The sequence below is a fragment of the Helicoverpa armigera genome, chromosome 2, assembly GCF_030705265.1.
Source record: "Helicoverpa armigera isolate CAAS_96S chromosome 2, ASM3070526v1, whole genome shotgun sequence".
Lineage (NCBI taxonomy): Eukaryota > Metazoa > Arthropoda > Insecta > Lepidoptera > Noctuidae > Helicoverpa > Helicoverpa armigera.
In genome coordinates, this window is record NC_087121.1 from 5,406,702 (window position 1) to 5,478,790 (window position 72,089).

Below are 72,089 nucleotides of genomic sequence, written 5' to 3' on the forward strand. Positions count from 1 at the left end.
TGAGAGGTATAGCTTATATTATGTCAGAACAACATATGTAGACTTTTTAAGAATATGGGGAAGTTCATAATTTCTTCGGGACGTGGGTGCCGCTTCCCATGGGAACTACTGCCCGCACCGGGATAAAATATACCCTATATTACTCGCAGATAATGTAGCTTTCTAATGGTGAAAGAATTATAAAAATGTTCCTGATGATGCGCTGATATTTCTTGTAGTGTTTTTATAGTAGCGAAATACACGTTTTCATATAATTTTTCTTGAAAGTAAGAACATACCATGACAAAGTGAAGTCTGTTTTCATTGATATTTTACCTACTACCAGTTTTATGGCACATCTGTTTCTGCATGATTTTCTTCATCTATAATTTTAGGATATCATTTCTTTAAATTCAGTTTTTTGCTCAAGTTACTTATAAAAGCGTTATTTTCTATGTAAAGATTGATAATAGGCCGATAAACTTACAAAGTTCAACATTCAAATATGTGTCATTATTGCACCCGCTGTTGCAGAAACGTTAACAGAAATTATCGTTCATTGCTCATCCCCCGTAGGTGATAGCGTGATAATATATATCCTATATGTTGAACCGGCCCCCAGGTAATATTCATGCAAAATTTGATTTAAATCTATGCAGTACTTTTCGAGTTCAGTGAGACCAAACATACAGACAAACAGACAAACAGACATACAGACAAACAGACAAACAGACAAACAGACAAAAATTCTAAAAACTATATATTTGGGTTCAGAATCGATAATAGATCACCCCCCAAGTATTCTTTTAAAAAAATATTCAATGTACAGTTTTGACTTTCCTATCATCTATACATATAATAAAATGATAGGAAAGTCAAAACTGTACATTGAATATTTTTTTAAAAGAATACTGAATTATCGATTCTGAATATATAGTTTTATTTTGTCTGTTTGTCTGTTTGTCTGTTTGTCTGTGTCTGTTTGTCTGTTTGTCTGTATGTTTGGTCTCACTGAACTCACTGCATAGATTTAAATCAAATTTTGCATGAATATTACCTGGGGCGGTTCAACATATAGATATATATTATCACGCTATCACCTAGGGATGAGCAATGAACGATAATTTCTGTTAACGTTTCTGCAACAGCAATAATGACACATATTTGAATGTTGAACTTTGTAAGTTTATCGGCCTATTATCAATCTTTACATAGAAAATAACGCTTTTATAAGTAACTTGAGCTGAATTTAAAGAAATGATATCCTAAAATTATAGATGAAGAAAATCATGCAGAAACAGATGCCATAAAACTGGTAGTAGGTAAAATATCAATGAAAACAGACTTCACTTTGTCATGGTATGTTCTTACTTTCAAGAAAAATTATATGAAAACGTGTGTATTTCTGCTAAAAACACTACAAGAAATATCAGCGCATCATCAGGAACATTTTATAATTCTTTCACCATTAGAAAGCTACATTATCTGCGAGTAATATAGGGTATATTTTACGGGCAGTAGTGGGAAGCGGCACCCACGTCCCGAAGAAATTATGAACTTCCCATATTCCTACATATGTTGTTCTGACATAATATAAGCATAAACATGAATATCCATTCATTTCATCCAATAACAAACATGCATCACACTGAAAGTGCATTGCGAGTCTAAGATTTTATTATTATAAAAACATTGTAATTAATATTCAAACATCCTTAAAATAAGTTCCTGGTTTTAATAGATTACATTATTTTGAATTCACTTACATATAAATAGAAGGTCCTTATTAATATACTTTTGAGTAATGAAGAATGTAGGCAAAATACGACCGAAAAATGTTGTCACTTCTAAAATTAACAATCAATCAATGGGAAAACTACCTGTCACAATACGTCAACAAGATGTCAACAGAAGACAAGAGTTCGTTCGTTCTGAAAACGTACAAATTACGCGTCGCAGGCTAGAGACATACTTGCTTTCAATCTGATCACAAATCATCGAGCTAAGAATTATATCACAAATACACCGTTTACAATTACGAACAGTCACAGTCAAACGGACCGAGTCTAAAAACACCTTTATATAGCTACGTTTATATCATTTATATTATTCAGTTACAAAGACAGAATTACTATCAAACGTGTTTTCGCTAAATGTTCTATTAGTTTTGCAAACATACATTCCCAACTCTGATCTCATGGAGGTGGCGCCGGGTGTCACCACGGACTGTGCGACCTATCGCACCCGGCCCCGGTTCAAACCATGATCTGGAGCAAGAAGAAATGGGATGACAAAGAATGAGGCGGCGGAGCGACTGAAAATTCCCAACTCTCATCCCAGCCACTGCGGTAAGACACCACGAAAGCCGGATGTCGAGAGACGACGCCCGACCACCGTAGGCGTGAGCGATTAGTTTTGAGTGGGTCATCGACCTTCCGGCTTCTGGGAGACCGTTATTTCACGCGCCCTCAAGGAGATTCAGCAAACTGTGAAGGGCCAAAGCCTGACACTCCCTCACGCTGCTCAAACTGATGGCTGAGAATTACGTAACTTTCCAGGATGCCATGCAACGTGTTGCAAATGCCCAGGCCTTTGGGAGCTTTTCTCCACCTTAACTTGAGTTTTGTGGTACATGAACAAATTAGAATAGTAATGAATTAGGTCATCTTCATCACGTATTTACCAACTCTTAATGTTCATCATGCACACCCGCTTCTCTAACTTTATTGAAGGATCACTAAAATCACTAAAATTGTTTCAGTTAGTTTAACTACGCTACTATAGCCCGTTGTCAAACCTTTAATATCAATTCTGTAGAAGTGTGAATATCGAATGTGTATTATATCGAATTTCCGTTTGTGCATTGCACAAAACCAACGTTATGATTTTCGAGAAGTCAAAGAGTCGGCCGGCTAAGAATTATATTCATCGTTGGTTAATTGAATACATTTTCAGAAACCACAATAACAGTAGGAACCAAAGCGAATGATCGCTTCATAGAGCTCTGATTTTTCGAGGCGATCAAGTCAGTTCTGGTCTGTTCGCTCATCAGATCTTTGAAAGCGGTTCGGTGGTAATATTACTGTTGTCCTGTTTACCGTGTGACACATAATATGGTATTTAAACGTCCTCCGCAAGAGAGCGAACGTTTGTGCTATTTATAAAGACGTAATTTTACCGTTGTGCAGTAGTGACGCACAGTATACACAGCACTTATGTTTCTTCTGATCTGCTGGCTCCACCAAGAAATGACAAATTGCGAGCGTACATTTTGAAAATCTTGAAGAACTGCAGGCATCAAGTGCCAACACACGAATTGGACTCTCTCGGACGTATACTTTACCTGATCGTGAATAATGCAAACATTTCGGTGGAATTCCAACATAACATAGTGAGTGAGTGCACAGAAAATCCCCGAAATACAAGTAGTGAAACTATGTGCTTGCCTGATGACTCAGTCATCATCCATCCAGCTATTCCTCAATTGTGTGGGTGTTGGCTTCCAGTCAAACCGAATCTTTTTGAGTACCAATGTTTACTTGGAGTGCCTATCCGATCTCTTCAACCCAGTGAACTAGACATCGCGTTATCCATGGTAAGTAAAACTGTTTGACAGACTTTCTGGCTCCTGATTTGTCGCAGCTGCTGCAGAAAATGTACAAATGACAACTTTGTCAGACCTTTGTTTTATGTGAGAATTACGTAATAATTTCGGTTTACTAGATCCAGAGATTTCCTCAACGTCACAAACTTTACTTCTTTTGTTTAGATAAATAGTCACACATCGTCGACACCACCTTGATCGATCAACCTGTGCTGCTGCTAAGTGGTAATCCTAATTATATTGTTATGTAAAAGAATACACCTACGCTACGGCATAAGTAGTATTTTGACAATTCCAAATTGCCCACGCAGACGAAGTCGCGGGCAACAGCTAGTTTTATTATATGTATAGAAGTTACCCCACCTCAAGTATTAGTTTACGACGAAGAAGTTTTTAGAGCGTTTTACATGGAAATGTAGGAGACCGTCTCAAAAGGCTCATTAACGACTTACCCAAAACTAGGGACATGGAAACATGAAATATGAGTAGTGTGTGCTGTTGTACCCTTCACGACTTAGTCAGGGGAATTGTTTACTACCGTACATTTTCGGGTCATAGAACTGTAACACGTTTACATATTTACCTACAGAAATACCTAGCACCTGATTCAATATTTTATAAGCCTTTCGAAACTTTTTGAAAGCTTTTCACTTAAAACGTGTGGAACTAAAATTCATCAATAAATATATGTATATCATATATTCATGTGTTTTTAAGCTTTGCTTATATGTATAGCGTATTTTTTTTACAAGTTCTAGAATATTATAACGTAATTATATTACCAGGTAGTTAGCACACGTATTCCAGTACATGCTGTAAAATATTTTGATTTGTGGGCTTATGTAACTACTAACAAGAGAAGAAATTGTTATTGAAAAACTACACAAGTACATAATAAAGCAAGTTGAACTCCCAACAGAAATATAACAACATAGGCATCATAAGTTTAGCAATATAACGCGAATGATATGAGTTGTTTAATTGTTTCCGAAACAACTATACAACCGGCATTACTGTCGTGCCAAACTCTGCTTACAGTCTATACAGTTCACTGGCAACACTGGGCTTTTATGGGCCTTTGTATTGCTTTAATTATGCTTATTATTACATTTATTCTTGTAACTTTTTTGGATAGTAGTCGTCGCTGTCAATTTTAACGCCATAATGCGGTCGCCTTTTTGGAGTTGCTTGAAATCCAGCCAGTACTTAGTACCTACTTAATTACTGTTAAGTATGTACTTAGTATTTCTCAATCAGATTATAATTTGAAACTTAGGCTTAGGCTATGGTGACCCTAACTTGAACCTAGTTTTTCATCCAAAGGTTGTCTTAAACTTGCAGTCATTTAAAAGTCCTAATTTTGCAAAGTTGTCCGACATATTTTATTTACAATAGTTTTACAATACACATACAATAGTTTTCAGCCAATCTGTAATGCTTTAACCTAGAAAATGTTGACTTAGACTCGAGAACTGGTCCCCCATCCCGGCGGGAGCAAAGAAGCGACCGTCAATACCTCGTTTACAGGAAACCTAATGCTATACATAAAGAGTTTGGTATACAGTCGGGAGATATACACGCCATTGTTTATGAACCAGCCAAGGAGGACGGTTGGAGCTCAATCCGCTATTCAAACAAACATGTACCGTTCCGCTTAAGAGCACTTACACATGATATTGTTCATGGCAAAGTTTTGTAGCTCTCGCCTCGCGCAGATAAAATTAAATGTTGCTTCTTGTGCCAGTTTTTGTTTTCGTTATTGTGTCCTAAATATATTTTTCGGGAAGTGTATTCGCTTGTTTCTGTGTTAATCTGGGTGTAAAATAAAAATATTTGCTTTTAGGTGCTTTTTTGGCAGTCGCTGCTAACCCCATGTAGTTTTTAATATTCATATCAAAAACTTTTTTGTTTGTTAGTTTTTTGATCTGTTTTAGTGTCGGCATTATTTAATTATCAATCATTTCTGGCTATGAACCCATTATAAAGAATACGTTTTTTTTTGTGTACATGCCTGCAAACCTAAAAAAACGTCTGATATCTCTACTCTCTAGATCTAACATTATAATGTAATTTACCAGATCATTTCGTAAACATTTTAACTAAACCAGCTTTCAAATTATCTCACATAGACACTCGAAGAAGACATAAGACGTTTCCACTAGCTCGGCTTACCACACATCCATCGCACAGAGCAAACATCGACTCGCTGTAAATAAACAACCGCGAACACTTCCCACACCACTCGTGTGAAAGATCTCTTACAACATCACCAACACAGAACATTCCTAATATGTTAATTTCAAATCCTGGATAATCAACGCTGAGACTGAACGCCTTCGGGAATTCAAGATTACGACGTTTGTAAACTTATCTCGTCTCTCGTTAGCGGGTGGGGCGAGCCTCCTGAATACGTAAACGTGTCATTCATGATTAAGCAACCGTTCGCGACGTGACTGTTGACAAAAACACGAGCCGAGACAATCCCGAGCCCGATTGGGGCCAAAAATACAAATACAGAACAATCAACTACTTAGATAAGGCCCGCTCCGAACAAGTGTTTCGTTCGTTAATCGAAACTACGAGCGGATTGCCTGTATCATACCTTACGCAGCTTATTGCTCCCCGATGATAGTAGATTTCTGCTACCCAAAAAGTTTCTATTTGATATTCAAACGCTATGGAAGGAAAGATTGTAGTGATCTCTCACAACTTTTCAGATTTTCCATCTGTGAGCCCGAGATTTATTTAGTTCGATGGGAGTTCTATTCAAATCACTTGGATTTTCAGTTTCTCTTATAAGGGAAAACTGCTCATCGTACCAGTTACATCCAATATAAGATACAAGTATAACAATACAAAAACATATATATTCCGACCTTTAAATGTCATTAATCATTAGGAACGAATGAATTTCGGGACGAAACCGCGAAACGCGTGATTCGTAAAATAAATTGCGATATCAAACGATTTGTAGAAATTCGCCGGGTATAAATATGTACGGGATGAGTCGAACGCGAAGTTTGAGAAGCGTATCATCGGCATCCCGGAGCGTGGCAAACGACCCCGAAAATTGCGAGCAATTTATTCGGTTCAAGGGTGACCCGAAATAAAAAGGAATGAGACGTTTGTCACTTAGTATATTATTTACTCGAGGACATTGTCGAACAGAGTTGTAAAAAATGTCCTCAACTCTGTTATCATAGTTCGGAAGTTCGGCAAACATCTGCCACTTGGACCGTTCGCTCGTATTTCCCTAATGGTCTATTAAAAATATTGCCATACTTAAGTTAGCGTGATTCATTTCAAATAAGACGTCTGTTCAATTTATTGCGCGCACGTTATTGCAGTTACGCTCCGAAACTTTAAAATAAGGTTTAAATGTAACGAATAACGTTATACTTTCTTATTTTAACGTTAACGTTACGGTATGAAATTTAACATTACTTATAATAAGTTTACAAACAAATTAGGTAAGTATTCAAAATCTTTGATCTTTGCCTACCATACCAACCGGGTTAAGCATGAAGGCATGGTTTGCCATAATACCAAGATTGTAACTTTGTCATCGAACTCCGAGTCCTTTGATTACAAAGAGAATTGAATAGAAACTCGACAGAAGTGAATAGTTTGGATATTATTTTAATTCTGTTAGGAGAACGAGAACTCGAAAGCTATTTACTCAAAATATTGAATTTTCAGACAAAAGCCGATAAGTATTGTAACACTACAATAATGCTTAATGATGAGAAATGTGTGTAATTGAAAACAGTACAATGGAATCCTAATTACGCGTTCAATATAAAGCTCTAGACTTATTTACTTGTTCAATAAACAACAATAGATTTCTAACAATAATTGTATAAATCAGCTTAGCGTCCACAATTGTATTCGAGGTTATTTATTAACAAGTAAGCACATTGAGTAAACCATTAGCGGGCAATCCTTTTATCTTATTTTTCACCCTTCTGCTCAGATCTAGACACACGGCAGTGTGTCCGCCAAGTTCGAGCAAAAAAAGCGACACACCGGCCGTGGGTTATATTACACGAACCATTTCAGGCCAAATTCGACCCCCCTGTAACTCAAAATCTATTTTATTTACGCATATCAAATTTCTAGTATCTGTTGAGACCCCCTCACTTATCTAAAATACAAAATTTCATTAATATACCTATTGTAGGTCTTGAGATATTGACGTCAGAAAATCGCTATTTTTACTATACACTGATTCACTGATTCACTTATTCACTTATTCACTTATTCACTGACTCACTCATCAAAAACCTAGACCACTTCCAATGGTCGTATTGACTTGAAATTTGGCATGGAGGTAGGTCTTTATGTCAAGGTAAAGGGAAAAATCTGAAAATGGCCAAGTGTGAGTCGGTTTCAAAATAATGAAGGTGTTTTATACCCGGTGTAAATTTATACCCCTAAGGAACTAAAACGAACTAAAGGACGATGGGCGTTTTGGTACCCCGTCCAACAGTGTTGATTTTAGTACCATTGCGTAGGTCTTGGCAAGGCAAAAAATGTTTACTATGACGACTAGTCCCGAATCCTTGTCCGTTTCGCGTAACATCGACTAATAGAATGTGTAATGTTCATAAGTCATCAACGTAGATGTAGTTCTTAAATCCAACTGTATTGAATAAAAACTGGTAAAGTAACCAAAAAAACAGGAATTTGGTCTTCTTAAAATGTTTGCCTGCCGACTGCTTTTAAAAATACTCTGCAAACCTTTGCAGTTCACGCAGAACTAGCTTATGTATTTGATGAAAGTCTTTCAGTATTAACAATCAATTAAAGTTGAAAAGTCAGGAGACGATGTTAATATAGTACATATTACGACTTAATCTTGCTCCTCAAGAGGTGCTGAGATAATGATGAATTTCTTCCTAAAAAAAGATGAATAGAAATGTTTTGAACTTTTGTCAAATCAGATGATGATTGTGTTTCCATAGTATGACTCTATGAACGATTACAACCTTTAGATTATAATAGAATGTATCTCAAACAATGTAAGATGTCTATTAACTGAGTTTAAAATTATTACACTGACGACATATGCCTCTTAATGAATTTGCATATATGGATGACATACTTGTTTCTATGTCGATTCAATTTTTATCGTTACTCGGATTGGACAGCTAATCGAGGCAAGCCCCATAGTTTTTATTATTCTTCACGTAAATACCTTTCTAATGATATATCATACGTTACTGTTGGAGCGGGTACCAAATCCCATACAAAGTGCCCATTGTCCTTTATCTATATTTATATAATATATCTTCGAATGGTACAAAGGTTTGTATTTAGTCAAAGTAAAGTAAAAATCTGTAAACGGCCAAGTGTGAAACACTTTCGAAAATAACGAATGTGTAACTTTGATCCACGAACATACATAATATATGATAACATGACATGTCAGTCAGTTGGTAAATCTAGTCCATTTAGTTAATCTAGTTCATTTCTTTGTAAGAAACATAGTGCATATTAAAAAATCTAAAAAATAGTATAAATGAGACATTTCTTTAACTAACTTCATCATAAGAAAAAAATAAAATAAACAACCTTACAAAAATAAATGAAATCCCACCCAAAACAAAAATGTGAAAGACTGCCAAGTTCGATAATATGGGAATGCTTCGCCTATAAAAGAAGTGAGATCTGAATAAGTACCAAGTTCCATACACATACCTCAGTTAAAAATAGTTACTTTTTAATGATGATTACTTGGCAAGTTTTAATAGAAAATTAAATACTTGATTCATTGCGTTTAGTAGGTTTATAACAAGGTGTATGAAAACTTGCCAAGTAACATCATTAAAAAGTAACTATTTTTAACTGAGGTATGTGTATGGAACTTGGTACTTATTCAGATCTCACTTCTTTTATAGGCGAAGCATTCCCATATTATCGAACTTGGCAGTCTTTCACATTTTTGTTTTGGGTGGGATTATATCTGACAGGGTGACGTGACCGCCCAGGCCTGGCAAGCGAACGACTTCACAGTTTATTTCAGAAGTTAGGGCCTCGGCACGCCCGGCACAAGGTAATCCTTTGTCCGCCCCACTTATCTCCGACAACAAGAGCAACTCACTAATTTATTAGTCAACTTATGCAATACGGACGGATGCCCTGCCACTGGAGAGTCGCATTTACATAAAACTTTCACGTTTATAGCCGAGGGTCACGTTTGAATGTCTAAACATTGTGCTGCCTAAACGATACACCCGAGACGAACTTGCTAAGAGGTAAAAATGTTTCAATTGCATGCGGTGAAACTAGAGGATCGTTCCGAGTTTTCTGCTGAAGGCCCAAATGTTTTACGAGCGTGTTCAGTGTTGATTTTGGGGACCTTACATTACCACGTGTGGCTTGGAGTGTTAAAACAAGGTGGCAAGTATCTGTAAGTGGCAAAGCGGTATGTTGACGACGTCTTGTGATGTAGCTTTTGCGTCAAAGCACAAATATAGGCCTATTTGCTTATCAAATTCTAAAGTGACCTTTTAGTTAAGGCTCTTTGTTAACTTTCCTACTTTTAACCACATAGCACAACAACATAGCCACATAGCTTCAAGTAAAAAAAAACGAGTAAATCATGGCCTGCACAGACTCATGATACATTTTACACTATAAACGAATAATACGAACGCAATTCCATATGAACCAAAACCCCAGAGAATGTAAGTACCAGTCATATTGTGTTACAGAAAAAGGAATGAAAATTCAAAACGAATAATCCTGAAACTACTTTTACATTAACCGTTATTTTTGAATCGCAATATATGCTTTAAAGTAGTGAAGTACGTGACTTATCCGGGATTGGAATCAAAAACCCATGGGACAGAACCAAACGGACATAGTACCCAGAGATACATGGAGTCCGCTTGCATTTTATATTAGGTGTAGGTAAAATGAGAACCCAGCTTGTTTTATTCTGTTTGAGAGAAGTCTTCTCCCAGGATTTGATGTAGTTATACGGCTAGCTTTAATTATCTCGAATAAAGACCGGGCACGTTTTATAGAGCAGTAAATCCTATTAATATCGTAAGTCCAGCTTTATTGGCTAAGGTAAGAGTGTGGTAAAATGTGCTTAGAGTGGTTCATGAGTATTTTCTTTTCAATTATACGTGGCACTTACATCAGCCAAGCTTTTAGAAGTTTACGGTTCTTAGTCACACGTTTTTACTTCTTACAATAAACTTGTTTTATTCATGTTTATGAAAAGGGCCTCAAATATAATTACTGTGGTAAAATAGATGTATAAAGCACACACAAGTTTCTTGATAGTTTTTCTCCATATCCAAGTTTTTGGAACCACACACTTACTTTTTCTAGATGTTTCATAAGTGCTCGCTAACTAGGCTACATGAAATAGAGTAAATACTTCTTCTTTTGGAAAAACTTCGTAGAAAAAAATAAAATAAGTGACAAACGAAACCTAAAGCTGTGTATTTTCGCCGCCAAGCGCTTTAAACCGTCATGAATGAAATTAAAAATCATAAAGATATGAGTGAGTAAGATTAAAGTTAGAGCAAAATTGAGATCTACGCGGAATCGAGTTTGCCTAAAATTTGGTTCCAAAATGTCCCACGACCGCGATAAGCGTCACCATTTGTCACGACTTATATGGACAGTCAAGCGCCAACACTGATGTTACACAATTAACTCTGACTTCGTGAATTATGACTTCCTCTATTATTTTCTAATCTCATTAGGGAACAATATTTGATACATAGATAAAAGCGTAATTTAGATTAGAATAGGTAACCAAAATGGGAAACCATGTTTTTAACGTGGTTTTTAAGGAAGCATTTTCTCATGCACACAGACTTTGTAACATAATTTGGAACACCAAACCAAAGTATAAGCAATCACACATTTAATTATCTCATAGAAATGAATCACGCAACATAAGACAGCAATCCCCATCATAAGAGGAAAACATTTTCCTGTTTACAAGACACATCATACGCCATAGAAAGGAATCGTTCCCAGTAAGAAACTATCTAAAGTGCGTGACAAACTCGCATTAATAATAATAATAATAGCCCCGCAGGGCATCTGAGGCGGATGACGGGGAGTAGCGACCCCGCGGGGCTATATATCCGAGTGCTCCAGGGAGAGTATACTGTCCCCCATCTCCGGCTTGCCGGAGTGAAGCATGACGGGGGATAGGTCTCCCGCCTCTTGGCTTGCCTTCACCGGCCGGTCAGAGTGGAGTCGCTAGAGCAATGCTCGGAGGGTAGGTGCCTCGTGGTAAGTGGCGAGTGGGCCGGTGATGCTGGACCCACAGGGAGCGCGTGATCTGCGTTTAAAGTCCGCCGAGGTATCCTCACCCTTCTCAGCCGCTCATGTACCTGTTGCCCTCTTGTTGCTTTTCAGTGACTGATTCCCGGGGGCCCAGTAAGTGAGTTGGCGAGTCTCCACCTGCCATTTTTACGTGTATTTATTACATTGTTATCGGCAGGTGCCATAGTTCCCATAGTCTTCCCATTCCTAGTCCACTAACATCCCATCACAATAGCCCAAGTAGTTTTCATCCATAGTTAGCAATAGTTTAGCACAGAACCGGGGATTGTCCTTGGGTACATTTCTATAGTGTATACAAGGATAATCGTCGGTTTTGTGTCACCATTTCATTAAAGTTGTCTCAAAAGGGCTTCAGCGTGTTGGCTTCGGCCCCACGTTCGCCTCCCAAAAATCCGGGACTTTATAGTCCCGAGGTCTGGAAGAGACATAATAATAATAACGGTTTTGTGTCACCATTTCATTAAAGTTGTCTCAAAAGGGCTTCAGCGTGTTGGCTTCGGCCCCACGTTCGCCTCCCAAAAATCCGGGACTCTGTAGTCCCGAGGTCTGGTAGAGACATACAAGATAATAATAATAATCATTTATTTCGGAAATTAGTTCCATATACAATTCAATGCAATCTTACAAAAAATTAAACATAATCACAAAAACATACAACATAATAAAACATAAAACATACATACAAAATAAAACATACAAAATAAATCATAATATAAAATAAAAGAAAATAAAATAAAGAAAAATGCTATCCTGGGGGGCTAGCTACTTAACTGCATGCAGTCGTATCCACCGCCCCAGGATCGGAGAGTCCCACCGGTCAGCCATCGTCCTGAGAATGATGTTGGGGCTGTCGCGTACACGGCGCAGTAAGGAGGCGCATCTTTTACGAATTATTGTGGAAAAACTGTCCACACGCGCATCGGCAAACATGCCGGATGCGCTACAAAAACGCGGCAGCCCCACCAGCACCCGGAACGCATTATTATATTGAATACGCAGGTCGCTATATGCCCTCTGCGTAAAGTCAACCCACAGGCTGCACGTGTAAAAGGATTGACAGAATGCTTTAAAAAGCGTGACCTTAACATGAGTAGTACACCGTGCAAACCTGCGGGCCAACATATTACATCGGACAGCAAGCGACCTGCGCTCCCGCTCGATATCTAGGTTGTCTTTCAGGTCTTCCGAGACCCAGTGGCCCAAATACTTGACCTTAGTAGCTCTGTTCAGTGGAGTACCACATAGCAAAACTGGTGGCACATCAGAGTAATTTTTACTACTGGTCTTAAAAACCATGAACTCGCTCTTTAGTGCATTGTATTTGAGCCCATGAGTCTCAGCATAGGACTCACACATACCAATCAACTTCCTCAGAGCTCTGATTGAGGGACTCAGCAGCACATTAGCGTCCTCGAAAACGATTTAACACCAAAATCATGTCACATCATTATAGTTAGTGGCGGGAGGTCTCGTGAGACCACACGTAAATTGCTTTCAAATTTTATCTAAGGTTTCACTGAAAATATTTTCAGAAGATATGGCAGAGTAAAATATGGTTTACTTAAAAGTAAATTATAAAAAAAAAACGAACGAGCAAATTCGAATTTAATAAAATAGTAACACCGATAAGGTATCTCAAAATCTTCTGGACCAATGTGAAGAGTAATTTCGGGAGAAAAGCTATAGGCTACATTATCAACTGCTAGCGACAGCTAGTTTGCGAATCAGTCTTAAGCAAATGCAATGAGTTGTGCACAACAGTGCCCAAAATCATACTCGCTCTGCCCACTTAGGGGGAGTCCGGGATAGTTTAGCAGGTGGGAGACAATAGCCACTGGTCATAGAATCTCTGTTTACCTAGATATTGCGACGTTGCCACACTTCTTACAACCCATAGGTGTCTGCCACCTTACTTACGCGGCGTTGTTGCGTTCGGCAGTTTCGTTTTAGAGTTACAAGTAAATACACGTTTTTGAGCCCCGCAAGTACTTTTTTTCAATTTTCGATATTTGACTATTGTTGCTTACTGTTTATAGATTCCAGCATGTGATGAATACATACCCTTAGTGTAATTATCCTTATAACCTTTACGACAGACAGATTTTACTTGGATATTTTAGTTTCTTTTGTAAATTGAATAACGGATAGCTTGGCGTGGGGTGGGAGACATTATCATGGCGACGGGAGGAGACTTTACCCACGGTAATCTCCCTCTGTTTCTGTTGCAGTAAAAAAATAAATGAAACTGCAGAGTCTAGAGCGAGTTCACCATCAATTTTGACGGAGGAATCTGAGCCAGCCATTTCAATAATAAGACAATCAGCAGAGTTAGCTTCTATATCTCAAGATCTAGATAGGACAACAGTAGATTCTGATTCACGACAAAAATCTAAAATAATTTTGCCACAAACGATTCATCCCTTTCCCAAAGCTTCTCCCAGAAAGAAACTCCGTCGTAGTAGACAGCCCGGAAAAACTTAAATTTTAACAAAAACACCAGAAAAGGGACACTAAGATGAGAATCAAGATGCTAAAAAAAATTATGAGAATAACTAAAAAGAAACAAAAAGGTAAAGCAAGGACAAATACAGTGAAAAGACAAGTTTTACAGTTAAGTGACAGTGAGACAGACCCTGAAGACAAACCCAAGTATGATGATAGCTCTGATAGTCCATGAGCTATCATCATACTTAGGTTTGTCTTCAGGGTCTGTCTCTCTGTCACTTGTCTTTTCACTGTATTTGTCCTTGCTTTACCTTTTTGTTTAACATATTGTTAAATGTACCAGATATTTTGCTGCAGACAGACTGAAACTATGTAATAATTATTATATGCCATGTTTTTTTAATTTAATTCTTTATTTAATTATAATTTGTTATTTTTATTTTACCAAGGGTAAAGTCTCCCTTGTCGGGTGGTCAAGTCTCCCACCCAGACGGGAGATAATAGCCAAATCTCACTTCGGTAGAAATCGTTAATTACTCAAAAAGTATTAATGATTTACAAAACTTTCTTAAGAAAAAATAAACCTTAATAATGCAGCTTAGGGTAAATTTTTTTGAAAATAGTTTTTTATGAATATAAAGAGATTTATGAGCATTTTAGTCGAGGTCGGGTAAACTCTCCCGGACTCCCCCTATATTGGACATAAAATTGTATATTATTCTACAGTCCTCAGTCTTGTTAATGTAAATCATAAGCCGCATATGTCAGCAAACATTCCGTTCCAGGAAGTTCTAATAGGATCAAAAGCCCACGCTTTTGCCTCCACAGGCAAAACTCCACAAACGTCCACGCTTTAACCTATGCTATTTACTTCACACTAGCCGTTTACATCCCGAAGGTATAATAATTAATAAAATGTTAACGTATAGAAAACAGGTTCTATAGGTCAAAATATGATCCTGTTGAGCTAGACCCATTTACGAAATTAACTGGCATTTCAAGAATTCGTTATACATATACCTAAAAAGTTTTTGTAGAATGAAGTTTTCAAATCTAATTAATAACTTGTTCAAAATTTCTATGAACTAGGCTTGTTTCAAAGTAGAAATACAATAATTTTCTGATTAGGTTCAAGAACTGTGTGGCAGGCATCGATTTTTCTGGTATTAATTTAACGTCCTTTTGCAAATTATATTGTTTTAGAAACATCATTAACGAAAGATGAATCAATAAACTAGCAATAAGCCACTAGTCGCTTGGAACAATGTGGCCACATTGAAATTGGTCACCATCATTTACATCAATCATTCACTAATTACGTTCTGAGACATCTATATCAAAGGGGACTCCATTAAAGCTCCTCAAACGCTACCAAGCTTACAACTATGGCCCATTTAGTTGAATGAACTGAATTACAAATTGCATTTCCTATTAAAGTGAAACTTTAAACACAAACTAAATTCACTGTGTCCACCAAAGTACGAAGACGTCAGCATTGGTCATGTAGTGTGGGTATTACACGACCCGAACTAACTTAACCCAATTTACAATGCTAACATGAGCGTACGCCGACATAGTGCTCAACGGGTGCCGTGACTAACATTATATTATATCAACTACCTACATCAATAACGCCCGACTTCCTTATTTCATTAGTACCGGGTTTTTTAATCAAGGTGCGTGCTCATCTGTTTTGATGAAGATGGCCCCTCGGAAGTTATGGCATAACTTTGAAATGACATCAGTCGCGTAAAAATAAAGTCTAGTAGCGATATTTTTAGATGTAAAAATTTGGTAGATCGACTTTTTATTATAAGCAAAATCATCTTTGGGAGACCTTTAATATGGAACTAGTTTTATATAGATAATTAACATATGCATAACATTTTCAAAAACGATGAAAAAAAAAACGAACTTATTTTAAAACACCATACCTACCTACAACCACAAAACACAGAGAAATTCCAACAAAGAATCTGATCCAGGTATTTATTAGAGCGCAACAGACTAACAAAAAGACCTAACATGCCAAAACATTGTATCCGAGCTTTTAATTGTATCGCTCTTATCGTGATGCTACTAAGTCGTAGTATTTTCAACCTTTCGCCAGATACCTGGTAGGTGTTTTGTTGACAGATAAGCCCGAGCCAAGTCCGCTGGCCACCCTAGCCACGTAATTCTCCGGCTTTGCGAAGTACGTGCCTACAGCTGGCTGCTGATAAACCTTTGTTTTACACTTATCTCGGCCCGACACTGGTCTGTCTTTGCTGACGTCACACCTGAACTGTATCTCTTTACTTTTTTAATGGAAAACTGTATCGAGTAAAGGCTTTGGCTTTTTAAAAGCCTTTTAGTTGTAGCTTTTTCGCTATCTATTGTCAAATTCTGTTTTCGCTACTTAGATAGGAACAAAATTGACAAGTAAAATTCTAAAGGACTCAAAACTAACGGCAAAAGGATTCAAATCCTTTGAAACAGTAACGAATGGATAAATATTATTAATAATATTTGTATTAATTATGCTTTTAGTCTGCATATTGAGTCAAAAATTATATGTTTTACCGGTTCCTAAATCCAAAAATACCATCTACAAATGCCATGGGACAGATAGGTAATAATATAAGCTCTATCAATATCAGATGGTTTTATTTAAATTGGTCAACTTACTTCTAGAAACTTTTTCTTGAAATCGGTCACTTTTCTTACTTATTTTTTTAAACAAAATAGAATTCCAAATAATTTTGAGAAATGCTTATGTACCTACGTGCACACAGTTAATTAACTTATACTTAGATGTCGTAAGCAAAACCGTCCTTGATAAATGTAGGTATTCATTTATCATTAAATATAAATGAAGTACCTAAGGTATTATACCAAGTGCATTAACACCAAGTGTATACAACTCAGTTTCAATGTTAATGCAAAAACTATATTCTCGTATCAATCGGACAGGTTCTCGAGGTCACGCATAATATAAATCTAATGTCAAACAAAAATGCGCAGACGAGTTCCGACCACCGTGTGTTTTTATCGTGTTCATAACAAAATGAAGTATTACTTAGTAGTCGCTTTATCCATAGCTTTAATACAGTTAGTAAAATGTGAAGACTTTGGAGACGATGCAGGCTTATTCAGTTACGACGAAATTGAAGACAGAATTGATGATTCACCGAAACCCATATACGACTTAGCAGATGCTGCGAACTTGTTCAAAAAGTTTATAAAAGACTTTAACAAATCGTATAAAAATGACGATGATTATAAGACACATTACAACAACTTCGTGGAGAATTTGAAGGAAATCAACAGGATAAACGGTGATAAGGAATACAGTTCGACGTCTGAAATCAACTTGTTCTCAGACCTTTCGGCTGAAGAAAGGGTGCTTATACTTGGAGTTCCTGCTTGACGAGGTGAGATTTTTGGGATAATATATTAATTTTGTGTATATTTTCGAACATCTAGCAATCTCAAAAGCTAACGATTAATGAATATTTGTTACATCCTACAGTGTTAGAATGTCAAGGTGATTAGTTCTTTAGCAATTTTAAACCGTGTGTGATAATTATTGTTGCTTAGAAACCACTGTTATCTCAATCATAAAAGTATATAGTCCCCAAAAATTATATTTATGCTGGGTTTATACAATTTTTTGGCAATTTGAAAATTATTTAACGGTACATAAAGGACCCTAGACAGAAAAGAAAGAAAACAGAAAACTCACAAATGACCTCACAAACTACTTTAACCAAATCAACTGTTCAAAAGACAAGGTTTTCCAAGATCAAAGTTAAACTGTGCCAGTTGTAGTGCTGTTACGCACAACACAGAAAGCCGCCTAAACTGCATTGCGGACAACCAAACGTAGTTAAGTCTCCTGTTTCTGACGTATTGTACGAATGTGCTTTGTTGCGGAAAGACCAGTGAACCTTCACCGACTTTATTAGTTTCACTGTAGGATTCACAAAACGTGATTCATGCTAACTTCATAAGATTCTACACAGGCTACAAACGGGCAAAAGGTATTGTTACAAAATTGAATTATACCTTAGCAGTCGACCTAGGTATCATTTGAATAGGCCTAGGTATCAATCTTAATAAAATTGTTAGGTAGCTACACCATATAGCTGTGTCACTGTGTGACAAATCAATTTATTTGGTTCAGGCGTGAAAACCACAAAAAAGACAAACAATAGAAACAAATTACTTAAATCTAGTCGTTAGAACCTGATTGCCGCCATAACCAGATTTTAGTACACAAAACAGCCTACTACCTAATATTCCTGTTTCGGCAACTTCCTTTATCCAATAGTCATTAAGGTTCATCAATGTCTTCAAAACATTAGAATGATTCTATAGATGCCACAAAATGTACGTAGTGTAAGCTGCATCTTATACATATACCTATCAGGAATTAATATTACTATATCGTACAAAAATAGCACATACCCACATAGTTATAGATATTATACCATCACTTTTTGTTTTGTTTTTCTAACGTAGAGCCAGTTTCGATAATTTCTAATATCCATTACGTCACTCATACATCGTATTAACGCATTCATCTTGGTGCTCAAATGTAAATTTACATCCGTGTAATAAAAACAGGCTTCAAAACTCTACTCTCTGTAAAACTCATTGGAGAGAAGAATTGGTAAAACGGTCTCTGGGACCGAACATAAAAAGATTTGAATGCGGGCTTCATTAGTTTTTTAATCCTCTAAATATTCATTAAAACGAAAAAGCGTATGGAAATAAAGGGCTGTTAAATTTGGTCACATTAATAATCCCGGTCAAAGAATTTTGCATAGGGACATTTTCACCATGTCGTGGAAGGGTTGACACAAGGCGGGGAAGGGCATAATGAATTAAATTAGGTCCCACTGATAACCTCGCCGCACAATTTTGGGACTGCGACTAGGGATATAACAAAGAGATATACTGTATGTGTATCTGAGTATGTATACTGGATAGGATTTCATTGTTAAGTCCCGTTTGCATTTTCCTAATAACGGACAGAAATATAAATAAAAGCCATATGAGAATGATATATTTACCTACCTATGCAAAACAGTGAATAATAACAGATACCTAAATTAGTGCCTAATAACTAAAATGGGAAAAAATAAATGACTTCCAACCAACAAAAACATAGTTCAAGATCAAGCGAGTTCTTTAACTTAATTACATCACTCGATCACTAATGCACAAACAATATCATAAGATATCGTTAATCTATTCAAATATTCTTCATTTTATTATAATCTTTGAATCATGAGATGGTTCCTTGTTCCGCGCGTTTTTTGTTTCGATTTTAATGTTAATCGAAAAATATCGGAATGTTATTATTTCTCTGACATTTGTGTGATTTTAAAAAGCAAACAAGTTTTTGCTGGTCATTATTTATTTGATTCCTGATAGGCATCCGCCTTCTAATTATTGTTTTTTATCTCTCTGGCAGATGGATTATTATTATTTTGATTATGTTGCTTTCAATTAATTTGTTATTAAGATTATCAATATTTGACGAGACGGAACTAACATAACAAAATTAGTTCTGGTCATTGGTCAGGCATTTATTCGTGTGACAAATCAGGACAACAGTTACCTAAAATAATTTTAGTTAAGTGTCTGGATACGTAGGACGAATATGTGAGAAAAATTATTAGTCGTAAGTTTCCACAGACGTAACCATAAATATTTTTAACATATAAAATATATGTTTTTGACATTATTTAGATAATAGTTTTTCTGTTATTACCTCGACCTTTCCAGTCATAAAGGAGTAACATAACTCTTTGGCAGGGGACAAGACCTTGCTAATGTCAAGTGGTCCGAGTCCGAAGTAGAGAGTTATGTGCATAACGCCTGCTCTCTGATTTATATCGTTTCAGATTCGACCCACATACATATGTATGTATGACCACATACATTTTAACAAAACGATTTCGACCGTAGAAGTGCCACGTGCCTCTTCCATTTAACAGAATTTATGTGAAACTTTACGTTTTTTGTTTTTGTTGCAGAATGCTGTTACCGTCCGGCTACGTTCGAAGAACAGATGCAAAACTACTACACAATAAAGAATGATGTTACCTAGACCTAGGATGTTGCTTTTTATTTATATTTTTACACCATACCTCACAGCTTCTACTCTACAGCTACGTAGGTATTACTGTGTTCTCATGTGGATCTATAAGTTTATTATATATACGGAAGTGATGGGAAAATCCTCTCTAATCGGATATAACATAGACACTATCAACACCAAAATTCCGGGACATTGGACAATAAGGGAAGGTACTAAAAAGATCTTGTCAGCGAAAACCATTGTTAGTCTGTGACATGGGAATCGTGAAAGGGAAAGTGTAATTAAAGAAGTTTTGAAGTAGTGGGACACAAAGGGCACTATAGACTTAACGTTGTAGCCATAGCATTGCAGTAACAATAGTAGGTACTTTTTCAATCAAAAAGATGTTCAGTTTAGGGAATGTCTCTCATAACAGTAGTGTAAATAAAGTTTAAACAACAGGTATGAATGAACTCGCTGCTCATAAAAGTACTTAGTAGGTATACTAAGAAACAACTATCCTATATAGAAAAGTAGGTACCTAGTATAGGTAAACCACAATTACTGAAACGTCACACGTAGCTAAGTCACTTTTACATATAAGTCGCAGGTGTACACCTGTGAATGATTTATATCCATCTATTCGAAATACATTGTTATCGTAAATCTAACAGAGAATTTCCTTATTTCAATAGCTTTTTCGCAAAAACATCTTCAAATATAACGCTCAAAGGCGATACAGACTACAATATCCCAAAGGAGATAATCTAAAGATTCGATAAAGTGAGGAACTAGCTGTTTCCTGCGGCTCCGTTCCCGCTCAGACTACACAATGAGATGTCTGTTTTAAAGCTTTTTACTTAGTTCTTATAAGAACCCATTCTATGTTATAATACTGATAGATAGGTAGGTCTACTTTGAATACCAGTTTAAAAGACAACAATTGTCGCAGTATTTTTAATATAATCTAACTTAACCAACTTAAGTAAGTAGGGAGGTACCTATTTATTAAAATAAAAGAGATCATCGGTAACTACTTAAGTAAGTACCTATTGAGGAAACTGGTACCTTCATATAGCTATGGCGTGTCTAGTAGTAATCGTCTGGTGATTCTCACATACCTAGGCGCAAAATGGACAGCTGATCCAAGAACTTATATACTACTTATGTACTTAAGATTTATTTCCCAAAATATCTTATACATAGGTAACAAGGTAAGTATTAACAAACTCGTACAAAAAACAATTAGCAAACCGTTACAAAAGTACACAAGCAAATAAAGCTACCTATATTCCATTATGAAGTTTCAACTGTTCTCATTTGCCGGCTCAATTTTCTGATCAGTTTGAAAGTACCATATTATTGTATCTATTGTTATCGGAACTACACACTCTTAGCTAAGTACGCTACGTTCGAAGATCCTAGGAAGATGATAGAATCAATTAAGTAGGTACCTGCGTTAGATTCCATTACATACCTACGAGTCCTACGACGACCTAATAAAAACTTGCTAAAAATGCCTAAACCTTGCATAAAACAATATATTTCTGCATGATTGTTGTGCTTGAATAATAACGAGCTAGGTTGTACGGACTACGGAAATCTATGGCGCCTACCGAAAAATAAAATTATCACACATGCGTGTGAAATTGTAGGTTACACTCTCACTTGAGAAATAAATCTCAAGGATAGGTAGTTCTTAGTTAAATGTTGAGGAAACTTACCCTGTATGTAATGCCTAAAACCGAATGGTTTGTAATTTAAATTAGTCAAATCTTAAACAGTTTTCCTAATCTCTTAACACAATGAACGTTACGAACGCTAGCATAAGCAATTGGTTCAAAGAGTATCCAAAATCAGAGTGCAATCCATTTCACTTAAAACTTATTTGATATCTAATCATATCAAACACCAAACCGTGTAAAGGTGTACGAAAAAAAAAAAAAAATCTACTCCTAACCATTTTAAATAATCTCGCTCTCCTGGGGTGGCGCTACCATCGACAGATTCCATAATTTTAGCAGGGTTATACATATATTAATACAACCGATTTATGCTGCTATTATTACTACTATTATTTTATGAGCAGCAAGAAATGGTTCCTGAATCTCGTAACATTTTTTTAAGTTGACTACGTCCTAAATAAATAATAAACTTCTACAAGATCAAACCTATTATAGTAAGAAGTGATACTGACTAGAACAAATGCAGTATCGAAACGTAGCTGACGTTGTCAGTTTCGACATTCAAATTGACACTGAAGGAAGCTTGAATTTGTCAACATCCGATACCAACTCGGTCGCTGTGATTGTGAAAGGTTTAAGATTCTTTCCATATTTTATAAAAATATATTTAGAATCGTCTATTATATTAAAGTTAAATGGAAAAGTGATGAACAATGTTTGTCAGTAGCTAATAATTTTAATTCAAGAATTTGTAGCAAGCAGAACAGCTGGACTTCGGTAAGTTTTTTTTCTATTGCACTTTTAATATTACGCGATCAATGAAATTATTGTCATCAATAAATAGCAGTGCTGTTTTTCAGCGTTTGCTTTTAGGTTTATTACTTTAATATTAGTGATCCAATTGGCTTCTTATGAAATACCGTTTCAGTTTGATACCCCACGAATAAGCTATTTTCAGCAGAAGTATTTATTTTGAAAATTTAATTATATTCCTGTTAGTATGTAGTAGGTAACTTAGCTTCGTATTCACATTACTATGTGGTATGTCCTTGTTTACATAATGTTCATTTAATTTTGTATGTAGCTGAAGGTATAAAAATTACAATAATTATTTTATTGCCTAATTTTTACACATAATTCTAACTGTTTACCACCCATAGTTTATGATAGGGCCGTAAAAATATTACACATCATGAACAGTGTTCTTCAATTATTTTATTCAACTGAAATATAAATTCAATTTCCCACATTGAAAAATAGTCTGTGTACATACAATAACTATTTCAATGAATTATTTACCTACTATCCTTCATAATCCTAAGCAGGCATGAAATGTTAATTGTAAACTGGCTATCTTCTTGCAGTTTCACCCGCATTTCAAGAAGTTCGTTCCGTACTGGGTTTTAAATAAATACCCTATGTTAGTGATGTTGGAGATAGTGTTCAGAAGTTTTGGAGCCTTTGGAGATCAATAAATAACGAATAATATGTAGTATAGAATAATATATAATTAATAAAAATAAAATAAAAAAAGTTACTTTACAAAATGACGGTGGCCCACAAATTAAGCACATGTTGTATCTTGTGGCACAAGACTTTTTCCACTCAATTTATCAAAGCAAAAGTGTTCATCTTTTCAAAAAGGGAAAAAATCTCAAATTAATGATTTTAAAAATATGCAATATTTCCTTTCTATTCAAGCTGAAATTCAGTAAATACTTATACAAAATGTAATCAAAATTAATGATTGGAGACAGTTGTTCTGAATGTTGTTAACTGGCATTACTATCAACTAAGTAACTCCCCCACAATTTCTTTCCTGTGGATGTTACAGAGATAAATCAGGCGCAATGAATCTGACACTTCCGTTCTGATTACAACTTCTATATTTAGAGTCTATCTTATTCAAGCTTTTCAAACTGAATTGAAAGTATAAACGAACAAATCTGTATAACTATAGTGTTGCCGTACATTTGTAAATAATTCAGGCACAATCTCTTAGATAAAAGCAAAACGTTTTCACTTCTAAGTACACCATACTTAATTCATTAACGCTAAGACCTTGTGTCTGGATATGTTTAAAAGCCTGTTAAAGGTACATTTAAGGAATATTCTATTCTATGCCCAATTATACCACTGCAGTTTTCAAAAATTCGAATCAAACTAATAGGAAGCTTTTGTAAAACATCAATAATGCATTCCCATAGATAATATATTACTTTTTTTATTTTAAAACAAGACCTATCAAAATAATAATAAATATTTATTCGCTTGATTTTTTTTTAGGATCAAATATTTGAAGACATTATTATGTATTGATTAAATAAATACCAAATAATAAAAATATCGAACTACTTATCTATACTAATATTAGAAAGCTGAAGATTTTGGCTGCTTTTTATCTGAATGCGCTGAGTAGTTCCCATAGAAAACGGTTGAAACCACAGGCAGAAGCTTGTTTACTTCTTGTAGTACAATTTTGGCATGACTAACACAGTTGAATATTTATCATGTAGATAATAATTGACAAACGTCACATAGGTAATTTAGGCAAGTACGTATGTACTTACCGTACTATGATATTGTGTATGACACACACTTAATCGACTCAATTGTAATGTCTCGTGATGCAATCTAATCGATAAGACATTTATTACTTCATGGTTTAACAAGCTAAAACTCCCGACTATGCCTGTCTATTTTAATTCCTGTCTTTGTTTTTGCAAAACTTTTCAGAATCATGGTCCTATATACCGTAATGACCGCCTATTACTACTTGCAATATAAAAAAAATACTTAAAATTCCTTTTATCCTCCTCTAATGTTATAACAATTGACACAGAAAAAAATATTTCAAAAACTGTGTAAAAGTACAGTTTTTTCAGTTTATACGTAGGCGCTGTATATTCATACTGTGTCTATAAATGCAATGGAATTCAGGCACAAAGTTTAACCCTGTCTGAAATTGTGTCCGCGCTACGTCCCGTCCTGTCTGTACCATGTAACCGCCACTCAACACTCGTGTCACCGCGCCACAGGCTTAACAAAATCCCTGAAATGACACCGTTAATACTTTCACGCGTTATTCTTCCTCTTCCCAACTTTAAATTGGCATTCGGATATTTTAAGACGTGGAAATAAAGTTGTATCTGAAAGTTTCCGAACATTCACCGGAACTTACGTTGGATTAAAGTACAACTTACAGAGTACTAATAATTTTATTTTTTTAAATCTGAGAAAAAAAGTAATTTTATACTATTTTCGGTTTGTGATGCAAAATTCTGAACGTGTTAACTGATCTAAGGCTTTAATTTACATGTATTATTTCGCACGTGCTTTCACAATACATATATTCATTCACGCTATTTCAATTAATGTCCTTGATGCATATACAGTATTGGTATTGATAGCTATGTCCTATTTATTCTTTTGTTCGTAAATACATACAGACAGGTTTATTTACGATATGTAGCATGTGAAGTTGCGAGTGGCAATGCGCAAGCGATTCTAACTAGTCGGCGCGCGCGCCGGGTCAGTCTGTGATCGAACACTAATGTGGAGTGCCCGCGCGGTTTAGCTTGCAAAAAAAAAAAACATCGATTAAAGTATGTTTTGTTTTCTCGTAATTTTTAAAGACTAGTGATTGGTTTTTTGGTTTTATATTTTTGTAGTAGGTAAGTCTTTACTTATTAAGGAGTATTATTAATTTATTAGTAATTATTAGCTTGCTTAAACAATAAATATTATTATAACAAGAGTTGAGATCTAACTACCTATGTGGATAATTTAAATATTTTATATCTTGATCAAAGCTGTTAGGCATCCAAGAATTTTATTATAATTTTGAATAATTAGCACCAATCCACATGACATGTAAAATAAACAAGTGACATTTTGACCAAACAACATTATTATATTTTAATACATATTTATTCTTTGTTAGCCAAATAAAAATAATAAAACTTATTCAGTAAAAATGAAAATTTTAAATAATACTGTGACCATAAGCAAGGTTTATTAAATTAAACACAGACAAAAATATTGATAGTAAAAATGGTCATCGATACCGATCTCTCATGCGTGCAAACCTGACATCTCTTAAAGTATTGCATAATGTAATTAGTGCTAGGTACTTACCTACAGTACTTTAACACGCCGGTAACAATTGTTATGAACATTCAATGACCACGAACAGAAAATTATCCTCCTTTCATTGTACCTAGGTACATGTATTTGTACAGGTGTACAATTAATAGTTTAATGGCATACCTAGCTAGTATTTGTTCCAAGACTATTCGTTAATACATTAGCAAAATGCCTGTTAATCTATTAAATACTTATTATCAAGAAACGAAGGAAGTGGAAACATTTACAGGGCATTGATACGTTATAAGTATTACCAAAATCCTGATCTTTGCTCTTACCATTTCACAAGAACCTCTGTAAAAACGTGGTAAAAACTGAAAGAAAGTGACATTTAGTATAATTTCGCGCCGAGACCTCACATTATTGATTTAGCTAACAAAAAATATTAAAACAGCTGCACTTAGGATATAAACACAAAGAAGGCAAACACGTAACTGGAAACAGGCAATGAATTAATTACCATAAAGTGACTTGAATCATTCTAATTTATACTTTTTTAATATCCTCCAAAAACACTTACAATATTTTTAACTTTACATATCTACATATATGTATGTTGTAGCATTTTCTTTCAAAAAATTGTATTAAGTACATATTACAAACATTCAAATGTTATTTAACGCGGCTAACTCTATGCCATCTGACTTCTAACTTCTAATCAGCTGAATCTTCGAATCGATCACATCAAACAAGCCACTCAGATGGACGATGATAAAATAGTAAATCAGATAGACTACCTATCTGATTTACTTATGTATTCATCAAGTATTTATGGTAATGTGCATCTGCTATTCCAGGATGTGTGTTTTAAAAAAAATCGTGTTGTCAATCGTTATAGTGTTCCTTTGGACTCTAGAGACCACACCGAGACTGTTCACTCAATGCTAAGTTCATATTCATACCACTACTTGAAACAATGTGTTATATGTTAAGTGTATAAAAACGCTAATCGTTATATCGAGAAAGAAAAGTACTATCCAAACTTGTTAATTTTATATCTTGTTACACTAGAACGAAAGTATTTGTAAAATGCCATAAAGTGCGCAATAAAACAATCCTTGTTTTACCAAAATCGAATTCTATCAAGCGATTTTCACATGAGAGCATTGTTGAGCATTGGTTTTTGGTTCAGTCCACAACGAGATCGTGGCACTCACGATTCGCGTATCAAGTGACAAACACAGGAATGTACTGGGGCTAGAGAAACCGACACCCAAAGAATGCGACTTCACAATAAAATTCTTTTCGCTTTGTTGCCAATATTTCTTACGACATTCGAATATATGAAAGGGTTTCACCAATAAAAGTAAATATTTCAAAGAAACGAGTTTTTCTTTATTTTCTCCGTCATAAATAAAATATCGCCGCGAACGTTCGTTTTGGAATCGTATCACGTAATTATTAGGTATGTTACCTTCAAAACTTAGATACACTACATGCGAAATAGCTTTTTTGTTTCTGCTAAAAGCGTTTGCAGCATCCCAATTAGGTTTAACTAATATAGTTGCGTTAATAAAGTAAGAGAAAATATTCGTGGTGTTTCAGAAAAGCTTATAACGAATTTAAGCACTGACATTATTCTAAGAGTATGTAGAAGGAATACTAATATTGGCGTGAGAGAAAGTTGGGTGTAATTTAGCACGTTCCTGAGTAAGTACACAACAACTCACGGATAATCCGATATTCTAAGGTCATAGCTTTTGGTTCATCTAATATTATCTTATCTATTCATATTTTACTACACCTAATGGTAAGGTAGGCAATTTGCGTTATAAAAGGTATTAGTACGTATTTTATACGTCTAACCTGCCTCCTAGAGCAATAAACTTTAATTACAGTTTCCTCTAATTATTCTGCGGATAAAACTGAATATTCAGCAAACTAATTTTCCGTGTCATTGCACACTATTTGCATATCTTGTTAACACTACATCAACGCAGTCTTCAGAATAACCTATATCTGATATAAAATGAACACAACAATACTTTCTCTTTTATGTGTGACGCTAAATAATAGCGAATAAAAGAAAAATATGCAAAGACGATCGACAAATACACACTCGACAACACGGCACTGCCACCGCCGACGACGCTGAAAATTGGTCCAATGATATTCGAACACGATTTTCCCAGTACTTACCGTCTCTGTATTGAACGTTTTGAGTTCCAGAAATATAGCATCTCTTTCAGTTGAAGCACTATTGGACCTTACAATTTATGCAGCGCGAATGCTTTGTTTTGTTTTACTTGGACAAATTCTTGGAATAAGAAATACTGAGGAAATGTCGTACTTAGCGTTTATGTACAGGACACAGTGCATTCATTCTGCGTTGTTTGATAACACTGGATTTACTGTCAATAAAGTCATAAACTTTTTTTGTTCTAAATTACAGTAGCGGCAAACGCTGAGAGTGCCAAATCGTGACACGACTACGAGTAACATTTTTATATGTCGTGATCGGGCTGTTTGCTAGGAAATCGCGTAATATGTCGAGACAACGGTACTCAACACCAGTCACTCAGCTGGTTTTACGAGTTCTGCAATATAAGGTTACGCGCTAAAATCTATACACAATGGTCCAAATACTTGTGACAGGGTGTGATGCAAGCACAGCAATATTTACGGGAAACTATCTCAAGTTTATAACTTTCTATCTGAAAACGATACACTAGGAATTGTTTTCAGATTGTCTACTTTGGAAGTTTTATCTCTATAAGTACGTATGCTGAAATTCAACAGCCATAACTTTCAGAATCTCCAATTTAAAAGCAGCTTTGTTATATTTTTTAGGAGGCCATATTTTATCGCTATTTTTTTCAATACGTGAACCTTCAGCCCTTTCTGAAATTAATTTTGTTGCTCATTGAAGGCGTGCGAACCTGTCGTCTCTGACTCCCGATAACATTGACTGATCGGACGTTGGACGGCTGGAATAGATGAGAGAAGTACGTGCTACGTCCGAAACTCCGCGTGATGAATCGGCGACTTGTAATCGTTGGACTAACACGGGTACCGTAATTTGTTAAGGGAAAGTTCATTGGGTCCTGGGTCCTGCAGATGTGCACTATCATCTATTGTGAACGAAAACGCGACATGTTTATTTATGGACTGTTAAATTGCCTTCAGATTTTGTTTTGTTTTGTTGAGCTTAGAAGAGCCGCTGTTGAATAACAATGCTATACTACCTCTTTAATCGATTAGTCTATACTTGTGCAAAGACTGATTTATTGGCAAAAGACGTCTTCTTTATTTATGATACGTTTTCAGAAAATGGCTTGCTATTGATCTTTCTCCTCTCATTTTTATGATGACCAATATTTGTGTTGTAAGCATTACTATTATTTCCCAGACTATCAAAATCGGGCTAGATTCAGCTTTTCTAGTGTTTGGGTCTCTGCGGATGCTGTAACAACTGTTTGCAGGGACCATATTAATGAGGAGAACGTGCCACGCTTGCGACGTGGCGCGAAACAAATCGATGTCTCGTAATCGACGGACTCGTATTTCTGGCAATTTGTTCCCCTGAAAATATTACTCTCCTTTTTTATAACACTTGCTGGGGTGGTGCCTATCAGTCATTTAACCATAGCATCGTAGAATGGTGTATTTATTACCAGTAAACTAAATGTTGATACTCCTAATATGGGAATACCTACCTACATAAATTTTTTACAGTTAGGTACGTAGTTAAACATTATGATTTCCATTCTACACACGTTTAAACTATTTGGGGCAGAATGCTTATTAAACGCTCATGAAATAATAATCTCGACTTTTTGTTCCGTCTGAACATCTTTATCTACCGATTACTTCCTGTTGCTGATGACCTGTTATCTGACTTGACACAGATTCGTCCTCATCGAGATACGAGGTGACTAAACCTATCGAATTTTTAATAAGAATAATGATTCGGTATCTAGTTTGTTTGTTTACACGTGTTTCGTCTAATAAGTAAAGCCGTCCTGGTTAGAAAATAATGTACATTAGATTCAAACTTGGAATGACTGCAGATCTTGTATATTTTATCACGATAATGATAATATGAAATATTTTTGCGATAATGAATCGCTATGCCACTAACACGCTTACGATCTGAAACCAGGAAGTTCAAGTCTCGCTTTTATTAAACGCATTTATTTAATTTAGCGTTTTAACGTCGCATATCAGTTTTCTGTAGAATCATCTGTTGATTTACATTTTGATACCAGTTGTAACTTGTCATAAAATGCAAATTACAAGTTATTTGTATACTAAGACTTTTACGCATTATATTCTAGCCTGTATGATATTTGACATTCAAGACCAGGTTGAATGATCAGTCCTGCTTGCTTGTCACACTCGCGATCATATGTCTGCAAAAGTCGTAATGAATTCACGGAAACTTAAACAAGTAATGTTATGGAATCAGGTGTTACTTTGTGGAAATACGAGGCATTGTATGCTAGAAAATATTATTTGGTGTTAATTCCGCGAGACAGTAAATCGAACCTATACTAGACGCGTGTTTCGCCTCTCCGCGGTGCAACCTCAAGAGATAGGCTCGTCAACCGCTCGGTTCGTGCCCGCGAATCAACACTTAATAGTTTTTTTTAGTATTTAACTTAAACATATGACAGTTAGATCAACATTTAATCTTTAGACGGCAATTCTACATATCTAAATATTTAATGAATGAAGCATGCTCGAGTAAAATCTGTTGTATACTTAGTGACCGAAATGTACTTAATAATCAACATTATGGGTCATGGTCAAATTGACAGAGGTTTCTTATGGATTTATCATTGGCACGAGGCAAAGTTTAATAACAATCAATATAAAACTTAAAAATTTAATTAAATTACCTCACGATATGAATGCCAAAGTTCCCCAAGATTTGATAAGACTGATCTCTGGGTGATTATTAACATATTGCAAAAAAAACCTTGTTACTTACCTACTGAACTGAATGCTTCTTGCTAAGTATTTACAGGATGTAAAGCCATGTATATCCATAAAGCTAACATTAAAAATGCAAGTGCATAAGTTGCAATCTCCTTATTCCATAGAGGCCCATTTCTTCCGGTTAACTCTTGCAACTTCCACGGAGGAGAAACAACGCATGTTGGTGCTGTTTTGTCTTGTATTCCCACAACAATATGAAGACAGTATTATTTTAATATTATCGCGGAGTGTATAATGCCACTTATTACTTACATGATGGAACGTTCACATGCGGCAGTCGCACAGCTGACTCTAAGGAATGTAATATTAGAGTAGATGGCGCCTGGTATCATGTGTACTTCCCATAGGAATGTTCATTGGATTATCGTTTCTGCGGGCTCTTACCACCTCGCATTCGTCACGTCGTGTCGCGTGTGACGGATTGTACCACACACCGATAGGGCTGTCTTAAGACTCTGTTAGAACTTGAGACTTTCTTACGTTACTATCTCACCAGCAAATAAGTCGTCATTCGCCCCTTGCGTCGATTATTATGACCAACGCTTAATCTTTTTATCAAATCTGATAGCAGACAAGCGTAAGCTTAGCAATCTACGTAGTAAAGCAATCTATTTTTATTGGATGACTCAGTAGATTTAAATAAAATAATTTCTAAATTGCTGATATTTACCGTAATTCCTTAATTAACTTATGTAATCGGCAAACTGAAGTTGGCCAAAGCCATTTTCACAAATTCAATTATTCGCCTAGACATTCAGTGTCTTACAATTAAACTTCAACAAGCACAACACTGAAAATCCGGACGATACAAACACTAAGCCCTCGTTGAATGGAAGCTTAAGGCTAGAGCCCGTAGATATGCCCAAACGCAGACTTCGAGGTCAGAAAAGGCTGGCACAGCCCTACATTTGGCGCACGGGTCGACGGATTGATCGAGGAATTACGTGGCTAACATCCACCAAAATGATTGATAACCGTCTTGGGAAAGGGAATTATTGTTGGATCCCTGATAGGCGTTTAGTGCGATAGTTGATTCCGATGCTCGCACGAGGTCGTTAGAGACCCTAATACAGTGCTATCTCTACAGTCGATGTCTTTGAGGTTCCCGTTTCGATGCATGTATGTATATGCTTGATAAGGATATTATGTGTCTTATCTCTCTCACTACGTTTTACGCAAGTTAGGACTTATTCTTCGTTGAGCACGATAGCATTTCTTGTTCTAATCAAAATATGTGATCTCGCATTATTCAATAGAATCATATAGTATGTTGATAAAAACATTTACGAGGGCAGAATAACTTCTATACGCATAATTGCAGATGACAAACATTCGTTTAGCCATACTATTCACTAATAATACTACAAACTCTTATGTCTTGTACTTTCAGAATGTATTTGCTATCAAATTAAAATTGAAGTAAATAAAAGAAAAATTCGCAGCTCTTAAAAAGCCCCGTTTCCATAAAATATTACTACTCCGGCCACAACTGTGATCTTAGTTTAATTACTGTTTACGATTAGACCACATTCTTTTACTTTTCTCACTATCATGAAACCGAGTTAACAGTTCTGGGTTATAAATTGATAAATTATCATAAATTAACTACACTTGCATTTGGAGTTATTTTTTAGATTTTACATATTCATGAAGAATGAGTCACTGTCTTCTAAAAACGGTTATTTTTAACCAAAACAATTTTCGTTTGGATTTATAGTTTTTAGAGACAAACAAAAAAAAGGAAAATATTATAGGGTGAATAAAATATATTTGAAATGATCGAATCTTCCAAGTTCATCCGTAGAATTTTACTAACAACATTTTATTTGCCAAAATGTGCCAACCGTAGTAACGTATGTTTCGACGTCATCATACAAAAATTGATAAAGTCCTGCTATTGATTGTACGTTATCAGTTCATGGTCAATATCAATATTATCGATTTGTGCTACTACAGAAAATATGTATTGTTTTATATTTAGGTGTCCTTTTTCAATTTGTTAATGTAAGCTAATTTATACGAGCTTTATTGACATCACGTGTAGCATCGTATTTTGCTGAGTTACTAGTTGTTAATCCTAACTAATATTATAAATGTGAAAGTAACTCTGTCTGTCTGTCTGTCTTTCTGTCTGTCTGTCTGTCTTTTCTTCACGCCTAAACTACTGAACCGATTTGTGTGAAATTTGGTACAGACATAGTTTAGAACTTGAGAAAGGACATAGGATAGCTTTTATTACCAAAAAAAAATAAAAAATGAAATTTATTCCGGACATAATAGCGCCATCTATTGGTCAAACCAAAAATCAGTCGGAAGTCACTATTCCACGCGAACGAAGTTGCGGGCAAAAGCTAGTTATAAATATGTTTGTTTAGGACTCTATTACCTATTTCAAATGATTTGTAAGTAATTTAGCACTATCCACAAAATATATTTATGTTGTGGTTGAACTATCTGTGTCTCGAGTACCTATAACGTGGTGTTAAATAATTATGTTTCGCAAAATATAAGTATTACTTTAGATATTTATCAAATTCTAATCTTTCTATAATGAGATAGAAATAGCTAATTCACCGTTACTAAATATAGTTGTTAAATCGATCATAAGGAAGTGATAATTCAAGGCTATTCAATAGATACGCTAATATAACATGTTCATGAATACAAAGCTACGCAGAAAACTCTAAGATTTGGTACCATGTAAATTCAGGTTTGTGTTTTTTCTTTCAACGAACAAAAAGAGCTTCAGTTCCCCAACTCGCCTTGTGATGTAGGCGTATCTTCGCAACGTCATTAAGAAGATTACATGTTTATAGGCTCAATAATGCATTATTACGTATCCGACATCCTGCATTATCTAAAATTGCGTATTACGTAAACAGTATATTACTGAGATAACGTTTCGATCAGGGGCTACATAAAACGACATTGTCAAAGATGTACAACAAACACAAGGGTTAATGGAAATCCTCAATCCAATCTGGCCGAATAATTGGTTAGACCCACCTGCCTGGGAACAAAGCGTAGTAGTGACGTTGTTCAGCGGAGGTTTATTGGCAACCGATGTAACATACCATCGCAAATTAACACAGCCGATCTCAATATTATCGGGGAACATGGCCTTCGCCTTGTGTCCGAACGCACTACACACTAATAGCTAATTTTCCCCTAGCACGTTACCACTCAAGAGGTAAATTGACAGTAATAGATTTGTTCCCTCCCCTTTCTTACGCTTTTGTAGTAAAATAGTTGGGTACTCCACTATTTTGTCAGGCTTTATATTCTTACACTTCCACAAGTACACGAGTACTCACCCAGTCCATATCAATAACATATATTTCAGTCAAACAAGTTGTGAACTTTATCTCTACTACTACTTTTATGTGCAGGGAAGATCTCTACCATTAATTAACCGATTATAAAAAGTTGACTAAGTTTATTAAAATTCGGGCAACGCCGCAGGCAATATCCACCAAATAACAATACGTACATTTGATTCAGGGCAAAATTACCAATCTTTTCATTATCTCTAAAACAAAGCAAAATAGTAATCCCAGTGATCTCTCCCAACAATAAGCAGTATTTGTTATTTCAACAATAATAACCAGAGCTTCGATTGTGGTGGCCCTTCCATACGCAGGAACTTTATTCGGTCCTTTGTTTTTCGTCGGCCATGTTTAGTGGCCAGCCTTTATTAGGGAATTGGAAGTGTGCGACACAAAGGGTCTTAAATTAAATCAACTACCCCAATATTCCCTGCAGGAGTGCTTTATAGGCTTGGGGAGTGTAGGGCATTGTGGTCGCCGCCTTATCGACTCCATATTGACTAAGTCTAGGTTGACAATGTAGAATAAAATTTGAAAAGGATTTTACGACTCATTTATACGAAATATTTACGCTTTCCTATCACAACAGTTGTGTCTGGGTGAATTAGCTTGAATCCGTATTTTTCAAATGTGTTCAGTTCCATTTCTCCGTTAATACAACGTTGCTAGCAAAATATAGACGGCGGCGTCTCGAAGTTTGTCTCGCGTTTTATTGTTCTATCATGTTTCGCGTAAGCTACCGTGAACCTCCACCATAAACGGTTTATTAAACTTTTGTATCGTAAGTCAAAGACAAATATTTACGATGTTTTCCTAAACTTTTGTCACTTATTACAGACTTTCATTAATGATTCTCGCATTATTGTCATTATTTGCCGGAAAAAACACCTACCATCTGGTATTCGGTGTGATTATAAATAAATGTTTCTTGTCGAAATTGACCCGAAAAGACAAGAAATCACTTGAAACTAATTAGGTTAAAATCCGTAGGTATACCTATGACATCATGCTACAGCAGCGGGGGCATTTCTTTTGTTTCACAGTTATTACGAAATATTCTAATACATAAGGTCAGTCATTGACCTTTCCGGTATTTTTAGCGTATTACTTGTGCCATTGATATCATCTACGTCATCATCCACATTTTAATCATATTAGTGGTTTTACCATGTTTAAAAGTGGCATATGTCATTAAATTGCCTACTTTTATGTTTTCTTTGTTTCAATTTATTTTTCTTTTTGTCATCAGGTGGTTCAACAGTAAAATGTCATCGCCGTCCAAGCTTCGGTCCAAAAGACAAACTCGATGCAAACGTCTGTTACATAAACGACTGCCAATTACAAAATGGCTTCCAGAGTACAATTCAGAGAAGGCTCTCGCAGATTTAATTGCGGGCATCACAGTGGGTCTTACGGTTATACCACAGGCTCTGGCATATGCCACACTAGCTGGGTTAAGTCCACAGGTAAAGTAACATTCATTGTTTCCATATACGAGTACATAATAAAGTAAAATATCAACCTGGTATATTTAAATAAAAATAAAATTGCCACCAATTTTTTATACAAAATTTTTGACTACATTTCCATCGAAGGCATACCCTATAAAGTATTTTAATCTCAGGCAACATACGACATTCTGTTATCTTTTCCCATACCTGGTACAGGTCAGGTCCCTCGAATATTTTTATCTCAGGAATCTGAATAACGTTTTAATATCGACTGGAAGTCACAGGTAAAAATCGACTTGCTTCAAATATGAGGTTCTGATTGCATTTTGAGGTGCAATAACCGAGATGGAGATGATAAGACTTTTACTTTTACATAGACCTTCGAATGACAGGCCAAAATATTGAAAGTGTTAATTGACTGACTTATTTCTTTTCGGTTCAAAACTTTTGAATATGATTGTAAGGTCCTCATAACCTCACCTTTACATACGTACCTCAAAAGTTTGCGAAATTCCTATTCACACTCGTAATATTTTCAGGACGGTCTCTACTCATCATTCATGGGATGTTTCGTCTACATAGTGTTCGGGTCCTGCAAGGACATTACTTTGGGCCCGACCGCACTGCTGGCTCTCATGACACACCAACAGATACAGGACAGAAACCCTGATTATGCTGTATTACTCTGCTTTCTTTCTGGCGTAGTACAACTTGTGATGGGCATATTACATTTAGGTAAGTCTTGTAAATTCTCAGATTTAACCGCATAAAGAATTGTACCTATGTAACTTGAGTATTCAACGTGAATTATGTTTTGTTTTACTAAAATGTCGTTGAATGGAAGCCTACAGCACTCGCTCGACGGGGTTGCAATCCGACACTACCGCAATTTGTTTTACCAAGTTTTATTGCTTTGACGAGGAATTCTGGCCTGTAGTAGTTTTATTATTTTTCTTTACAATAGATGTAGAAACTTATAGGAGTACCTCGTAGCGACCGCTAAATGAAAACAAGCTGATATGATCTTCTAGTCATTGATGATCTTGGCAAACAAAAGATCATTGTACACGTAAAAGACACGATACTTGCATGGCATAATGTTCTACTGTGTACATAATAATCATATCCTGTACTGACCAAGGCCGGCGCGTAATAAACGCTGGTTACTAAAAGTGAGAGCAAACCTTTATAACTATTCAGTTGAATTGTAAAAAAAACATAATTACCAACATGTCAAAATACCTAGTTTCCAATGCAGTATGGCCTATATTTTGCGGACAATCCCCTGTATTGTTTTGTTTTGTCTATCCTTAAAATAGGTTATTGTATCATTAGAAACGTGTTATTTATCGCTCCAAATGTGTTTTGTGTGAGTCCATATAAAGCCGGCTCAATAATTTTCCCTTTGTTATCTCCAAATTGAAGTTCGCTACCTCTATCCATAGCATTCGCAGTATTAACATTACAATGCGTCCTCAATTATCGTCAGTAGCTAGTTCATAACTGGTGTATACTTTAGTTTGTGAGCTTATCTCGCTATCATTATCCAATTTCCATTCAGTAGCGGGTATGGAGTCTGTTTCATTATTCACTGGCGTTTGCTTAATTTGATCTCTTCTTTCCTAACTGGAGTTTCTACCTTCCTATTAATTGCCTTCCACCAGTTCGTGGAATTGACTTCATTTGTTACTTTGTTATCCAAGTTTCAATAAATTGTGTTGAGGTTATGTTGCGAAGTATGTTTATGATTTTTAACTGATTTATTTTAATTGCAATCAGTTACAAAGCATTTACTACGCACGTGAGGTACTCAATACTTTTAGGTTAATAGGGTGATAAAATTTATTATTGTCCAATTTGCATTTTTAGCGATTATACTATTTTTAGTTAACGCTGAATCACAAATAACTTGTTTAGGTACCGTTTGTAACATAAAATTAATCAATATATTTCTATCAAAAGTACCTTCGTCACAAATTGGCACTATTCCCCTTATCCTTATTGTTTTACCACATAAAACTTGTACAGTCCATTTACATAACAGGCATCACAGCAACAACCTATTTTCCTTACACTGATTATTTTGAGTTTGCTCTTCTTCCTGCCTTGTGCCCAATTTTATTTGGCCACAACGCGATATAAGTAATTTCTTCTTATATGTTTTCTCGTTTTCTGTATGTGTATGAATCTTGTCAATCCATCTATCTTTTCTTCGATCTTCCTCTCCCTTTACAACCACATTCTTTTTAGCATGTGTTTCATCCATTACTTTAAGTTTGTAAATGTAACATGAACTATAACATCTCAATCTATCTATATTTTGCTATTTCTATTTTAACCAAACATTGTATTTATTACGCAGGTGTATTAATAGATTTCATATCGGTACCGGTCACAGTTGGCTTCACTTCAGCTACATCTGTGATTATCGCTGTGTCACAACTCAAAGGCCTTCTAGGACTACAGTTCAAATCTGGCCAATTTTTAGACACCGTACAAAAGGTAAATATGATCTGCTTACTATGCGGAAAAGATTATTACCTATATGTCATCATCCTCCTGCAATTATATTCAAATATACCTGCTCCATAATTTGGCTATGTTCATCTATTTCGCAACCTGTGTCTTACTTGTCCTAATGCATCAGCAATCATGCTCTAAAGTATCATGCAGTATAATGTTTTTTTTTTTTAAAGAGACCAAACTTGAGGGAAATAATACGCACTGGAAAAAATACCAAATTTCATACAAGTCAGTTCATCAATTCTAACACGAAAGCACAAATGTTAATGCTAACGTTAAAAATAAACTTTGATATTAGTTAAGATTATTGAACTCAAACACAGTAAACAAGAATTTTATAGTTTTGTCAGTCACGTGAATAGCGAGTGTCTTGGAGTGAATGTCTTCGGCTTGTTTGATAGCGAAACGTGAATTAATTAATTTTAATATGTATTATTGTTTCAGGTGATAACGAATATACCAAATGCGAGAATTGCTGACAGCTCTTTAGGTATATCGTGTATAGTGATACTTTTAGTAATGCGTGTGAGTATTAATTTCATTTTACTTTATTTTGTCCGTCCTTCGAGGTTTCCACGCTCACTTGAAAGGCTTCAATTTTTTTTTTGTGTGGACTTGGAGCTCAAACTGTTTACTTAAATGAACTTTGAACAGTTAGTAACTGTTCTTTGTATAAACACTTAAACAGCTATACATATTCCGCGGACCTACTTATTTTATTGTCATTGAGGTTTTATTGAGATTGACCAGGCGATCCATTACATGATCATGAAAAACATTTCATGTTTAATTAACATTTTTGATCACGCAAAAGTCTAGTAATTTTCAATAAAACAATAACAATTAAAAACGGATAGCAGTAGCAAAATAACAATTCATTTGTACTATTCACGTGGTGTAATTTAAAACCGGCTCAATGCATTTATTGCGAAACTATATTTGCAGTGTCAACAAAAGTAAAATGTAAAAGCAATAGCTACATATACTATATATAGTAATACCAGGTCATGTTTTATTCTACATTTTGGAAGAGAGGAATCATTTAGATATAATTATCACACAAAACTTAACCCAGGCTAGACGACAAATTATTGTAATGTATGTATTACACTTACTCGTATGTCATCCTTTGATAAATTGGAGGCGTGTCGCCGTTGATATATGTAGCTAATTAATTATAACGTCCCAAACGGCAGAGGCTAAATGTTTATTAAATACCAATTAATTTGATCTGACGCTTATATTTGAAATAGTTAATTTTCATTTAAAACGTCGACGGGTGTTCTCTATCGACGTTTCGCATTTGCATACCTTTGTCAACTTCAATGGCACTTAATTTGATGCCACAGAACTTGGGCTCGTTTCATCAGAGCGCGTGATGTCGATCCACAATTGTTTCTATAACACCGTTTCATATAAAGTTCACGTTTCCGAGATAAACATATGAAGGGTTATTATTGTGTTCATGATAAAATGAAGATATTACAATGCTGTAAGACAATAAGATACATCATAATGGTTGATATTGAATTTTCATGAATAGGTACCTCAGGCGGCGAGGTCCGTGTGTAGCGATTTTTACTAACGTATAATAAGTATCTGCACGTGCTAATATAGTTCAATAGCTCTCTCAATACTTACACAAGTGCGTAGAAATATTCATTATTTTCTTGCATACTTTTTACGTTGTATGGAAAACGCAAGTCATTATGCTAATACGGGCAGAACTTTCGTTAACTTTTCACGGTTTATCATGTTTACGTCTTTTGTTTAAGTTTCGTGCGAATATTGCAGTTGTTCATTGTTTTTAATAATTAACTCTCGGAGTATACACGCTTTGAAAGTGTAAAGAGATATGCATTTTGAGTTGTTTTACTATGTTAAAACGTGTTTTGATACAATGCGTTTTCTGAACTCGAATTACGTACCACGTGCTTGTCTATCGAGTTTTGCATGATATTCTACTTTTAAAACGATCAAGTTTTACTAAGTGAATGCAAAATATTTTTGATATAATAAAGAAGGTATTAAGTTCAGACAGAAAAATACTATTCTTGTATTTATAATATTATTTCCTTTTCAGAAAATGAAAGACATAAATCTGCCTCCGAGTCAGAAAGGCTTAAAGAAAACTCTTTGGTTGCTGTCTACGTCAAGAAACGCTATTGTGGTGATAGGATGCTCTTTAGCAGCGTTCCTCTTTGACAAATATTCCACTCAGCCTTTCAAACTCACAGGGACTGTTAAGTAAGAAATACACAATAAATTTTCTTTTTCACAACTTACCTACGTAGTCAGAAGTAGTAGTATTTCAACTTTTTGTAGAATAGGCAATGACGTTGTATCTTGTATTCTAAGAATAGAATTGTTTGTCTAAACATGTTTGCAAGGCAAAATTTTATAGCTGCTAGAATTAGGGTACCTACAAGAATTGCAAACAACTTAGTCATCGAAATAAAAAAATACATTTAATTTAATATATTTGCATGCAATGTGTCGGCTAATTAATCGCTATGCACACAAAAAACACGTGAGTACAAAAACGAAACAATTGTCTGTTGTACGCAACGCTTCCTTGTTGACTGTTTTGTCCTTCAAATGTGGCCGATATTTGCCAATAAATGTAAGGCCATTCATTTTATATCGATTATTATCGATACCTACAATGATTCATGAAAAAGACCGGTTTATTTGCATAGACTATTGTTGATAAGTCTGAATAAATGCTCTTGAGGAATGCTGTAAACATTATATAGATAGTTATTGTCAATAGACAAAACAAGTTAGAACAATAAGCTGTCAGATTAATGCCAAATAGGATTCTCAATGTTTGTATTACTCAAAACAATACTGGTCTTACTACAATAACTTAAATATGTGTCAAACACTTGTCTAAAAATAGTGTGGCTGCAAAATGGACCTTATTTCAACGTCATAATCTGTCATTTTTTTAGACAAGTGTTAAACTGACATTTAAAAGTTTTTGTGGTAAGATGGTACCGGTTTTATTAGTTGAAACTTATTTAAGGGGTTCTTTCATTGTGCCTAGTAGAATTAAAGCGGTTGTAACCATAGAGGCTGGATCGCTCCAATATTTAACCTGGTTGTAACCTCTTTCAGGGATGGTCTCCCCTCTCTTCGCCTGCCACCATTCTCCACAACCCTGGATGACGGAAGACAAGTCAGCTTCATGGAAATGTGCTCAGATCTCGGCTCTTCCATATTCATAGTTCCTGTTATTGCTGTATTAGGCAATGTGGCTATTGCCAAGGCTTTCGGTAAGTTAGACTTTATGTTGTAGGAATAAGGTTCAAATTACAGCTCCCAAAATACTTTCAAGTTAGTCTACTCTTAAAAAAAATGTTGTCGAGATACCTGATTTGTTTATCTTTGGATTTTATAAATCTGTACTTATTACAAAATAAACTTTCCTTCGGTGAAAACAAGGTCCGTTTCACTATAACAGTCGATAGTCAAAACACAAAATACTTGAGTGCACACACCTAATAAATCGATATTATGTCATTGAATTTCATCAATCGGTGAAGTATCATTCGCTTATCGCAGTCAGTCAAGTGAGACGGTTTAATTAATACAGATAGTACCAATGAAGTACCAAGCAGTTATTAAGTGCATGCATGATAACTTTCGGAAATACTATTCGCTTTACATTAAAATTCTACAGTTTTCAATTTCTACAAATTGAAGTTTTAATCTATGTAATCAGAGAACTTTAAACTGCAAGCAAATTATCGAATCAATTCCCTGCAGATTACCCTATAATTACGCTAATACTACTCAATCAAACCTACACTAATGTTATAAACAAATCGCCTTATTTCCCCTTTGGTAACAAAACATAAAACATCATTGTTCAACGTCGGAAGTAACATTATCATAAAATAAATTATGTTCTGACCATGGAAAACAAAATGTCTAGCAGAGATTTCATTACGCAAAATCTCCTTAGAAAGTAGCGGACCAAAATGCGGGCGTCCGGGGAACGAGGAACGGTACCAGCCCCGCCCTTAAACGCCTTCTATAGAAACCGTCCATTCGTTTCAAAACAAAATCGCCAATCAATGAAGACCAATTTTTGACAGATTGGTTTTGATTTGCAAACGAACCTGAACGCATTGTTAGTTCTAGTAACTGATCACGCCTACCGTACGTGGTATTGACCTACAAGAAGGCGCCTGGCCTACCTTCCTTATGGCATCTCCGCTACCTTTTTTTCCTCCGTGGTTGGAACATTCAAAGTTATCACTCAAAGAACTTTATTGAGACCAATCATTTCTTTAGGTATCTGTGTTCTGAAAGTCAGATTAAAGTTATCGCTGGAAACAATCTCTTTTTCATTGAATTTGACTTTTATTCACATGATGAATAGGCTTATGTTCTGGTTTGTCCTTTATATCCTCATTAAGCTACAGTTAACTAAATAAAGATAATAAAAGCCAGAAATAGTTCACACAAGTGTGTGGGCTCGTAGATCAAAGAACTTTTAATTCCCTTCTACCTTTTTTTGGACATTTAAGCTGTTCCATAAAGTTCTTTTATTATTTTGATTACTCGAACTATGGTGTGCCAACAAATAGTTGGTATCCAATAACGGCCTATTAAAATTCTGCAAGGTTAATATTTAAAAACTTAAACTATACCTATAATCCTTGCAATCACTAAACATCTATTCTAAATGTATTTTATCCAATCAAATAATAATATGAATAGCTGCAAACAACAATTAAATCTCTAAAACAATTATTTTGCATATAAAACAGATTGCATAACGCAGTCGTAACAAGGCTATGAGCATTATGCTGTTAAGGGTGCGTCTACACGGTGCATGTAGCTGGAGCAAGTTAACATGTGCAAGTGACTAGCGCGCACGCAACAGAGGATGCGGTGTATCTTGCTTTAGTATATGCTGGCGTAGCTAGATCCGCCATGTTTTTAAAATGTATATAACCTTCGAATGTGCCTCAATATACGCAAACTCCTTGCACCGTGTAGACGCACCCTAAGTTAACGTCATTCGTCTTGTATATAGGGGAATGTGTTTATATTATGCCACGTGGCCTTAACATTCTCAGTTTCGCATGCATTAATTAGGTCAATGGTGCTCAATCTGTGCAAATTAAACTATGAAAATAAATCTTTATTACTTAGAATAAAACGTTTTATGGTTTTCTAATTTAGCCTTTTATACTCATTCGGTTTTATGTTTTAATATTTATACTAGCAATTGTTAACCGATTATTTTAATATTCATAAAAAAAATCTAAGGCCTAAGCAATCACGCAATAACTTTAAACTAAAAAATGAATAATGGGGACATTGTTCTATTTTTTTTTTTGTTAAAATTATTTAAATTAATAATACTAACAGTTATTATAACAGAAACCACAAATTTTCGCAACGACTACTTGAAAATAGTTCCTATACCATGAATCTATGAACATTTATTTTTAATTGCAACACTGTCTAATTGCCTCACTAAAGTTTTTTTCAATTTCATATTTTTTACGCATTTTTTTTATTTTTCAGCAAGCGGGGAGTCAGTAGATGCTACACAAGAGTTGATAACTCTTTCGTTCTCGAACATATTCGGTTCGTTTGCGGGTGCTATGCCGATCACCGGGTCTTTCTCCCGGAGCGCGGTGAACCACGCCAGTGGAGTCGCCACGCAGTTCGGTAGCATTTATACAGGTTTGTATATGTTTTTTTTTTCACTTTCATTAACATATTATTATTTCTAATTTCATTAGCAGCATTAGGTCAATAAGAATATTTTTTTTATAAACAATATTTTCTGATACGAGCCGAACTGAGATAGCCGACCCCAAATAGGATTGGGATAAGGGCAGGAGGATGATGATTTTCTGATACGAGTTTGAAGAAAAAATAGACAAAAATTGATGGAAATGATAAGATCGCTCATTATAATGTAGGTTATAATCGCTCGTTATAATGTAATCAATTTTAATATATTTTTTTAATTAGTTTTTTTATGGTTTTACGACAAATAGTTATACCTAGTACTATAATGTAGAGAAGATCAAATCATGTCAGGTTAATATCTTCGGATAAATTAAATTCTATTAACATGGACTGTAAAGAACCAAATAAACTATTTTAACATTTATTTAATACACTCTGCCAGGAACTTAATAAGTCATGTCCGAAAAAAACTATTAAAATCACTCACAAATTTAAATTCAGTGAATGGTCTACTAAAGGGATTAGGATAAGCAGGGATGTCCTATATAACTTGTACCACGAAAGGTCATTGACTTCTGATCCAACTTTTCATGACTATGTAAGAAACTACTCGAAGATATTTAAAAGGGTATGTATTTTGGCTAAGTCGAAATCAATTAGTAATAAAATAGCCAAATCAGACAATAAAATTAAAACGGTCTGGAATATTATAAATGTTGAAACCGGCCAAACTAAAATGCGGGATGCTGACCCGCGGTTAGTTATTGATAATGCTTTTATCTCAGATAAGGTAGAGGTTACCAATGCTTTTGACACCTTTTTTTCAAACATTCCCGTAGAGGTTACCAAGTCCCTTAATTCATCTTCAATATTAGCTGAGACGTTACTTCGACAGAACTTCAGTAGAAATATACCTGACTTCCAATTTCAATATGTCTCTGATTACACGATCAAAAGAGCATTCAAGTCCTTAAATCTAAAAAAGACTGAGGACTTATGGGGCTTTTCTGTCACAGTCATTAATTCCATTATTGAGAGTGTTGCCCCAATACTTAGTGAAATTTTTAACCTTTGCATTGACAACGGTATCTTCCCTGACTTGATGAAACTCAGCAAAATTGTTCCTATCTTTAAATCAGGCTGTAAGAAAAACCCTTCCAACTACAGACCTATTTCAATCCTTCCAGCCTTTAGCAAAATCTTCGAAAGGATCATGCTCGATCAGATGTTAAGACATTTTAATTTAAACAACATATTTCATGACCGTCAGTACGGCTTTACAAAGGGTAGGTCTACCACTGACGCAAGTGCAAGATTGATCACCCAAATCTTAAACGCCTGGGAAGATTCGCGGGATGCTGTGGGCATTTTCTGCGACCTTTCTAAGGCGTTCGATTGCGTTAACCACGACACTCTCATTTGTAAGCTGAACCACTACGGAATTCGTGGTAAAGCTCTCGCGCTCGTCCTTTCTTATCTATCAAATAGACAGCAAGTAGTAGACGTAAGTGGCTCAACTTCATCTGGGTCATTAGTAAAAATGGGCGTGCCGCAGGGCTCAATTTTAGGTCCCTTTTTATTCTTAGCTTATATAAATGATCTCCCGTATATGATGTCTGTGATCTCTGATATTATTTTATTTGCTGATGACACTTCCCTTGTCTTCAAAATTAACAGAAAGGAATCTAGTCCTATAGACGTAAACTATAGCTTGGTTACTCTGAGCAAATGGTTTGCCGCGAATAACTTGCTTCTTAATTCTTCCAAAACGAAATGCATTAAATTCTCTTTACCTAATGTAACACCAGTAGGGCTCAATATCGTTCTGGACGATAATAAATTAGATGTTATTAGTCAAACCGTCTTCCTGGGCATCACCATTGACTCTAAATTGCAATGGGGTGCCCACATCTCAGCACTGTCAAAGAGGCTGAGTTCCGCAGCTTATGCAGTCAGAAAAATAAGACAGATTACTGACGTTGCTACTGCTAGGCTCGTGTATTTCGCTTACTTCCATTGTATTATGTCCTATGGTATTTTACTGTGGGGGGCAGCGGCTGACGTAAACTCAATCTTCGTTCTCCAGAAAAGGGCAGTTCGTGCAATTTATGGCCTCGGCCCTCGCGAGTCATTAAGAGAATTATTTAAAGAAATTGATATACTTACACTACCTTTCTTTATATACTAGAAAATATCATGTTCGTACGCAAAAACTTAAATCAATTTAGTGTTAAAAGTGATATACATTCCATTAATACAAGAAACAAGCACAAGCTAGTAGTTCCGAGATTCAGATTAACGAAATCAAATAAATCGTTTTTAGGGAATTGTGTCCGTTTTTACAACAAGCTGCCTAAGTGTGTAACCGATCTCACGGATATAAAATTTAAGAACACTTTAAAATCCACCCTAATTAAAAAAGCTTATTATAAAATTCAAGACTTTGTTGACGATAAAGATATTATATGGCGATAACTCATCTCTCCATGTGTGGCTTCCCTGGCAATTAAACGACTTTTTCTTCTCCCTTTGCATTGTATAGATTTACAGATAAACTTTCTTGCATTGTATAATTCTGTGAGCATTATCATCATTATCATTATCATATTGTTATGTAATAAGGCGCGTACGCACGTACGAACACGAACATAGCGAACACAAACACCAGACCCGAACATTTGGTTCGTACGTATGGACGGCATATTCGAACACGAACGCAAACATAGTTCGAGTCGAGTTCGCGAACAACAGTCGTGAACTCTATCTTAGTAGCCATGACGGCGCCGTTGGAAGTGGTCGATTGTGAAGTTATTAAAGCGCTTCGAACACCGTCCATACAGAACACACTACAAGGATCGCCGCGAACATGTTTGACGAACAGAGTGTTCGATGTTCGATAGTGGTACGCACGTGCGAACCAAGTTGTTGCATATCATGTAACGCAACAATTTTGTTCGTACGTGCGTACGCGGCTATAGACTGTTTGTACTGTGACTATATTACTTTTTAAAAAGAGTGTCTATGGAGTTTCTTGCCGGCTCTTCTCCATGAGACCAACTTTTTGGAACCGTGCAACTAATGTGACGTTTCATAGGTGCCTGCAAAGGCCTATGTGAAATAAAAAGATTTTGATTTTGATTTTGAATACATTCATATTAAAGTTGAATAAAACCTAATTGATGTCAGGACAGAACACAAGAATCTATAAAAGACAATACATAAGAATAATCATAAAATCAACAAGCACTTGTACTAGTTTTTAAATTATGTGATTGATGAATATAGATATCTAATATTTGATGATGGTAATTAAAATATTATTATTCTTGAAATATATTTGTAGAGGATACAAGAGCCTAATTAAGTAAAGAATCGTTTCCCACACTTAAGGTTTTATCAATAAACGTTACATCCTTCGTACTGATCGCATATATCAACTTAACAGACACGCACTCACAACGGTTGATAAATCGAACGAAGTTTTGATTATACGAGTATCACAAGTTGTAAAAATATTGACGACCTCGTTGGTGCAATAGTCACCATGCTGAACTGCCAAACTGATGGTGCCGGGTTCGATTCCTGGTACGGTCAACATTTGTGTGATGAGCATTGATGTTGGTTGTGTAGTGTAATATTTATCTATCTTTACATTGTTATAATGATTTATGTTTTCAGGTATATTGGTGCTGTTGGCACTGAGTCTGTTGACTCCGTACTTCTACTTTATTCCCAAAGCGGCGCTGGCGGCCGTCGTGATATGTGCTGTGATATTTATGATAGAATATGAAGTAAGATAATTTTTTATTACTTACACTCTTCCAATTTATGAATTATTTTATTATTTCCAAACAAGGATAGGTTTTATCTGTTTAGTTTCATCATAGTAATTAATGCATAGCAGAAAAAAACGTTCGTTGATTTCCCATCCCTAAACAAAATATTTGTTCCAATAGATTTATCGTATCTTATAACCGAGTGCTGAAATTTCCAGTGATCCTCAAACATTGTTTGCTCAAAAACTCAAATAAGGCACTATCGTTTTGTATGTTTCATGCCAATTTCATACATCAAGGATTGTATCAATTGTCAAAGTCAATTCTATCTTACAAACGAATGAATTTTCACTCAAAATAGAATATCTAGTTACAGCTACATTTTATAACAATGAATCACATTTTTTATCGTGCCTAAACTTAACCTACTTCTTCACCAGGTAGTAAAACCAATGTGGCGGTCTCGTCGAGCGGACCTCCTCCCCGCGTTCGCGACATTCGCTCTATGTCTGTCAGTGGGCGTAGAACTGGGCATCTTAGCCGGGGTAGCTGTTAATGTGATACTACTGTTATACCCCAGTGCTCGGCCCCAGTTGGATGCTGAGATTATTACTGTGAGTTTTTTTTTTAATTGTATGTTGCTTGTCTTTTAAAATTGAGAAAATCATATAGGCAGTTGGGAATTCAGTTTTTATGTAAAATTATTTGAGGCATTGACAGTGGGAGGACGAATTTGAATCGGCTATCACAGGTTAGTTATGCCAAATAATGGTCACCTTTAACTGTTTAAACCCATAGCAGGCAAGCTGAAAATCATTAAAAAACTACAATTGAAGTAAAAAAATACAAAAAAACTGCTTCAAGTAGTTGTCCCTCACAAAACCTTGAAACTGTCGGCAAATTAGAGGTGATACTTATATAACCTGTTGTTGTTATATTTCAGAATGCATCAGGCTTCAGTTACGTTCTAGTAACAGTGGGCAACAGTCTATATTTCCCCGGAGTTGAGTACATCAGACAGTACGTGGAGCGAGCTGCTAAGAAACAAGGCGGCTGCAGCATGCCCGTCGTTATAGACTGCCGATATGTGCTGGGTAAGTTAGTAAAGTTACTCAGATACGTTCTAGTAACGGTTGCTAGAAATTTATACCTATAGGGCGTATAGTATTGCAAGCACGTAAAACCACGACTTGTTTTTAGTCGCTCTGAATATGTGGCGCATAAAAGAATTAAGATGAAAATCTGCTGGTGCGAAAGCGACATTTACAGTAAAAAACTCATAATGATTCTAATTATACTCACTTTACACAAACCTTTCTCACTCAACAGGAGCAGACTTCACAGCAGCTAAAGGCATCTGCGCACTATCAAGTTCGCTGGCATCCCGAGGACAGCCGCTAGTGCTGCTGTCTCCCCGCGCCAGCGTCGCCTCCGTGTTCAGTGGCGCTGGCTCTAATGTCGTCGTCGTGCTGACCAGCGCGGAACTAGACTCCACATTACATAGTACGTAGATGACTTGATGAAGGGGACATTATAGTCTAGAAGTTTGCTAAGTTTTCGAGGACAGCCGCTGGTGCTGTTTGCTACAATACAACGTTGTCGTCGTGCTGACCAGTGCTGAACTAGAATCCACATTACATAGTACGTAGATGACTTGATGAAGGGAACATTATTGTATAGAAGTTTGCTAGTGTCTCGAGTACAGCCGCTGGTGCTACTGGTTCCAACGTCGTCTTCGTACTGAACAGCGCTGAACTAGACTCCACATTACACAGTACGTATGACTTGATGAAGGGGACATTATAGTCTAGAAGTTTGCTAGTGTCTCGAGGACAGTCGCTGGTGCTGCTTGCTCCAACGTGGTCGTCGTGGTGACCAACGCTGAACTAGACTCCACACTACACAGTACGTAGATGACTTGATGAAGGGGACATTATTATCTAGAAGTTCGCTGGCCCCCGCGGAAAGTCGCTGGTGCTGCTTGCTCCAACGTGGTCGTCGTGCTGACCAGTGCTGAACTAGACTCCACATTACATAGTACGTATAACTTGATGAAGAGGACATTATGATCTAGAGCTTATAACAACAACGAAACATTTTTATCAGTTTCGATTTTTTTTCTTTACGAGCCCTTTTCAGCCACTTGGTAGCCTGCAGATTAAGGAAAAATAAACCATAATATAAATAGATATGACATAATTACTATAGGAACATAAGAAAAAAAAATTGTGTTACCACATTTAAAAAATTTATATAGGCAACATTTTATTTTTTATAATTATTTAGTCAGGGAATGCAATCTCATCTAGGACCATTATTTTTCGAGATCAATCCCGAAACATAACAAGATCTCGTACGAGATTGACGAGCTAAAGCAGCACTATACACATCGGTGCATCTATACGTATCGGTATTTTATGTAAGCATGCTGAAATCATCCCAGACTCACCAGGCCACATCATGTAATCTCTATGTCTATGTCTAATTCCTCTACATCGATAAAATAATAATAATAACATTTATTCCTCTTCACAGGTCTTACCGGACAAATCCCCCTACCAATTCTAAACAACAAAGAACACACACCGCCTCCCAAGTACGACTCCCTAAAACAATCCGATGACGACATCACGGAAATCGTCATTACAGAAGAACAAAACAGTGTCCCTTTGTTATGCAAGAACGGGACGAGATCTCATCCGAGCGACGCTAATGATACGTGACGGTAATACGTCGTATTTTAAATAAGATTAGATGTATTTTGACTGAGGTTTTTTTTTTGGTTTAAGGCGGGATTTGTCGTGAAGTAAGCTGCAACGTATGTATGAAAAAATATGTACATTTGAGTCACTACAGAGCAAAAATGTTGCGTTTGTGTACGTGCAAATATGTACACAGAATTGAAAGTGAACTGGCTTGAGGCGCGGCTCATCCCCATATTTTTACAAAGCCGTATGAGGCTAAACTGGCTCAAAGTGCGGCACGCCCAACATTTTTGTACACAACACTAATACTGTAATAGTTTGTACTTTAAATTCAATTTAAATCCATTACAAAAATATATTTCAGCAAAAATCCCTCTATTAAACCAATTAAACTTCAGTATGTAAGTATTAGTGTAGATAGATGTTTCGTACAAGTTCGACAAAGTTACCTTTTTGAATATAGTTCCTAAAGTATGTTTAACCAATAAAAAGTACTTAAAAAGTGATTGGCTAATATGTGCCCTTTCTAAGTATGAATGCTGCCCTAAATGTCAGTTTAGAATATTGACATTTGTTATAAAATAATCAAGCCGTCCGACTTATTAGAATCCTCTTATCGTTCCAAAATATATTTCAGGTTTGCTTTGCTAACCTTACCTACTGTTGTCTATAGTCTACGGCTCTTCCAACTATCCAACTTCATACTTCCAAGATTCCTTTTTAAATTATATTTAACTAGCTTCTGCCAGTGGTTTCACCCTCATCCCGAGAGAACTACATCTCGCAACCAAACAAAACATGGGCTTCCTCAAACAAAAATATTTCTTCCAATTCCACACACTCTTTAGCCTAATATAGTATAGTTAAATGAGTCTGAAATAACATTTGGTCTATATGTATGTGTGTCCTCCCGTAAAGTCTTTCCAAGTAGGTAAGTTATTAATTACTATTGTCGATCTTGTACATGATGATGAATAAATTAGTTTAAGTTTAAAGTAGATAAATTAATTTACTATGTATTTATATATCTAGTGGCGTCCAACGCTATATGTTCAATCTGACTCATGCTCGACCTGTCGAAAGCACTCAAACAATCAACTTTTTTTACAAAGAATGTATATATGATCTGAAATATTGTAATCTTAGAAAACTTTTCGATAGTTCAAGCATCAGTGATTGTCTCTTTCGGCAAGTTTAAATAACATATCAGCATCAAGCATTTTTTACTGCCCTGTTCTCATTATACTGAAAATCCTTTAATATAATTTTGCTGCCAGAAAAGTTGCCCGCAAAGACAAAAATCTGCCAACTATATTTATATTGTACTTTGTAAAGTATGCCCTCCCTATTTAATTATTATTATTTAGTTATAATGGTACTACCGCCTATTTTCACTAACAACTTAAACGTAAGTTTTTCGTAAAACAACTGTTTACTTCAAATATTGAACCTGAAAATTCATAGTAAACATTTGTTTTAAGAAAACTGATTTTTATGCTGTCGGTGAACTTGGGCCTAGGTCTTTTATAATGCAATACTTGTTAAGCCAAGTAGTTAGTGAAAAGTGTGTTTTATACTGCTAATTTTATTATGTAGTTCGGGTAATTTTTGTGTAGTTTTGTGCAGTTTCAGAACGTGGTAAATAAGTAAATATGTATTTTGTCGGCAAAGGTATGTCCTACTTAGATATTATTTAAAACGTTTATTTTATCTTATTGTAATGTTCGAATATTGTCAGCTAATTCTATAAGAAATGGAATTATTTGATTTTGAATTAGTTGTTTTTATTCTATGGTCCGTTCAAAACGTCTCGAAGGCATAAATATAGAAATAGTACCAAAGATAATTGAGTCTATGTACGTGTGCATAGTGATGCGCAATATCGACAAAACCTCCAATGTAATCGAATTATCTATGTTTAATATTAATACAACTTTCTGCAATATCCAGTAATTCTTGCATCTTTTTATGCAAGTGCAAGTGTAAAAGGTATAACATTTTTGGCGAAGCCGTCATTTTCACGTTCAGTAGAAACGCAAAACTCGTGAATATTTATATAAAGAAGACCTTCATTTTTTATTATTATATTGTGCAATCCTTTTAAAGCCTTCATATCCATAAAATAAATGCTTGTTACCAGTGAAGTAATGAAATAATTGATCAATCTGTACACTATTTAAATTACATTTTACAAATGACTGGAATGTTTTATTATGTACTAACAGTGACCTAAAATAAAAATCGATTTATTATTACAAAAGTATTTATTTAAAAAATAAATAATATACATCGAATAAAATTCTCCATATTCTCTATAAATAATCTTAGCACCATTAAGTTACAACGTAGTAAATGCATTGTCTGACTATTTACTAAAAATAATGAGTATCATAAGTCTTACGACTGAAAATATACTCTAAAGCCCATAATATAAAGACGCGAATTAAATTTAAAATATCGTCTATATCAGTCGAACGCAAACCGACAATTCAAAGGCGTGTCTTACAAATAGCTGAACAAAATGTCCTCTAGATCAAAAAAATATTACACTATTGAATTAAAAATACGCGTCTGAGAAGTCGGCTTTTTAAATGCAATTTCTGAACCATCACCTGGACCCCTCTAAATGCTATATTTTGTTTTAAACTCGCTTTGAAGCAGAGAGTAGCGTTTCAGAGACAACGTCGGCTATTCTTCCACTGCGCCTCCAAATGAGCTTCCGAGTACGTTCGTTGTTGCTGTCGACGCGGACCTGTGAAATGGAAGATTGGGTTAGTACATTTCATGTTGAACAGAATCAGCGTTCTAGCTTTAGTCATTTTACAAGTGTATTAATGGCTGTTATGCTATCTAAATGCCCCATTTTCATTATTTTATTACATAGTAGTAATAATCTTTAATAATTTTTAGCCTTTGCTTAATGTCTACTTAAACCAGAAATTATATTATAAAGTACCATAAGTAGTATGCTGGCACAAGAACTACGTCATAAATTGCTAAAGTAAGAAAGGTTGAAGATAGTTTATGATCAAAGAAGGTAAACAAAGGTAATGATGGTATCACCTGTTTAGGCTGAAGTACTTTGATGCTGTGCAATGTGGCGACGCCCTGTGAGTTGATCTTCAGAACTAACTTGCCATTCATCTCAGCTGTGGTCGCTGTTGCTGATCTGATGTCTTTCTTGGCTCCATTATTAACCTGTACCAAGAGAAATTTATGATAAAACACTACAAATATTCAAGCTTAACAAGATTTTTACTAAACTGGCAAACGTTTCTGGAAGAAAAAGTAATAGAAAAACAGATATTTAGAAGTATATGCTAAGAGTGAGACAAAGAAGGCGCTACAGTTAAGCGCATTATGATAATCCATTTACACGTACCTCTTTCTGAACTCTCAGTATTAGCGGTCCAATAGCAAAGTTGCAATTGACAGTGATTTCTGGAGATTTCATTTGGACTGACACATCACCGGTTCTCCTCAAAGAAGACAACCCATACAACGTTCCCTTAGCCCTAGGTTTGCTCTTCGAAGAACTCTTAGTTTTGTTCTTGTTAGTAGCTGGCTTCTTGGTAGTCGTCTTCGTTGGTTTAGGCTTCGGTTTAGTCGTTTTAGTGGGAGGTTTTGTAACTGGCTTGTTAGAAGGCTTAGTGACTGGCTTCCTCACAGGTGTAGGCTTGGCTTTCTCAGAACCTTTGTCTTTAACGGCTCTAGATTCAGCCGCAATAGGCGTCTGTTCACCAACCACTTCGTTGGCCTGAGTCATCTCTTTAATCGTTTCTGGAATTTCCGAGACTGTTTTCTCTTGGGTAGTGTTTGTCTCGCTGCCTCGAGCTGTATTCTTTTTCTTGTTTGAGCTTTTCCTAAAAGAGAAATTGTGTTATGTAAGGATATGTGTCCGGTATTGTATGATTAAGTCAGACAGTGTCTGTTAAGATTTCTACTAGCATATTGCTTTAGTCATTGACTTTCTTTGTTCCAAATTTTACCTATCTAATACGTAAAGCTAAAGTATCTTACCTTTTTGGTTTAGTCTTGTTACTCTTCTTTGGCTTTGAGTTCTTCTTTTTAGCGTCGATGGGCTGTAGTTTGACGCTGACGGGGTCGTAGGATACCCTCAGAATATCGTTCATCTTCTGTAGAATAAAGTCTACGAATCTGTTGTACTTAACGATGTAGATAGCTGGTACACTTGCTGGCTTCTCTGTTGTCTCGTCACTCAGAGCGCCTGTTAAATATTTATGGATGGTATAGGTAACTGTAAGGAGGCTTTAAGTCTTGGTTCCTACCAAATCGTTTTTTAAACGGTTAGTATACCTAGTCGATTTCTGACCTTTTCGAACCTAAGTTGGTAACTTGGTTATCAGCAAAAGTCTTTCAAGCGAATAAGCATAAATTTATAAAAATAACAACAAATAGAAAACAAATACCTATCGGGGCGCATCTACGGTACAACAACAAGCTACGAATAACATTTCTTTGAAAGATGAATAATTCTTTCACACAACGGGTCTGAGAAGCATACTGCAAAAACCATTACTCCGTTACCTATTAATCTATCGCTTTAAAGCAGTGCTCAGTAAATAAAGAATACATATTTATTTCTTAGCAAAAGTAAAACCTTTTTTGTTCCGTATCTCATTTGTTATACTCCAATTATTTTGCAATTATGGCCGGCTACAACACGTATTGCAAAAGGCAAATAAATCGAAGACAGTTAACCAATATTGAGTGTTTCGTGATGGATGCGGTAATTATATAAATTGCTTTGGTATCGTTTAATTGCTATGTGACATGAAACGCAAGGATACATTGACTTGTACTATAAAAAATGTTATAGACGGAACTGATTTAGTTACGTGTCAAAATAAATGAAGACTAAATTATGAGTTATTTTTCATGTCTGTCGTGAATACAGTTCATAACTATTTCCGACTATAAAATGTTTGGTTTTCTAAAGACTATTGTGTTGTAAAACGTCCCAATGTTTATATTCTAAATTGTGTTGTGTTGGTAAATTAATAATTCAATATTTAAAACAGTTTAACTTCCAAAACATTGCAATAGATCGAAGTCTTTATTGAACCATCAACAATAAGTCAACGTTGGAGGATAGCAAGTATCCCCTCCATTTATTTGACTCGGTTCTAGTAATTTCTTTCTATCGTAAATAGTAGCTATTCTAAGATTCTATACTATTGGCTCAGTGTATTTAAATGGAATTGCCTGTAACATTCGTCTAATTTATGAATTAGGTATTTTCAGTATTGCATTGATATGTTGACTGTGTAATGCAAGTGGTTTGTAATATCGGTATAATTTGCCACTCTGTTGCCAAATACAGACTTCTAGCCTCAATGGTAACTAAGTCAATAAGTTTCTCTTTCAACGGTCACGTTTATATTGCTAAATTTAAATAGACCTAAATTATTTGCCTATTACCATGCAAGTACCTACTCAATGTACACTTCGATAATTATAATTCAACTGAATCCTACACCTGATTCTAGCCACGTTACGTTGGCACGCGAGCTAACTGTATCGGTCTCTTGGAGCCCCACTTGAATTCTAATCGTCGTTCACAATTAATACGCCCAGTCAACGGTGGATTTTCTATTTTCCACACGTAAAAGAAACTGCGTGCCGTACCACGCACATTCGAAGAAATCTAATTACGGCATACATTGATACGGCGCGGCCCCGCTTTAGTCGTACTCAATTCTGATATTCGTTTTAGGAGTAAAAGCAACCTAGTCTGTCTTATTGACGCTCCATAATGTAGGCATAAACTTGTAATAACTATATTGTCAGTTATGGTACAGTTACGCAACTTCTAGTAACATCTGTGATGGTTGATCTCAGAGACATTTGACTATATTAAGAAGTGAAAAATCGTTACGCTTAATTTCCGCAGACAGGTACAGAATAACCTGATGTATTCTGAGAACGTACAGGTGAGTCTGTATGTGCGGCGTCAACAAACGAGTTTCAATTAGGTCGCTTATGACTCCTCACGACACTCCCAACATTTCACGACGACAAACATTTAAAAATTTCTCTTTTCGCATCTCATTAGTTTGTTTTCACTGGCCGGACGTACGGCACGCAAATTTCGCGGTTTCGTCATTGAGTGAGAGTAAATATTAAGTTCGATTTACTTTCTATCAGTTGATTTAATATATAATTTGGATATTCGTCAAGGTCAGTCAGGGCGCGGCCGGAGCAAGGTTAAAGAAAGTGTCAAGGTTGTAGAAGAAATCGGGCGGGTTCATCGCTCGAGCTCCGGTTGGGAAAGTAAGCGGGCGGTGGACGCCGGCCTCCTAACACACATCTACCGAACTAGTTCCTTGTCGGGCGACTGCCCGCTGCGCCCGCGCACCCGCGCCTTCACTCGCGGGATTTCTAGATCTCTATCGAAGGCACATCCCCAGTATCAGTTAATGAAATCTTATTCGTGATTTAGACAGAGATGTAAGCGGGCTTCGACAATCGACAGATATGGATTTGACGAAGGGATATTACAAGGAGATAGGATGTTTGTGCGTTATAATACATACATAAATCGGTCAAAAGGCTAGTTATTTATATCTATATTTTAATTTCTACATACAATACTGCTACGTAAATGTACTATGGAAATAAAATGGGAGATAGAGTACGTAAATAATGCGTATGATTAGAACATAACTCTACTGCATACTGTTACAGATGGATCAGGGTAGGAGGAGTATAAATAGCTGAAGCTGACTAGTATACATTTTTTATTATAACAATAAAAATTAAATTAATATAACTAGATAATGTCACCCAAGTAGTTGACACCGAGATAGAATAAGCAACTAGTTTTCTGACCGATGTACGACAAAATTGAATTATGACGCACAAATCGTCGTGGAAGGTATGATAAAAAATTTCACACATAAATTAGAACAACAGATTTATTTCAAATAATTTGCCACGAGACCAGTGTGACATGATCTAGACATTAATTTAACTTTAACTTTCTCGGTACCATACTTACACTTTCACACATCAAACACACTCACTTAATAAATAAAATAAATAGCAATAAATAAATAGTCAATAAATAGCTAAGCTAAAGGAGAGGACCGTGGAGGTCTCGTCAGGTGGATGAAGGGCGTGGCTCGCCCGGGATCACGCCGCCTACTCACTATCTGAACTTTTTGTGTTCAGGGGCGACTGCCGCGGCGGATGTCGCTTTGGTTTTCTTTACTTTACCCAGATGGTTGGCTTTTTTCCCGGTCTTTTTCGCATACGCCGCGACGCTCGCCTTCAGCTTTTTGGACTCACGTGCGTTCTTAGAGACGTTCCTGCCAAGTGCGTCCGTGATGTCATCATCGTCATCGTCATCGTCGTCTTCAGCCTCGTCATCGTCATCATCATCATCATCGTCATCCTCGGCGACGGTGTCGATGCCGATGTCATCATCGTCATCATCATCCTCTTCGTTCTCAGGTTCGGCGGCTACTTCAGCGCTAGTGGTAGGAGTCTCCACCTCGGCGCTAGCGGGCTCCTTCTGGGCGATGGCGCCCTCTTCACCCTCCACAGCTTCGGCTTCACCCTCAGCCGCCTCTTCACTGGCGGCTGCTACCTCCTCGACTGATGACGCAGCAGCTACAGGTGCGGCGGGGGCGGCCGCGACTGTGTCGGCGGCTGCGACGACCGGCTGTACAGCCGCAGGCTCGTCATCGTCATCATCTTCTTCTGTGGAATGGTAATTTTGTTGTTATGTTTTGCTCGTTATTTTCGCGTCTGATCAATTAATATCGTTATTTCACATCATGCATCCTTACCTCCTCCTAAGATGTCATCGAAGAACCTTTCCAGGTAGTCATCGTCTTCATCATCGTCAGATTCTTCATCGTCGTCATCATCGTCGTCATCGTCATCATCATCATCGTCACCTGCGAAAAAAAATGTTATGATTAGAAGGTTGCGACAAAACGCAAAGGTGCTAAAATGAAATATAACGTTACTTTCAGTACCGTACACTTGTCTACTTCATTTATATTAACACTTATCGCGCATTGAGTTCGTTTCAATAGATACGTGTTATTAGCACGAGTGGCGATACCGAAGCACAAATGAACTGTTAAACAAACAGATAATGAGAGACGCGCGCCACCGTCTCGCGGTGCGTGACGTCCAGAGCGAGGCTTTCGTAGCGAGAAAGCAGGGGAGCGTCAATTTCTCTGATTGAGTCTTTCTGTTTGAATTAATTAACGATTGAGAGCGTCTGTCACGCTGCTCGACTCACATTCCGCGTTGGCCCCGCCACGTCCTGATTCTAAGGAATTTTTATCGATGTATCGTAACACTTTTACCGTTGTGTACATTGATGATTTAGCATTGTAAACTGATGGCCCAAAAGGGCAAAGACTTACAGTGTTTCAGTTAATTTGTGCTAACGTTGACATAAAAAGTGTTGGTTTAGAAATATTTTATGAATCAATAGAAGAGGTATAATTTCACCGGTAATTTACTACAAAATCTGAATACTGCATCATGTAAATAGTGACTAGACATCAAAAGAATCGATTAAAATCAAATTACTGCCATAATCGGAATATTTATTGAAGAGGTAGTTGAATTAAGTCGTAAATTATAAATGTAAATTGCTTCAAAGTGTTCAGCTATGCTTGAATCGTTTAACGAGATATTACCATGCTATTTGTGGAACAATTATGCAGGTGTTTTGTAAAACGCAGTAAATTGCCTATCAATGATTAACCGTCTAAGCTCGAGTGCTCTTGCTAATGCAGCATTATCGCTGTCAGCGTATATCTCACTAAATGTATTTATCGGTTATACCGTTACAGCACTTGCTCACTTGAACGGTAAAATATTATCAAGCAGATACTCTCAATGTTTTTGCTTGTAGTCTGGTACGAACTTTGTAGAGATGAAACTTTTGAAAGAAATCAACTTATCTCCTAATTTCTTCAATTGGTCACACTACTAATTGCTATCAATTTGTAGTTGATTGTATGTATTGTACTTACCTCCCAAATCATCGAGGTCAACATCCTCATCATCGTCGTCATCGTCGTCGTCGTCATCATCGTCATCAGCAGCTGCTGCGGGCGCCGCGGGGGCTGCGGCTGCGGCCTGCCTGCTCACCTCCTTGTCCTCCTCCGGCCGGGCAATAGGGCTCCCGCATACCGACAACACTAGGCAGCACAAAGCCGCTAACAAGAACAACGACCTCATCTCGTATCTGAAACAAACACAACCTTTAATTACATCACCGGGAGCATCGCGACCGCGACAGTGCCGACCTGCCACCAGCCCACTGTAGCTATCACGATATCACAACACTGTCACCATCACAATCACATGCACTGTCCTTGACACTTCACCTTTTGTTGAACTGTCACTGATGAGTCCGTGTGGGCTCTAGCGGAAGAGTTCCGCCCGCGTCCTTCTGTGCCGGTGTTTGGGACGCTATGGCCGAGCGTGGCGAGCGGAAACGATATAGCGGCGGCGTCTTCACTGCGCACTCTTTTATAGAGTTACGTCACACACGCATGGAAGGAAAGTAGTGATGGTAGCTGACGGGGACACAGATCAACCAGCACGCAGACGCACTCCTATTTATACCTGTTGTCTGGCGTGCCAACATTATGAACTTATTGAGTATTTTCCTTTTGTGTCACAACTATCTGTAATTAAATATGATTAATACCCAATAAATAACCCTTTAGTTACTTCATTCAATGCTTCTAGAAGATCGTAGAAATAATCTCAAGGATTTGAACTGGTACAGTTCAAAGAATTAAATTCTACTACTAAGAATTAAAACAGGCTTATAAAGCTCATTTGGTTATTGCGTAAAGTTAGCTTTAATTTATAGCTACTAATTCTTCTCATAACATTCTACGAATTCTTCTAACATATTCATTCAAAAAACTAAATTTTGCAACACTATAAGAAATCATTCCAGCTTAACATGTTTTGCATATTGCAAAATACAAACATTAGCCGCTCGAGCTTTCACTTATTCATAAAGGAATTTGAAGGAAAAACAATATTTACGATCAGCGTACACATGTGTTTATAATTAGCGGTTATAGTAGCATCAGGTTTTTCCCAATTTCCTAATCTTTGGCATTCCAAGAGGGGTTGGTTAGGTCCGATTGTTTAATTTATTCAGCTTATTTACGGACTGGCCGTGTCTCGGTGGAGAAATGTGCGAGCTGCGTGTATTGTGTCAGAATCTTTAAGTATTTTAAACATTAGTATGAGGGGACCGGCCCCGTACTTTCACTTAAGGTTATGTGTGTAAACGCTTTAAGTGCTATTGATAACGTGACGTAAAAACGAAAACGTGGGCGTCCCAAATGGACATATCATAAGTTTTGCAACACCAAGTTCTTGCCACTACATAAACGGCATTATTGAATCATTTGATCGAGTTTTTGAAAAGAGAAAATAGCAATTTAGTTTTTACTATATACTACGTCCGTTTCGTAATGGGAATTAGATTAAAAGCTTTTTAGTATATTTGGCTAAACGAGTTTTAAAATACGTTTTCTCCTTTTACAAAATTTTGGACACCGTTCAGCTCTCGATTTGATCAAACTACGTAATTTACAGAATATATACGATAGCAGAAGCGATTATGTAAAAATAAACATAAACAAATGAATATCTTTTACTTCGACGTCTGAAACATTAATCTGGCCAATTAATGAAAACTGAATACATAAGGAAAGAAAACAACGATTTTGATTTATTATAGTTGTTGTCAATTTACTCGAATTACCTAGCGTTAAAAAAATGCTTATTAACTAGAGAATCACAAACTGCGAAAGAAAGCAGTTGTACTGTAATAACTATGTATATCAATGTAGTATTTAAGTTAGTACAAACAATCTTAGACAATATTTGAAAGGATATCTAAAGAAAGGAGAAAGAAATAGAAATTGACGAAATTCACCAAGTCACTTATCTAAGATAAACATTGTCGTGACGGTACAAGTGAGAAGTTATAACAACAAGTTAACTTGCAACGCTAGAAAGTTCAGGAAGTTCTTAGAAAACGTGTGGTGACATTTTAAATTATCTGAAATCTTTAGCACTAAAGAAATGTGGTAGAATGATTCATTTCACTCTGAGGTTTTATGTAACTAACTCAGCGCACAAAATATTAAAATTTCAAAATATAAAAGGAAAAAAATATCTGTACATTTGGGTTCAGTTAGTTCATTATAAGAAAGACGTACCTAAAACTTACATATACTTTCCTTCAATATCATTCATAATAAATCGTGCAGCACGATTCATGCATATATCCTAGTTACATTAACAAGTTTATAATTACTGGATAAACAAAGCAATAAAAGTTGAACTTAGCTTTTCTTTTTACCCATTTCCCATCAATAAAAGTAAGAATATATAATTTTCTCATCATCTTTTCCATCTATAAAATGTAAATTGTATGACGATGTGCCTACATACAAAGTTATTACTGGCAATAACCACTAATGAACTTTTCTAATTAATTTTAAAAGACTTTGATAGATAAAAAGCAATAAATTTCCTCATTAACATCAATGTCAGCCGGCCCATAGAGGTCGTTCGACGCCGAAGGTAGAAAGGTCTAAACTCGTTTTTGGTATAGTAGGCGTCCACAAATATTTGTATGCGCCTTGTGAATGGACCCCGAGGACTTTCTCTTGGACCAAGTCTCTAACACCGGCGTGTGTTGTGTGCATGGTGCTTCTGTGGCGGGGCAAGTGAGCGGATGAGGCTTTTTGTCAAATATCTAGGATTTATTAGAACTTGACATTCCTTTCTATTTTAATATTTACCTTCTTAATTTGTAAATATGTCAATTTAATATGCAATATTTATATATTGTCTAATGTAAGCAGACAGATTGCACTATTAAAAAATTCTTTAGAGTCTTTGTAAAAGAATAATTTGTACTTTTTTTATTATATGTTCACTTTACACTTCTCATTTAATAAAGATGTCACATACTAAAAGCTATATGCTTGGTGCTCCATATCTAGATCGAAATCATAAAACCTAAAATAAAACTGCAAGTGTCATATTTTTATTATATATAAGGAAACTTAGAGTCAGACTTTTCCCATTCATCCAAACTCCAAGTTTCCCCACAACACAGCTGCACACACTGTCACCGGCCACTCGCTCCCAAATCGCGACACTTGCCTAAGGTCAATGTATTCGCGTACAGCCTGACACACTTACCGCGAATATTTGTGTTAGTCGTCCCTCACTTCCTATAGGACTGGTACACGTCACGCCTTTATGGCTATCGATACTTCGCTATCGATTTGATGTTCGAATCGATTTGTATAAATAGGTATCGGTTTAAGTGGTGTCTGCATTTTTGTTTGGCCATTCATTGAAGATGTCGTTGGAGAGAATAATATGTTTTCTTTTAAAATAAAATATACTTCTTGAATTACATTTTTCAAGGCGAAAATTCTAGGCACAAAAAGTTCCTCTCTAAAAATTCTTAAATTAAATATACAGTCAGACCTTAGACAATTCAATCTTCGTTATCAAATACGTCAATAACTTTATTAAGGTCAAGATCTAATCTCTGGCTAACGAGCTGTCAATCAAAGCGTTACGTTGTATGAAATAACAAAGTTTAGCAAGTTCACGGTTGCTTGTTACACACATACATTCATGCCATGGAGAACAAAATGACTAGCGGAGGTGCCATGACGGAAAATCGCCTAAGAAAGTAGCGCGCCAAAATGCGGGTCTGAAGAGGACGAGGAACGTTACTGTGTTCGCCCTTATACACCTTCTTTGATATGGTCGGGACTATTTGTTGTAATACCAAAATTGGTTGACAGATGTCTCGCCTCGTTACTTCACTTGTAACTGATCGTTTTGGTCATGCCCACCGTACGAATTTGACCTAGAAGAAGGTGCCTGACCTACCTGCATTATGGAATTTCTGCACATCTTTGCTTACTCCGTGATACATACATACATACATAAATGCGTCTTTTTTCACGGCTCATGACTTATAACAATATGGTACATAACTTTTATGTGGTGTTAGTAATTGCATTGTGTTATACAAAGATAACTTTTTAGATAACATTCATTTTGTTAATGATGACATCTCTTAAATTGCGTGGTAATGCAAAGTATTATTGTGTGTAAGCAATTTTATTATTGTGGTGTATATTTCTTTTATTGTATGATACTTTCATATAATGTGAAAAGCGTTTACATTGTAATGCAACAATGTTTAATATGTAATTAGTGAAAGATGTGTGTTTATAATTTTTATTGTTGAATGCACATTTTACTGAAAATCTTAATAAGTTTTTCGCAAAAAACAAATGGCATTTTTGTATGGGGATTGATGAATATTTTAGAATGACCTATGTACAAGCTTTATGTAGCCCAATATGAGGCTGTATTTAATTTGAAAACAGCAAGCTCGTTCTCCATTACATGGTTCACTTATCAAAGAGATAACTTTTTGCTCCGGCGAAGAATAGTATGCTTTATTTAAGGATGACTATTAATAATGAAAGTTTCCTTCTCACGTTTGAACCATTAATAATATAATAGTATATATATATAGTATATTGTATATATAGATAGTTCTTTCTCCATGATGAAGGCTGTTAACCGTTTTAAAAGACGGATGGACAAAATCAGAGTGGATACGATTTCACTTCACAATTTACGACGAGTAATTGGTTTTATTTTCTCCGATAACACGCTTCATATTTAATGCTTACTTCTGTTATATAATTAGATATACTTAATCTTTGATGCTTTCTTTCATTACCTTTTTGGGGTTCCGTACTCAAAGGGGAAAAATGGCGCCTCATTTACACTAAGCCTTCGCTGTCCGTCTGTCCCCAGTCTGTATCTCATGAACCATGATAGCTAGAGAGCTGAAATTTTCTCAGACTTCGTATTTCTGTTTCCGCCTTAACAAAAAATACTAAAATAAAATTAATATTTTTAGGAAGCTCTCAAATAATAATCATTCTTTGTACGGAACCCTACGTGCGTAAGTCCAAGTCGCACTTGACCATTTTTTTTAAGAGTAGTTGTGTTCTCGGAGGTAATTTGATTCTACATAGTTCCAAGAAATATATGAATGACTAACTAACTGTTATGTTAATTGATCGTTGAATGTAAACTTCACAGTTATCATTACAATCTGTTGACGAATTTTTGACGAAAATTTTCGTGTATTTTTAGAAACTTTACAAGAAGCATTTCTTTCTCTTTTCTTGTAAACCTGTCTGTTATGAGCGGTTGTGACCTTCATTCATGTTAAGTGAGTAATATGTTGATGTTTCAGTCTTTCTTGTAAGTCTTAAGGAAGAAATATAGCTGTAGCAATAGATGTAGCAATTAGCACTTTATTTTGAATTCGGCTTAAATAGTAATTCGGCTCAATTTACACAATTTGAATGTACTTGTATGTATGAGTGTTTGTATAACAATGTCTACAATTACGTAGGTCGTCGCTTGTCCCGCCACTTCACCTTACAAGAGGCTGTCTTCTTTTACTTAGCTTTTCTTTTTCTGTCTGTTACAACCTGAATTGTTCTCAACATTTCAACTTTTCTGTAAATATTATTTACATCATAAAAAATACCATATTATTTTTTAACATATTATATTTATTTAGTACAAGCTGTTTATCCCATCACCCACTAAGCTTGACTATGTCAAGTTTGGACGCTAGTCGTGAACTCAGCGGCCTACAAACGCGACCGGTTGGCGGCGAGTACTTTCTTTCGGTTCTCACTTCCGCGTGCGCGCGCGCCTCCACGCAACCGGGACAGGACAACCCGCCTATATGCAGTCCTACTAACTGTGGCCCGGTTGGTACCTGTAGCAGTAAGGAGTTATATGATGATAGTCTATACTAATATTATAAAGAGGAAAACTTTGTTTGTTTGTTTGGTTGTAATGAATAGGCTCAAAAAAACTGGATCGTTTTTAAAATTTTTTTCACCATTCGAAAGCCACATTATCCACGAGTAACATAGGCTATATTTTATCCCAGCACGGGCAGTAGTTACCATGGGACGCGGGTGAAACCGCGGGAAAACGGCTAGTATAAAATATAGTAGACTTTAAACTGATAAGAAGATACTGAATTTGAAATGAAAACCTCCTCTGTTATGGGAAGTCGGTGCAAAATAGTATTAGTGGTGGTTAACATAGTGAGAGTCTTCTTCTTGGCGAGTTCATGGCAATCAGATTTATATATGGCGACAGTAAAGCAGTAAAATCTAAAAGAGTAAATCATAATTATTATGCATTGGGAAATAGGTAATATGGTAACAGTAAAATATGTTAGTCTTTTAAGACAGTATTCTGAATTGGTGAAGTTCCTAAAAACTGACATAAAAACTCAACTGATTTAGGAAGCTCAAGATATTTTTCGGGCATTATTTTCAAACCTTTTAAGATACAAAGTACCAAAATATCAGCACCCGTTATGTTGCCTACAACCCAATCTATCTTATAAATAGCAGCTGAATATAGCTTGGGACTAATAAAGAAAAAAAAGTATGACTTTGTATATTTTTATGGTGACTTTTAAAATCACCAAAAGAAACGACACTCTAGCAACACAGACATTAACCGATAAGACAGACGCGATGATAAAATCAGTAAAATTAGTTTCTACTAAATGAATATTTTGTTTTGAACTTTCCAATTTAAAAGTGAAATTGGAATTCATATTGCCGAATATTAATTTGGCATTCCACTGATGTTCCACGATTTCACGTTAGACCAAGCTTACATAATTTAGTGTAAATACCTATACGTTAATATTTAAATAGGCACGACGTATATAGGCGTGTGGTACATTTATTTGATGATGTCTGGACGTTCAAAGAATTGTAATTATTTTGATACTAGCTACTGCTTACGGTTTCACCCGTCTTGAGGTAACTATTTTTCGCAGATGGATAAAAATAGCTTATATGTCATTCTAATATATAAATAATATGATTGGCAAGTTACATCAAAATCCATTTAGGAGTTTTTGCGTAAAAAATAAAAAACATGCATCCAGACATCCTCTCAAACTGTCGCATTTATGAGTAGGTCCTACTCATAAATGCGAATGAAATTATTTATGTTTGATGTTCAATTAGAGTCGTCATTTTTTATTTACTCAATTATATTAATATTAACTTTATAGATTTGTTTATTCATTTAAAACCATCCAAAAATCTGTAGTTTACGAAAACAACCGCTAATGAATATGGATTTATGTATTCAGCGATACAAAAGACATCAACGCGTCGTGCGTTTAAATCTTTAGTACAGAAGAAAAATTAATTCAGAATAACATTCGATAAAACCATTATAAACTGTTTAGTTAGTATATTTTTCTTAAAATATTAACAGTAATCATGCAGTAAAGTTTATCTGAAACATTTCCAGTCATTCATTCATGTACAAAAAGGTAAATTTAAGCTATACATGGGACTTTGAAGCGATTAAATTTTTGGCGCCATCTAGCGTGAAAAACCTACATCAATATACTTGTGACTGGTGGTACTTAAGTTAGTTATACCTTAACTAAGTTTGGAGTTAAGTAGAAAGCTAACTTAGCGAGGTCTTACGAGCCCGCTTAGTTCCTCTGTTAATAAGCAGATGGCGCTATTGTAGTTAACGAAGTCAGTTCTACAACAATGTTGATAATAAATATTATGTTAATATGTCTAATATTATTATCATAATTACCAATAAAGTGACTATTCATTCGATTGCGTACTGTTTAATATTTAAATCTTATTTCACTTCTACTGAATTAAGTGTATTTTAATAAAATACTTTCAAATTAATAACTTCATTTGTATTTTATATCGATTTTTTCTTTACAGCACTCTGAAGTAATCGGTATTTTTGTGAAAACATAACTCATTCAATTCACGTACTTTACTTCTTTTATCTTATTTTCCTATTTTATACAAACAGATAATAATTATGTTGCTACCTAAATAGCACCATAAAAACTTTAACTTAATAGGTTACCTTAATCTAAATAAATAATAATACAATAAAAGTAAACAACCAAAAAACTTTATGAATTCATAATAACAGCATAATTAATATGCTAGAATATTTTAAATAGAGATTTAATATTCATTTTGTTTTTTGAAGGCACTCATATTGTCATCATTTTTTATTACAAGTAAAGAACGAATAAGATAAGAAAGTCATATATTAGTCTATTGTCATACAATAGAATATATCTATAGTAGACAATAGATTTACAGATGACTTCCCCTGAAGATATAGTGTGATATAAGTATGAAGCACAAACCGTCGCGATAACTTAAAAGTGTTATAAAAGTAACAGGCGCTACTATTTATAAAACTCAGTATTTAAAACTATACCAAATTTTTGTTTTTAGGGTTCCGTACCTCAAAAGGAAAAAACGGAACCCTTATAGGATTACTTTGTTGTCCGTCTGTCTGTCTGTCTGTCTGTCTGTCTGTCTGTCTGTCAAGACCCTTTATCTCAAGAACGCGTGGACGTATCAACCTGAAATTCACATGAAATACTCAGGTCTATTGTCTCTTTAGGCTGTGAAAATATCAAACTTCTAAGCCAAGCCAATCAAAAGATACAGCCGATTATGTCGATATTTCCAACAAATTTTCGACACTCGCAAAGGAATCAAAACCTACAGGATACTTGCCGTAAACTCAGGGTCTTGAAATTTGGCATGAAGCATTGTCATATAATGCAAATATAGGAAAAATTCCGAAAATCTCATTTTTTTAGTTATATAACATAAAAAAAAATATTTTAATAAAATGAAACTTACTACCTTATTTCTCACGAACGAATAAAGGTATCAAATTGAAATTTATACCAAATACCTAGGTCTATTGTCCCTTTAGGCAGTGAAAAAATCAAACTTCTAAGCTAACGCGATCAAAAGATACAACAGTTATACCGACACCTTAGAGGAATTTCCGTCACACGCTATGGAATCAAAACCTACAAGGTACTTCCCGTGAACTCAGAATCTTGAAATTTGGCACGAAGCAACGTTATATAGTACAGATAAAGGAAAAATTGCGAAAATGATAAATTTGAAGTTACATTAAATATTATTTTTGCTTACATGACATAAAATATTTTTTAGAAATTATAAACTTACTACCTACCCTTTTTCACATGAACGCGTAGAGATATTAAAGTTGAAATTCATATCAAACACTTCTTAAATATAATTGCCTCTAAACTGTGAAAAAGGTTATTGGGCACCTTAGTATGGAAACCATACCCACGGCGGATACGAACGAAATATAGCACAGTATAATGATAAAGGCTCTGATTTACTATGGCATTAGTCACATCAATGTGAACCATGGGAATCTAGAGAAAATCAGGTGTAAACATCAAATATTTTCATCATTTCAATGGGGAATTTAAACGACCAAGTTTGACGGATTTGAGAAATCATTTATTTGTAGTGAAAGAGTATACACGCCGTTTATTTCCATTGTCATTAGGTCAGGATCTGATGATGGAAATTCTGAGAAATCGAGGGCAACTATCAGAAATTGTAGGCATGCATAGGATTAAAACTTGATTCTCAGATGTATGTCTGGTGATACTATCAAACAGTGAAGGTTTAGAGCTTACCTGATGATGGAGACGTGAGAAAGTCGAAAGAACTCCTCAACGGTATGTTTTAGTTACGACGTTTTTGGGCTTATACTTCAAAAACAACAAGAAACTGTTAAAAGTTGGTTAAATAAATATAGATGTATCCTCTAGACACCGACTTCTAGACCGATGCACCTAACATCTTTTTAATTTCTTTCTTGCTTTTGTTTTCTTGTTGCTTTTTTATTATGTTTGAAATTGGATTTGTTTGTAAAATGCTACAAAATAAAATAAAGCCGACTTTATAAAACAAAGAAAGGGACAGAATTACACTTTTGTCAAGGCTCTAGAAACGTAAAGCCAGCAGCCCCGAATCCTACTCTCTACCAGTCGTTGTTACAATTCGACAGTTACAAGTCGTCAGGCAGTTTCCAAAAAAACTTGAAACTGGGGCTCGTTAGGTGATTAATCCCTCAAAAATAAAAGATCCCATTAGTAGTGAATTCTCATCACCTAAAATAAAATAAGCCTCAACACAAGGTTACGTTATAAATTGTAAAGGAGTTCCCATAACTACTTATATCTGATCTTTGCTATGCACAATGGTAGTCAAACCTATCTATGTGGAAAGTCTTCGCCAACACGAATAAAATAAGCCCAAACACGTGGTAGTTGCAACATACCGTTCAGGAGTTCCCTCGACTCTCTGTAGTCTCCATAATCAAATCAGCTCCAAACCTTCACTGTTTACCAGTACCCTCAAATACACTCACATGTCTGGTTTTGACTCGATGCGTGCCTACAATATTCAAGAGTTGCCCTCGATTTCTCAGGGTTTCCAGATCCTCATCAGATCCAGGTCATCCGAATTGGCATCTTCCTTTTTATGAAAAGTCTTTAACAATAAAACCTAGCACTGCAACCTGTACGATCCTCTGAAACTGCTTGTATTTTATATTTTTCAAACGATCCTGGACATTTGTCTCTATGGAATTTTAATAAAATATTTATATTCAAAGAAACGTCATACCATTCTCCACGATTTAAAACTACTTTGATTCATGTCCGCCACTTTTTTACAAAACGGGTCAGATATGCCCAATGACCTTTAAGACATAATTAGTTATTTTCAATTAGATTTCTGAATGATGACAATAAAATGTTGTATATAAATAACTTTAATAAAATAACTTTTACAAGGTACTGGCCTACTATTTTAGTTAAATTGTAAAATAAAAAATATTAACTATTTTGACTCTCACGAAATTACCATAACTATGATTGTTCTAAACTGAACGGTTGGCGCGAGACTCATTTTTTATCTATACAGGATTTGTACGGAACCCTCGGTGCGCGAGTCCGACTCGCACTTGGCCGGTTTATTTTTTTTAATAATGAGCAAGTACCAAAAAACTTGTGAAGTACATCTTACGTTTATTTATGAACACTAAGAAAATTAATAGATTTATGCTCCTTTTGTGCAAAAAATTAATTTTGTATTTTTTTAAAATCGCCTCTAACTTAAAATGACGTCCAAATTCAAATAAATTGTCACCGAATGTCATCAAGGTCTCACACACCACTGATACATATATCAAATTACTAATTATCTTGTTCTGGCATCTTTGCTCTTATGTGGAACGGCTGCAATATTATGCAATAACAAAAACTATTAGGCAAAGGTTAACAAAATATCAACAACTATAAATAGAAGTTCCTTTTACGAGAGTATTAATAGACGCTCGTATTATTAAAGTTTAGGAAGCTGCCTTTTCTTTTTTTAGCTATAACAATTCAGATTCAAGAAATAATTGTGAAATAACGTTTGCTGAAATTGCGTTTTGTCCAAACAAAATTGTATATGTGGGACCATGTCCGCTTATTGCATGGAACTATTTTGAACAGCTGATCTATTACCGGAGACCATTGAAGCAGGATCTAAATCCTGCTTTCAAGGCAAGATTATATTACACAAAGCTTACGTTTTGTCGTAGTGATGGTGTACTTAGCTATTGTAAATACTAGTAAGCCTTTGCACATCGAGTTCCCTTGTTCGATTACTACCTCTAGATACAGAGAGTAAAGTATGTATACTACTTATGTGTAGATTTTTTTTGAATATTTATTTAATATTAATAAATGTATTGTATTTAATTTTCGATGTTGCTAGGGAAATTTGATATATTTATTTCAATTGAAAAGAAACTCCACCATCTTAAAGACTTTGCATTCTGCATTTTTGTGACTCGATTATTATTCCAGCAATCTGAACAAACTTTACGTAAGAATTCCACCAAGCTTACTCAGACCAATTAAAATGCAAAAACACAATAATGAGGCCTTGTCTAATCACATGACTGTTTAAATATAAGAGGGTGGGAGGTGTAACACAAATATTAGCGAGCGTCTTCGTCATGTGACCGAGTAACGTGGAAAACAAAATGACGAGCGGAGGTGCCTTAACGGAGGGCTGCGGGATTGTTCGAAAGACCCTGGCCCTGGTCCATAAAAGGCCTACGACGGATTGTCAGTAAAAGTCTAAAAGGCTGCTAACCCATAGCGGGAGGAGTCTTTAGATGATTTTTGGCGTCGTTAAAAAAAAGGTGCCATAACGGAAAATCGCCTATGAAAGTAGCGCGCCAAAATGCGGGTGTGTGAGGGACGAGGAATGTTACTGTTTTTACCCTTATACGCCTTCTTTGGATCCGACTATTTTTTGTAGTCCTAGTAAAAATGGTCTTAAAGAATCCAAACGCCTCGA

At 35.7% G+C, this 72,089-nt stretch overlaps 2 protein-coding genes and 1 long non-coding RNA gene across 4 annotated transcripts; 2 read left to right on the forward strand and 1 right to left on the reverse strand.

Annotated features, from left to right (window-relative positions):
• The first annotated feature begins 17,274 nt into the window (after positions 1–17,274).
• LOC110376724 (uncharacterized) lies at positions 17,275–20,453 on the forward strand. The gene is made up of 2 exons (XR_002429563.3): positions 17,275–17,760; positions 20,374–20,453. It is a non-coding gene; the product is annotated as an uncharacterized LOC110376724 (long non-coding RNA).
• Positions 20,454–22,683: 2,230 nt separating this feature from the next.
• LOC110376973 (sodium-independent sulfate anion transporter) lies at positions 22,684–52,465 on the forward strand. Of its 2 annotated transcripts, none has more exons than XM_049843566.2 (13): positions 22,684–22,879; positions 35,765–35,981; positions 36,506–36,701; positions 38,329–38,468; positions 38,934–39,014; positions 40,573–40,736; positions 41,610–41,767; positions 44,037–44,198; positions 47,889–48,001; positions 48,427–48,600; positions 48,930–49,080; positions 49,316–49,489; positions 50,522–52,465. In XM_049843566.2, exons 2-13 carry the CDS (start codon positions 35,781–35,783, stop codon positions 50,707–50,709), a joined length of 1,902 nt encoding a protein of 633 aa, XP_049699523.2. In that variant the 5' UTR covers positions 22,684–22,879; positions 35,765–35,780; the 3' UTR covers positions 50,710–52,465. The 2 variants fall into 2 exon arrangements, with proteins under 2 accessions (XP_049699523.2, XP_049699525.2); XM_049843568.2 differs by lacking the exon at positions 22,684–22,879 and adding an exon at positions 25,655–25,776.
• A 471-nt stretch (positions 52,466–52,936) lies between these two features.
• On the reverse strand, positions 52,937–60,295 carry LOC110377542 (nucleolin). The gene is made up of 8 exons (XM_021336477.3): positions 60,072–60,295; positions 59,715–59,929; positions 58,506–58,616; positions 58,003–58,416; positions 54,712–54,919; positions 54,074–54,554; positions 53,755–53,889; positions 52,937–53,443 (listed from the first exon to the last, which is right to left on the reverse strand). Exons 2-8 carry the CDS (start codon positions 59,920–59,922, stop codon positions 53,333–53,335), a joined length of 1,668 nt encoding a protein of 555 aa, XP_021192152.3. The 5' UTR covers positions 59,923–59,929; positions 60,072–60,295; the 3' UTR covers positions 52,937–53,332.
• Between the last annotated feature and the right edge of the window lie 11,794 nt (positions 60,296–72,089).

Bases quoted from the DNA above. Each gene is read 5' to 3' on its own strand.
- LOC110377542 (XM_021336477.3), bottom strand. From the start codon at position 59,922: ATGAGGTCGTTGTTCTTGTTAGCGGCTTTGTGCTGCCTAGTGTTGTCG. The intron at 58,617-59,714 runs GTAAGTACAATA...TTTTTTTCGCAG, and splicing joins TGACCTCGATGATTTGGGAG to GTGACGATGATGATGATGAC. The intron at 53,890-54,073 runs GTACGTGTAAAT...CTCTTGGTACAG, and splicing joins TACTGAGAGTTCAGAAAGAG to GTTAATAATGGAGCCAAGAA.
- LOC110376973 (XM_049843566.2), top strand. From the start codon at position 35,781: ATGTCATCGCCGTCCAAGCTTCGGTCCAAAAGACAAACTCGATGCAAA. The intron at 35,982-36,505 runs GTAAAGTAACAT...TAATATTTTCAG, and splicing joins TAGCTGGGTTAAGTCCACAG to GACGGTCTCTACTCATCATT. The intron at 49,081-49,315 runs GTAAGTTAGTAA...CTCACTCAACAG, and splicing joins AGACTGCCGATATGTGCTGG to GAGCAGACTTCACAGCAGCT.